General features: G+C 38.1%; 4 protein-coding genes, 1 long non-coding RNA gene and 1 pseudogene across 7 annotated transcripts; 2 read left to right on the forward strand and 4 right to left on the reverse strand.

Moving 5' to 3' along the window:
• Positions 1 to 9,282: 9,282 nt before the first annotated feature.
• Positions 9,283 to 12,650, reverse strand: LOC112192256 (stachyose synthase). The gene is made up of 4 exons (XM_024331911.2): positions 11,006 to 12,650; positions 10,738 to 10,915; positions 10,270 to 10,637; positions 9,283 to 10,133 (listed from the first exon to the last, which is right to left on the reverse strand). The coding sequence occupies exons 1-4, from the start codon at positions 12,479 to 12,481 to the stop codon at positions 9,558 to 9,560; spliced, it is 2,598 nt and encodes an 865-aa protein (XP_024187679.1). The 5' UTR covers positions 12,482 to 12,650; the 3' UTR covers positions 9,283 to 9,557.
• Positions 12,651 to 21,557: 8,907 nt separating this feature from the next.
• LOC121052066 lies at positions 21,558 to 23,980 on the reverse strand. 2 transcript variants are annotated; one of them, XR_005807897.1, is made up of 4 exons: positions 23,881 to 23,980; positions 23,625 to 23,726; positions 22,547 to 22,612; positions 21,558 to 21,871 (listed from the first exon to the last, which is right to left on the reverse strand). It is a non-coding gene; the product is annotated as an uncharacterized LOC121052066 (long non-coding RNA). The 2 variants fall into 2 exon arrangements; XR_005807898.1 differs by lacking the exons at positions 23,625 to 23,726; positions 23,881 to 23,980 and adding an exon at positions 23,236 to 23,268 and having other exon boundaries at positions 21,560 to 21,871.
• A 13,366-nt stretch (positions 23,981 to 37,346) lies between these two features.
• LOC121052311 (accelerated cell death 11-like) lies at positions 37,347 to 39,224 on the forward strand. Its single transcript, XM_040517041.1, has 3 exons — positions 37,347 to 37,360; positions 38,610 to 38,754; positions 38,847 to 39,224. Exons 1-3 carry the CDS (start codon positions 37,347 to 37,349, stop codon positions 39,222 to 39,224), a joined length of 537 nt encoding a protein of 178 aa, XP_040372975.1.
• Positions 39,225 to 41,740: 2,516 nt separating this feature from the next.
• On the reverse strand, positions 41,741 to 43,287 carry LOC112195084 (annotated as a pseudogene).
• A 1,120-nt stretch (positions 43,288 to 44,407) lies between these two features.
• On the reverse strand, positions 44,408 to 49,328 carry LOC112194993 (NADH dehydrogenase [ubiquinone] 1 alpha subcomplex assembly factor 3). Its single transcript, XM_024335267.2, has 4 exons — positions 49,010 to 49,328; positions 48,859 to 48,893; positions 47,162 to 47,262; positions 44,408 to 44,731 (listed from the first exon to the last, which is right to left on the reverse strand). Exons 1-4 carry the CDS (start codon positions 49,309 to 49,311, stop codon positions 44,639 to 44,641), a joined length of 531 nt encoding a protein of 176 aa, XP_024191035.1. The 5' UTR covers positions 49,312 to 49,328; the 3' UTR covers positions 44,408 to 44,638.
• A 773-nt stretch (positions 49,329 to 50,101) lies between these two features.
• On the forward strand, positions 50,102 to 51,931 carry LOC112194994 (disease resistance protein RUN1-like). Of its 2 annotated transcripts, XM_024335268.2 has the most exons (3): positions 50,102 to 50,312; positions 50,734 to 51,151; positions 51,391 to 51,931. In XM_024335268.2, the coding sequence occupies exons 2-3, from the start codon at positions 51,078 to 51,080 to the stop codon at positions 51,815 to 51,817; spliced, it is 501 nt and encodes a 166-aa protein (XP_024191036.1). In that variant the 5' UTR covers positions 50,102 to 50,312; positions 50,734 to 51,077; the 3' UTR covers positions 51,818 to 51,931. The 2 variants fall into 2 exon arrangements, with proteins under 2 accessions (XP_024191036.1, XP_040373105.1); XM_040517171.1 differs by lacking the exon at positions 50,102 to 50,312 and having other exon boundaries at positions 50,670 to 51,151.
• Positions 51,932 to 72,089: the final 20,158 nt, after the last annotated feature.

Raw genomic sequence — 72,089 nt, forward strand, 5'->3', positions numbered from 1 at the left:
GTCCAAATTGGACGGAATAGTAGAAATTGGACACGGCTGATGAATTTGGAGAGTACAAGGGTGTTACTGATTAAATTGAAACTCGAGGGACTAACATGATGACGACTCCTAACCTCAGAGGGGTAAACTGAAATTAGTCCTATATATATCTATATATATATATATATATATTTATATATTATATGTAGTCATCTATTCAGGAATGTCACTAATACCAACTATAGTCCACAATCGCAAAACTCGAGAAAATCATTTTTATTATTAAAATCTCATTTTAGTTACCTATGAACTGTAGCCAATTAAGTTCATATAATTTAAAACAAATATTTAATTCCAGAAAACAATTTCACAATTTAACAATTTAAAACGAAAGCGGTTACGGTTCAAACTGAGCATTTGAACAAAAAACTGAAGATTTCGTCAATTGAGACAAAACTTCTTTCAAGACCTCCCAAGGTCTATGGAACACTTCTAGAATCAATTTCTCAAAAGGGAAATTCGTCCAAACAGTGTCTGAACTTTTCCAGACTATTAATTTTCATTCCTATATTTTGAAAAATGTCATAATGGTACCTGAAGTTTTGTCCCCGACCCAATTTTAGTACCTAGCAACAGTAAAGTCGTCAATGGCGTTAAATTTTGAGGGGTAAATCTGGAACTTCAGGTATTCTCGACCAAAAAAAAGAAAAAGAGCTGGCTCTGGCTCGAACTGTGCAGCCTAACTCGCGATTTGCAATTGCCATGTCTTTCTTTCTTTCTTTCTTCTTCTTCGAATTGCTGCTGCATCGAACCAATGACAAAGCGCTCTCTCTCTCTCTCTCTCTCTCTCTCTCTCTCTCTCTCTCTCTCTCTCTCTCTCTCTCTCTCTCTCTCTCTCTCTCTCTCTCTCTCGACTTCGTGCCTCGCGCCACCTGTGAACCCAAACCCGGCCACAACCCTCTCCAGATCCGCCCACCCACGGTGGTGTCTCTGCACCCCCGAATTTGATTAAACCCTTTCTACTATTTCGATTTCGATTCTGATTTGTTTTTGCAGGAGTTGGCAAATCATGCCTTCTTCTTCAGTTCACCGACAAGGCGGCAAGTTTCTGAGCGCCGGCCTCGACGAGAAAGATCTCCGATCTGGGGCGGCTGGAGAGACAGCCTCGACGAGAATAATCTCCTATTTTCTGGTCGGCTGGAGCATTGGCCTTGACTAGTGACGCTTCGACTCTGCCGCTAGAATCGCCACCGTCACCGCCGACTCCTCCTCCTCCGATGCGGAAGCAACACTCAAATCCATAGGCACGCCTTCGTCTCCCTCAAGCCCTTCAATTCCAGGCAGAAAATCCAAGTAGTCCAAGAACCCTACTTTGTGAAATGAGCATCATCAGTTCACGTTTCTTTGTTGATCTGATTTGGGATTTCCGTCCATTTCAATGGGTTTAGTTCACTAGTGTTTGTTCAGACTGCAGGACCAGAAGCTGGGACGAATTGGTGAAGCCCAGAAGGTGTTCGATCAAATGCCTGAGAGAGATGGTTTTGCATGGACTACAATGGTTTCTTCTCATACTCGTGTAGCCGTGTAGGGAATATGATTTCGGCGAGGACATTGTTTGATGAGATGATAGAAAGGTGTACAGCTACTTGGAATACTATGATCGATGACTATGTGAGACTTGGTAATGTGGAGTCTGTAGATTTGTTGTTTAATCAAATGCCCATCAATGATTTGATCTCGTGGAATCAATTGTTATTCTCAGAACAAGATATTTGGAGAAGCATTAGCAATGTTTAATGATACAAGGTGGGTTGAGAGAATTCATGGCTGAGATTTTGAGGATGGGGAGACTGTAGGATAAGAATTTGGTCCAAATGCGAGGGTGGTGTGGAGAATTTGGTCCAGAAGAGAGAACAAAGCGTGAAGTTGCAGAGAGATAGGAGGATGAATACTGAAGTTCCAGATTTACCCCTCAAAATTTAACGCCGTTGACGACTTTACTGTTGCTAGGTACGAAAATTGGGTCGGGGCCAAAACTTCAGGTACCATTATGATATTTTTCAAAGTATAGGTATGAAAATTAATAGTCTAAAAAAGTTCAAACACTGTTTGGATGAATTTCCCTTTCTCAAAATTATAAAACAATCCAACGGTCGGATCCTCACGGATCGCAAACCGATGAAACAGAAACTACGTTAAATTTAGCATGCTTCAAATGGTCACAACATGACCCTATGATATATCAACATGCTCGTATCGACGAGTAGATGACAACCATGAGAATAGAAGCCCAAAAAACTGGCCGGACGTGCCGCCACGTGCCGTCGGTAGTGGTTGAGAGTGGGTTCCATGCGCCGCCGGCAGCCCCCAAATTGGGTCATGAAACCTATGCCAACATGTTCTTCTCAACATGTACAACAACTTTCACGACTAGTACAAAGTCTGAATCTAAGCCATTTGACCAAAATTTACCTCGAAAGTTCAAGAAATTGGTGAAACCCTAGAATTTCAAATCCTCAATTCGACCTCTACACTTCAAATTGCTTCGAACCACTTGGAGGGGAAGTATGTGCATCTGCTGAGCTTCAAATGCCCCCAAGAATTTGCGCCAAAGGTGGCAGGAATTTGGAGTTCCGATGGCGACCCCGAAGCAGCGCCGCTACCAAACTTCTCTACCTTGTTGTACTTTCTACAGCCAAAATTGTGCAACAAGGCTACCACATAATTGAAGAGGAAAGAGAGACGAAGCGATTGGGACAGGTGGTGCGGCCAACGGTGGCAGAACGGCCAAGATATGGCTTGAAGAAGATCTGCAATAATTTCTAGCTCGGGGAGAGAGAGAGAGAGAGAGAGAGAGAGAGAGAGAGAGAGAGAGAGAGAGCTATTGGTTTCCTTTTTTGGAAACTATGGTTTTTCCTCAAACATTCTGAAATTTTTCTATTCAACCAAAAATGAAAACTTTTTCCGATGGTCATAACTTCTTCATACGAACTCCAATTTTCACGTTCTACATGTCCATGAACTCATATCGACGCGCTCTACGATTTCTATGAAGGAAGTTTTCACATAATTGTAACGTATAAAAAGTCAACTCTTGAATCGAAGCATTCCGAGCGAATAATTGTCCAAAATAATTTCTATTTCTCGATTAAACAAAAGGATAAGGCATCAAAACCATAATTTGTACTAACTTGGACCTTTATTAATTTCACAAAAATACAAGAAATTAACACGAAAATCCAGGTCATTACATAATTAATGTGAGCCATGACATGTTGGTTAGCTAGCCTACAATGATGTTATGAATGCAAATCTCATTGACATTAGGGTGGGCATAAAAAAATAAAAATAAAACAAATGAGGGTGCACCTATTGTACGTTATGCTGCTGAGGAGTTCTAGTTATTGATCGCCAAGTTCATTGTTCAAAAAAGGACTCAAACCTATAACGAATGAAATATGACTCAAGGAGTAATATAAAAGAGCTATGAAACATCTGGAAAAACTCTCATGCGCAAGAAACAAGCAAGAAACCCGAGTAAGAATGTGAGAAGATCCTCCACTGTCGACCAGTCAAAGCCTCCATTTCGACTAGTCTATTCCAACCCTGTTTTCAGGATTTCATTTGTTTTTCTTAGTTCTTTGTTTCATGAATTATAGTATGCTTTTAACCAAGACCATGTGTAAATAAATTGTTTGGTTAGAGGTTGTTGAAGCCCTAAACATGATGTTAGTAGTTGTTTGGTACTTGACTCTTTTCTATGCATATTTGGATGAAAATTAGTTTTCTTGTTTATCATTGATAATTCTATTTGCATGTTCTTTGAGTGCATGCTTAAAATGTATGAATTATAATTTATTGTTTGAAGCATGTAGACAACCACCTTATTGATGCATGTTTTACAAGAAACAAACAAATAACTCATCCCTCTTTGTGGAAAATAGTTTTTAGGTAACCTAGCTAATTGATAACACCCTACTTTAGAAGAAGGTATCTTGTTATGGTCACAAACATCTTGCTAAATGAATTTAGCAACCAAGGTATTTAATAACACTCTTCTTTACCATCTTGTTGAATATCAAGTTATAGTGATAACACCCTTCGCATAATATGCCAACTAAGAGAGTATCATATACGGTTTTGATCTCAACACTGTAGGCTTAATCAAAACATAGTCACATAATTGCATTGAGTTGAGTTGAGTTGAGTAGATAGCTACTAATTGATTGTTTAGTGGTAGAGATACCCCAAACTCTTTTTTCTGATTGTTTTCGCTTGAGGTAAACCAGCCTTAAAACTTTACTTTATTTCTACTTTTATTTACTTTTGTTTTCAACCCAAATCAACTCAAAACCCTATTCTAAAAAATTAGATCCATTAGTCCTCTACGAGAGACCCTTATGTCCCTCTACTATGATCGATACTTTTCAATGAGGATAAGAAAAATGGTTGGGTTAGAAATAACTCATCAATGTGGTAGCATGATGGACGCTTTTTCTGATGTGCTAACTTTTTGGGTTGGAGATCGCGTGTTCTATGTTTTAGAAATTCTATAAAGAAGTGTTTTTTGTGGTGGATGTTTGTCACAGCTTCCAAGATCTCTAGTTCCAGTTTGGACAACTTATATGCGCTTTGTTGTGAATCATTTCACAACAAAATTAATTGTTTGCATCTTCTCTTCCTTGATTAAATCGAGTCGAGTTTGGCCATCTTATGTTGTGCAATGGCAGCACAAAGGACATTTTTTCTGGTGCGCTACCTCTATGGGTTGGATCTACGTCTTAGAATTTCTATGAAAAAGTGATTTATGCGTTGAGATTTTTGTCATGACTGCCAAGCTCTCTGTTCAGTATGATGTGTGCTTTGCAGCTGATTCTGTCACACCCCAAACCCGAGGTATGACTTATAGGGTTCTTAAGCAAGAGAAAATGAGAGTACGACCAAGATTGACACTATCTTGACCCTAAAAAAATGAAGTACTACTTTGGAATGGAATTTGATTTAAAGTAAAGTAAGAATCATCAACCAAATGATAACTAGACGTTAATCAAGTAACAAATAGGTTTCATTTGAACTTGAAAACTGTAGGGGAAAGGACTAAAAATGATTCAATGGAATTGTAAATGATGAAAGAGAGATAGAAGTGAACTAGAATGTTAAGGCATGATCACAGCTTAGCTTTGGGAATTTATTAAAAATTCAGTTCTTGTTTGTTCAACATTAAACATCAAATATTTAAAATAAGTTGTTGGGACAAAGATCATTACATGTTTCATTGTTAAATCTGTCATGTTAGAATTAGAATCATAGTACAACCCAGAAAATCATAAGCCAATCCTTGTATAACAAACTGAATTCATCGACCTGGAAGGAAGTCGTAGCATACCTGATCACACCTCACATATTCAACATAATGCCCACACAAGGGTCTTATATGAGGAAATTAATGGGTCATTGTACGCGCCCATTCATCACAAAACAATCTGTTCATTGTTGGTTGATTTTCGATTTTAGAGTATAGGGTAGGTTTTTTTATTTTTTTATTATTATTATTTTTTACCTTTAGGTTCAAGACTGAAAAATTAAATCAGTTTGATCTCCATAATGATGTAGGACGAGAATGGGGCCGGTTTAACCAAAAAACCATAAAAGTAAAGAAGCAGCATATAATCAAGAAGAGTGATTGGAAAATAGGTAACTCATGTGTAATGAGGTTACTAGCTGCTGGAATATTCAAGAAGATTTGGTTTTGGACTTTTCGGGTTACTCGTGCAAAAAGTCATGTTTTGATTGTGAATCAGATTTGATCAACTTTTGGCTAGAATGTCCTTGAGCGACGCATGATACCTTTCCAGAATGGGAACGACGAGATATTCAAGACTCACTAAGTGAGCCCTATCAGATTTAGGCCAAAATATATCGTCTTAATTATCCAATTCAGAATTTAATATTTTTAGGCTAATTTTATATCATTTTAGGATTCTTTTTATTTTAGGTTCTTAGCTTCCTTTTTAATTTGGATTCTTTAGGATTTCTTGTTAGATTATGATTTTAGGTTTTGGATGCTTATATATTTATGCTTTATATTAATCAGTTTATCATATCAAATTTAATAAAATGAGAGACTTTTCTCGATCAAATTCTAGATCCATAGAAGCTTTGGCATTGTTGCACGGCCTCAGATTTGTGCTTCATGTTGGCTTCACCAGGATTGAAGTTGAAGGAGATGCTCTCTCAGTTATCAATACTTTGCAAGAGAGTTCGGAGAACTATAGTTCTGAGGGTCATTTAATTGACGAAGTTAAGTTTTTATTTCAGTCTTTTTCCAGTTTCAGTAGCCACTTTGTAAAACAAGGCAACAAGGTTGCTCATCGTTTGGCAAAGGAGGCTTTGAAAGTTAGTCAACCTTTTCTTTGTCTGGAGTCGGGGCCTAGTTGGTTTCATCAGTGTGTCAGCTGTATAGATTTCCGGTGTGAAGTCTAATGTGGTCAATCCTTTGTAACAACTACTAGCTGGCTGTTGCAAGGTTTGTTCCATCATTCCATGTATGCAGTTCATTATTATTAATGAAGTTCTACTTGATAAAAAAAAATTCTCTGGTGAACTCCAAATTTGTCTTTTTAGGGTTTATTACTTGTAAACCTAAGTTATTTCCGACTGCGTCACTCTCTCATTATATTAAGTGATTTTTGTCTAGGAAATATGCCTCCTCAGCGAGAAAAACTTTTCGTATCCGAACATCTATCCTTCTCACTAGAAGATGAGTCGCAAGAGCGTCTTTTGCTTTTTTAAGTGAGAAAACCCCTAACTGAATAGTTGGAGATCGATGCTGCAAGCAACGATCATATATATGCAGATGGAAGCCATACCAACACAGCAAATAACGACGAGCCGAACAGTGAATAGCTTAAACCAAGACCATTGTCTCCCAAACAACCCAAAAGAGCCATAAAAAAGGAGATGAATCTACAAGACTACAAGCCCGAAGATGGCTCAAAAGTCAAAATGACGCCGCTAGAGTTCTCAAAGGAGGAGAGGAAGGAGAGGCTCCAGTTTTGATTCTCTTTGCGCAGAACTTAATATACCACATCTAATTTTCATGCGAGCGATCTGTTTGGATGGATTGCAAATTGTTATATTCAGTAATTAATACAGTACCAGCCTCTCAAGCGTGTGTGTGTTTATTTGCTTCTTTCATATATGTTAATGAGAATAGCGCCCATGTATATGATTCATGTAAACACACTAGTTGATCTATAGAATAATCCAACACCCAGGGGCGGAGCCACATAGGGGCCCAGTGGGTCCCGTGCCCCAGTCAGTTTATATATAATTTAGTTTGTTATTCAAATAGTGTGCTACTTTGGTGTAGTGGATGGTTGATGAGATAATGGTAGGAAGGTCATGAGTTCGAGACTAACAAAGTATGTTTTTATTTTTTGTTGATCTGAACATTTTATGTTTATAATATATATATATATATATATATATATTATGTTTTGGACATTAGCATTATTTTTCAAAAACTTTAACATAGTTATTGACAAATTCCATTTGACAATTTACAAAATGTCATTTTGAGTTTTTTTTTTCTTTTATGAAGTTTTGATATTTTGTGAATGTGTTTTTCTTTTTTTTCCTTATTATGGAGTTTTGATATTTTGTGTGCCCCACTTAAAATATAATCCTGGCTCCGCTACACACCCATATCTCTCAGTGTCACAAAATATTGGTGGTCAAAGAAACCGATCTGCTAGGTATCTACTTCCAACTTGAAACTTTCAAACCCAAAAAGTAAGCACTAACCAAATGGTCAATTAGTTAGTTAGTTAGTTTTTTTTTTTTAAGGAAAGTTAGTTAGTTAGTTGGCAGGACAGTTGGTAATCCTTGTCGGTCGAATTAGTTAGTCGTTAGTGACCGACGAAATTAAAAGATAAAAAAGAGAGAGATATTTTATGGAATGGATAATCCTATTCTATACTACTTCAAACAAAATTGCTCAACGTTTTTTCCATCGAAAGCAGATTAGTCATCAGTTACTAGTTTAATTCCCATTGGCTTCTAGACTTTTATTTGGATTAACGTACCGACATCCTCTTCTGTTTTGTTTCGTTTTGATATCGGAGGGATTGAAGTTGAAGTTAATTAACTTGAAGCACACGTTTATTCATTACTCAAGTTCATTTTCAACACCATACTGTCCATACATGTTGAACAAGTGGCTCGAGTTGGTGTGATTCACAGCTGAGTTAACTCGATCATTTGGAGGAAGCGAATTGTACAGTGAATTATCCCATGGATATATAAATGTAGATCGATCGGTAGATCAGTTTATAATTAAATGAAATTAGTCTTTCATTACATAGTGTTAGTCTAAATTAAACTAGAAAATGTCTACATACCTGATGAAAATAGTGGTGATTTATAATTGTAATTGTGAGAGTGAAGAGTTTGAAATTAATAATTTTTTTATTTATTTTTTATTTTTCTTTTTATGTTTTAGTCCCTGATAATAAAATATAATTCATGATATTTTAATATTTGAAGGTTATAAAGGTGAAAAAAAATCAGTTTTTGGCTAATAACATTTTTTCTCTTAATAATAATATAGATAGATAATGTGTGTCGGACATTAATGCATTCAAAGACACTTATTATGAAAAACAATTGCTTTGGAAAATCTGTTAACGATAATAGATTGGCAAAAGGAAACTAAAAGAGTACGTAACTGATTGTACGTGTAGATTAATTGGAAAACCCCAGTTGATACCAATACCATATCATCGGTTAATAAAATTTCTGGGGTGGTTGATTGGAAACCCCTGTTCGAAAGTGTATATAATTAATAGTTATGTAACTGTATATATATGTTACAAGAGTTAAGAGTACTCGATTGTTTCTTAGCTGATTGATTATTACTGACTTAAAGGGTGATCCAGAAAATGAGTGCATTGTTCCGATTGTTAAAATAGGTTGGAAAGGAGATCAAAGACTTAAGGCTGGTTGCTGGCCAGCTTTCCTAATACTTCTTTAACTATGATCACATTGTCAAATTAAATCTAAACTAATATGTGTGCTCCTTCGATCCCTGATCTCCAAACTGAAATAATAAAATAGTCAATGTAAAATAACGTTTTTTAAATTAATGAAGTCTAAGAAGTTAAGCTTCTCAGTAGGTCAAGCAGATTTTATCCATAACGAGCTATTCAAACAGTTCATGTTATTCAACAAATTAAACTTACAGTGCTTGATAATTAAAACCAGAAACAGGAATTAATACATCAAAACAGCAAACGCTTTCTGTTGAATCGATGAATATATATACAGTCAGTATACAAAGTGAAGACTTGAATTTAAAAATACAAATACAATCTTTAGGCACTTTATTACATTTAGGAAATGGAATAAAGGATACAAATACATTCTTTACCATGCATGCTACTGCTAAATGCCAAGTTCAATCATTACTTTATTTCCAACAAGAAATGGGGGAAAAAAAAAGAGTCTGTATTAATCATGTACCACCTGTTTTCTATACCTTTAGCCCTTAAATATTGATTAGTATTTAAGATTTGAAATCAAAATGCAACAAGCACATCAGAAATGCCAGCAGCTTGTTCAACCCAAGGAACACTCAAGTTCAATTTGCCATCAGCAGACCACTCAAAAGCTACCTCAGCACCATTCAAACAACATTTCTTTGGTGACTCACTTGAGTAGGCCAGGAACTTGCCTCCACCTTTAACTTTGATCATGGCACTAAACTCGACTGCGGTACTTTTGTACTCCAACTCTTGTAGTGTGCCTCCACAGTTGAACATGTTTGTAAGTCCAATTGGCGCGAACTTAATGCTGTGGCCTAGCTTTCTAACCGGCAAAAAGCTCAAAATCTCAAACGAAGATGGCTGGATGACTATTTTAATGGCATCGGACTTTGGGGTCATCAGGCGGAGCTCATCAACCTCGCTGAGGTAGACAACGTACTCTTCAGCCTCGCCCAAAAGGGCTGCTTCAGACTTTTGGTCCCATTCAATCTCACGAACATGTAATGAACAAGAGATTGGCTTGTAGCACTCTGAGTGGCCTTTGATCCTCTGTTCCTTGGGGTCCCAACCAGCCCCTTGACAATTGAAAGCTCCAATGACACCGCCATACTGTAATAAGTAACATGATTGAGTAAGACTCTCAGTAACCTCAACTTCTCGGGGTTAATGATATTAATCTTCACACAGTAGTTGTACAATTTGTTTAAGAAAGTAAGTATACATGTAGATGCACATAGGGAAATACCTTGTTAAAGTTCCAAATTTTCAGGACAGTCTTATCATCAAATAAAGGGTTTTTGAAGAGGCAGTCCCTGGTTGGGAGAGCGAAATGCTGGCACTTGGGAATTGTACCATCCGGGTAAACAAGCTTCTTAATGAGATCGAAATCATGCCCTGAAACTGAGTCACTTACATAAACCGGACCCCCACAGATTGCTCTTGATCCTGCATGAAATTTGGCACATAAATGGTCTGATTGAAACATGTCCCAATCAGGCTGTATCATCTGGCCCATCCACATGCTGTTGTAAGCGCAGTGGATCATATGAACTCCTTGTAACCAGTAGACTCCCATTGGATCTCCATTCGGATCCTGAAACCAAAAATCGTCACCTGCAACGCAAACACAAAATCCATGAATTCATTAAGAATCTCTTGTGGTTTTCAAATGAATTTGTACCAACAGAAGATCGATTTGTTTATACTTCCTTACCGACTCTTCCAATAGAGATTTGCTTTGTGCCAAGAAAGAAGAAGTCATTGCATTGCTGCATGCTAGCAATAAGTCCAGTCCCATTGAAGTTCTTCTGAAGAGAATGAGTCAGCCCCTTGTAATAAGCCTTTGCAAGCTCCACACGGCCTCCGTATTCCTCAGATACATATTCAAGTGTCTATAGGAAATTCACATGATATGAATAACTGAAAGATTACGATAGTCAATAGAATATAGGCTATAAAATGGTGATGAGCAGAAGACTTACATGAATTACATCCACTTTGACTCCAGTGATACCAACTTCAGAAAGGTAAGAGTGCATGGAGTCATAGAAACTATCAGCTTGATCAGGATGAACAAGCCCAATCCCGCCCTCAATGATTTTCACCACAGCCAGATCATTCATCGTCCCATCTAGTCCAGGTGAGACTTTGCAAGGAATGATCTTTGAACTGAGATGAGTTGAACCTGGCCTAACACCACCCCACGCACCACAAAGAGCATGCCATACATATATGTCATCCAAACCTTTAAACTTGGTTCTCAAGTCACCTGTGAAGGCCTTCATTCCATAGTTTTTGCCACTGCCAGAACTGCTTCCACGGCATTCATTAGAAGCACTGCTCTCTCCTTCACCAATGATATCATTCAACTCTGTCTTCAGTTTCTGAAGTTTTTTTTCGAACACATACAACTCAGTGACTCCAGAATGAAGGGCCTTGTCGTGTTCCTTCTCAGCATGCTCTATTTCAATTGCCTTGGCAATCAGCAGTTTTGGCTTTTTGGGATCAAAAGAAGGAGCATCAGGACCCAACATAGAGCCACCTCTGTAGTTCCTGAACTTTTTGCACTCCTCAAAACTGTGAAGCCTAGCAGTCATTTGAGTCCCACCAAGAACTAGATTTTTTGTGTCCTCCTTCAGGTCCTCATCATCCATGTTGATGCTTTGCCAACCATCATCAATTATGAGAAACCGCGGGGACACACCGCCTTCAACAAATTCTTTCACACCATGCCAGACACCAACAGGTTCTACAGTTAAGTAGAATGCATCCCAAGTGCACCAACCAAATTTGTTAACTAGATTTGGGACCGTCTTCTCTTCCAAGAGCCTAAAACTATTGAGATGGACTCTAACAGCACTATAGGCTTCTTTCATCAAGTTGTAGGGATTTTCAGAAGCATGAACATAAGCAATGGCATTGAAATTCGACGCTTTCACTTGACTAGAACCACTCTCGGCACAGATCATGACATGGTCATCACTGCCAGGATGAAGAGCAGACCTGAAACTGTCTTCAATGATGGGTATGATTATAACATATGACTTGATCTCCGGGACATCTAAGAGCACCCATTGGGTTTCCATTTGCAAGTTTGAACCAGAGTTTCCCACCCACATGGTAGACCACCATGTCTTGAACCTAAAGATACTAAGGAAATCCCTGTTACTGAGTTTCCCCAAGGAGTTGAGCAGCCTATCTGAGGGAACCTCCTTGTTGAATCCAAGGAAAGCACCCTTGTGGGACGAGGCACGAACCCGTTGGAGCAGAGGAAGTGGAACATCAGAAGATTGGCAGGGTGAGTGGAAGTGACTGAAAGTTACATTGCTTGGAACTTCAGAGAGCAATGGAATCCCTTTGACACTAAGCTTTCCATTAGAGACGTCAAAGTATTTTCCAGAACTCTCGGACCGGAACGCATTGAAAACTGGACTAATAGGATCATTAGGAGGTGCCATGAGGAGGAAAACAAATATAGCTAGGCTAGGATGGAGATTTGCAGAAGTGCCGAACAAAGAAAGCAAGTAATGAATAAGAGTTGGAAGACTGATTTATGAAAATATGGGGAGGCTGTGCAAGAATTTATAGACAGAAACCAAAGAGAGGGAAATGGCCGGGTGTGCGTGGAAAGTTGAATAGAAAATAGAATCAAGGACAAGTATCCAGAAAACAGAGTCGGTTGGTTGCCCTTTGTTCTTTATACTGTGCGCTTTATCCCAATGACCTCATTCCATGAAAGACGCACCGACTCCATGCACAGTGACTCAAAGTTATTGTTAAATCCCAGTAACTCTGTAAGTTGAATGGTTCGTGACTTATAAATATTTAAATAATCGAATTCAAAGTTGAAACTCACTTGAAAGGGTCGATGACTTCCATGAATTCGCATGACAGGTCGTAGTTTCTGGGACATTTGAGTGGCAGAGTAGACGTAAGACAACTGGAAGTTTCATTTTTAAGAAGAGCAGAGAGTCGGTTTACCCGTTACAATAAAATTTGACTTGATTAATTTATTTCAGACTGAATCGTTGAACTTGGGAAATTTGAATTTTAGATGAACATTCTTAACCAATAAAGCTACGAGCTCGAAGCACTCATTATAAACAAGCAACATTCTTAACCAATAAAGCTACGAGCTCGAAGCACTCATTATAAACAAGCAAAAAGTAACGTTATGAGCTATAGGCATAGGTCGACCGTCGACGCAACTAAATGAGCTGTTACGTGGGGACTGGTGAGCATTTTATCCGAACTTAAAGTTTAGTTATCCGCATATCGTTGTAACCTGGAGGATAAACTTCTGCGAAATATGCTGCTCCCAACTGCAACTAACATTCAACTCTGGTGGAATCTACTACAGAAAGAGAGAAGAATATCTTTCTTCAACTGGATCCTTGTACTATTTTTACTTTGGAATCTGGAAAAGTACTTCTGCATTATTCTCCTTTATTCTTTTAATATAGGTCGTAACGTTGCCATCAATTGGTTTTAAACCTTCTATAGAGCATATCTAAACATGAAAAATTCGGTATCTGAACTAAAGCATCGCAAGCCACAAGCTGTACGTAACAAAATAAGTTTGGAACTGTACACTGACTTTGTATTCAATGGTCCCATTCCACCCTCATAGGGTGGAATTTGACTGCGCTTTACCCACTTACGAATTTCCTATTTACAAAATCTTGCGAGCAAGTTACTTGGTAAAATGAAGAAGCATGCTACTTGCGTCACAGGATTGAAATATCTATGAAATTTCTGATATATTCGTTTTAGGAGTGACCAATATATTATAGAGGAAAATATCCTATCTTCCACCATTTCTCCGAAATTTCTCTGATATAGTCAAATATCCTCGATATATAGATATTTAGGATATATCCTGACAAAATGAAGAAATATCTGTAAAAACTGACGAGAAAAAAAAATCTAGAAGTTACTCAATTATTCACAGAGAACATACATTATAGAATATGGAGGTTATGTGAGGGTGTAAAATTTTAAGAATGGTTTCTAGTCAGGAAATTACTTAATAGAGAGGCAACGCAACCTGTTTGGGAAAAATGCCTGGAGGTGAAACCTCTCAAGGTGGATTTGTGTGAGGTGAAATCCCCTCAATGTGGATTTAGGTGAGGAGAAATCCCTTAAGAGAGAATCTAGGTGAGAAGTAATTATTCCTAAAGGCAAATCTGTGTAAGGAGAATCCCTCAAGGCGAATATGAGTGAGGAGAAATCCCCTTAAGGTGAATCTAAGTGAGGAGTAATCCTCTCGAGGGGAACCTGGGTGGGGAGAAATCATGAGGTAGCAATATCAACAAAAAAAAAATCTGATGGAGCCATGTTTCAAAAAGTAACTCACTCACTTCATCTTTCTCAATTATATGGATCATATATATCACCCAAGATGAAGACCACGGAGCTACAACAGTTGGTCATGATGCTCAAAAGAAGATTGCTTATGGGAGGAGGACTAGAGTTGCAACTGATGATCAAAGTACTCTGTCTGATGTTGCTTCAATTGCCTTAAGTTTTGACTCTCTATCAGTTTAGGCACAGAGCACAGTGAGACCTCAAATGAATTTGATGAAGGCAACAATCAATTTAACTATCACAAGGATATAATCAATGTGGAGAAGTACATGATCAGTCATCCAATTGGATTCATTTTTACTATCCCCTTATAGGGCAAACAATCAGTAGCTCCAAAGATATCTATGAATATCATGTTCATCACTACAATTCGTTCTATATGAGTCATATGTCTTGGTCTAATTATTGTAGTTTGGTAGACCAGCGAGCGACTTTTCAACCACCTAGAGTCTCTTTTTAGATGTAGATGAAGTTGACATTCATATCTATTTATATGTAAATTCAATAAATTGACTATTTCAAAAAAAAAAAATCATTTCCAGAATATCTCCGATATTTTTGTTATCTTATTTTTTTTAAAAATTAAAATAAATATGTAAAATATTTTCATCGCAAGTTGCGTGGCATCGAACTTATTCCAAGGATCTACTCACATGGGATTTGGCTTTGGCCCTATTTGGAAAAAGGGTGAGGAGAAGAAAATGAAAGAAGTAATGTAATTATAGAAAATTAGTAAGTGTCATTTTCAAACTTCAATTATTCTTCAAGTCCGATAACTTTTTTTTTGTCTTCATAAGGCCATTTCAGGGCCAGATTATTTTTCGCCATGACAATTATGGCCTTGCACTTTTATAACACACAAATCTCTAATCTCTCTAAAAATATTTTTGGACATGACAATTATGCCCTTGCACCTTCACAACGCACAAAATCTCTGATCTCTCTCTCTCTCTCTCTCTCTCTCTCTCTCTCTCTCTCTCTCTCTCTCTCTCTCTCTCTCTCTCTCTCTCTCTCTAAACAACCTCTTTGAGAGGCATCCAAGTGCTGCAACGCGTTCTCATCGACGGCAAAGTCCATCTACGCATTCTCCTTTATTAAATGGTGGAGGCCGAAGACACGAACGACGAGATGGACGAGATGTTGAACTCAATATTGGTGAACTTAGGGTTTGAGGTCTGAACATCAGACTCGGTGAAGTCAAGTGTCACGGAATGAGCAAAATTAGTCTCCGGAGCCATAACCAAAGCCGGAGGCACAATCGTTGGGGAAGCGACTAGTGTCGGAGCCAAGCTCAAGGTCTACGACAGAAGGAAGTTGAGAGATGCAGAGGAAGAGGTGGACGGCTAAGAACAAGAGAACTGATTATGAGTCGGAACTGCGACAACTCCGCGCCTAAACCGAGCGTGGCTTGTTCGGTTGAGAAGGGAAATTACCTTTTTGAACTTGTGGTCGGTGAGGTCGGTATAGTCTTGCGATGCGGATTTAATGCCCCATGCTCTTCAAGCCTTGCGATGCAGCCTCCTGGATAGACTTTAGATCTTCCATCTTCGAAAAGCTCATCATATCTACCACCATTTGAATAAATCACAAGTTGCAGTCAGCAGTTCTATATCACTGTTATAGTGGCTTTTCTATGTCTATTTGACTTGATATACATTTACGCAAGCGTACGTATCATTGTCAAGATAGGGAAGTATTAAGCCTAAAATTATCGTACCACGGGGATTAGTGGCTAACCCACAATCCTTGGGTATTCGGAACTAGAGTCACTAAGCAAACAAAAGAAAAAAAGAAAAAGAAAATAAAAAAGCTACTCTAAGGCACCAAGCCTTAGCAATGCTCGGCTTTGGTTTTCGCCAAGGCCTAATCAAAACTAAGAGCTTAGTGATGACTATTTACAATGAGGTAGAAATTGTCTTTCAAAAGTGTGATTTTAATTTTCTAAAAGACTACATCAAAAACTAAATTAACAACAACAATTAAAAATGAAGAAAAAAAATAAAATAAAAGCGAGAGATAGATTTTGGGCTAGGGATCACTCTCTAGCAATTTCAATGCAACGAACATATTTCAAGCAAACAAACATATCTTCATGAGAACCAAATCCCGTACTTAATGCCAGTCAAGGCCGCTAAGCCGAATTTCCTTAAGGGTATTCACATTTTCTGTTAAGACAAATATAAACTCTCTAACTCATGAATTAGTACCTTACCAAGGCTACCAAAACATGAACTAAAGGCGTAGAGTTCTAGAAATTAGGGATTTAAGCATGCCATAGTTACAACCTAGAATGTAACGATTACTTAGTTCTCTAATGCCGGTCAAGGCCACTAAGTCAATTTCTCTCATTTGGTATCCATTCTTCCGAGTAAGGCAAGAATGAACACGCTAACCCAAATCATTATGCCTTGTCAGGGCCACAATGTCTAGGATTAAAGGCGAAGAGCACAAGCAAATAGAAACTTAGGCAATCATTAATTCTCGGTTAAGCAACTACTTGACACACCACACTAATTACATGAAGCTAGTGAACAAAAGAACCACCAATTGTATCACACAACACAAATCTCAAAATATAACAAAGAGAGTGGTTAATTCCCTAAATTCTTGCATCAAGAACCAATTAGCATAGTAATTAGCAAGGTTCAAAAAATCGCTAGGCGCTAGTCGGGCGGTGGCTAGGGGACTAGCGCCCAGAGGCCTAGGCCACCCCTAGGCGGTTTTGTATTTTTAATTTTAAATTCATTTTTATAGTATATAATTATATAATCAAGAATATTTAGACATAAAAGAGGAAAATAATTGTTAAAGGAATCAATTATTTGATTGAAATAAGGACACCTCATGCCTAGAGCCCTAGACCTTTAATTAAACACGGTAGCACAACAATTCAGATTGTTTTCTTCATATCTCACGTGCATACCTTATCCATTTTTCTTCCCTTAGCAGCCACACACTGACAAAAGGCCACCTCAATCATCCTCTCTTATTCTGTTTCACAAATAAACAGAGAAATATTTTCAAAAAAGCCAAGAACCAAAAATCATCGCATGATCTCCAACAATATATCCTTCTCCCTTTGCGATCCAACCTCCATGATCTCCACCAGTTTCAAAGTTTCGCCTTCTTCCACTAACATTGTTCGTGCCTCCAGCATCGAAAATAGCATGGTCAACATGCACGCCGACTAGTCCATCGTGCTTTCCTCGACTTCCGCCGTACTTCGCCGTGAATTCCGCCCAGCCCAACCGCCGCCCAGCTTGTTCCACCTAGCTACCTCGGCGCCCCGCCTAGGCCTCCCCCCAAGCCGCCTAGGCCCCCGCCCAAATCCAGAACGCCTAGAGTCACCGATTACTCATTAGGCGAGTCGGAGAGCCGCCGCCTGGGCGGCCGAGTTTTAGAACACTAGTAATTAGATTGCACCCATATGAAAATACATTATTTATCACTTGAAAAATATGTTAATTACATCAAAATTGAGCTAGAGTTAGAAACCCTAGCCCCCAAAAGTGACTACTCACAACCCATATTCATGAACATCAAAATTACAAAATTCAAATAGCAAAGAGTAGAAAAGTGTAGGAGAAAACAAAGATAGTCACAAATAGCTATGGAGCTAGCATGACTAGCCTTGAATTACAAGCCCACAAAATACCCAAATCTTGAATCTTGTAGAGATTGAACCCTTGATGGATCCTTGAAGCTTTGGATGAGTAGCTCTCTAAATATCCAAAAGAAAACTAAACAAAATAAGAAAAATGGAAGGGAAGGAGGGAAAGGGCAGCAGCCCTCCCCAAAGTTTGCTGTTCGGCGCTGCTCCTCTGTAGGGTAGAATAGAAAGGAATATATCGGTATGAATAGAAATGACTGGATTCAAATTTGTTCACCACTTTCATTTTGTGGTGATATCACCACCCTATTAAAATTTGTCACGTCATATATAATTAAATGAATACTTAAATTTTTTTTTTAATGAAACATCATGATTAATTATAATTATATTTTATAACACATGACAGTTTTATATTGAGTGGTGGTATCACCACTAAAGTATTGATGGTGAGCAAATTTGAATCCGAAATGACTGGCTTTGGAGGAGTGAATAAGGGCTGCGTGTCAGTGTCTGATTGTGGCCAAAAGAAAATGATTTGGTGTGCTGCGCACGTGAGAGAGAAGAGAAGAGCTGATGATCATGTTCTAATTATTGGGCTGATGCTGCACGTGGAACAAAAGAAAATTAAAAAAGAAAAGAAAGGACAATGGGCATGCATGGCCACGTGATGGCTGCCAATTAACCAATGTTTAATTGGTTAATTAAACTCTGGATGATTCCTTCTTCTTCTTTTTTTCTTTTTTCTTTCATTTTATTTTTCTTTTCTTTCTGCTCCTTATAATTTCAAGGACCTGCGCACACAACTATGAATTGCATTATGATTCGTCCTTAGCTTCGACTATGGTTGACCGCATTGATTATTTCGTCCTTTTGTCGCAAACTCCATTTTGCTCAATTTTCTATCATTTTTTCTCGATTTCGGCAATTCCGCTTATTTCCGGCACAATAAATAAAAATGGATTAATTACATAATAATTGAGTTGAGGATTAACTTATTTATAGTGTTTTAGATATAATTACATACATAGAAATGTGTGTAATCACAATTGCTAGTATCTTTTCAAGCTGATGTGAGTAGCATATGTTTTTCATTTTGATTGATTTCAATTCAGTAGCTCTCTATAACTGTTATATTGACTTTTCAACTCCATGATAATAGCTTTCTATGTCTATGCTGGTAACTTTTCGAGCTGATATTAGTAGCTTTGTTATTCATTTTGATTGATTTCAAGTCAGTAGCTCTTTGTAGCTATTGTATGGCTTCTCAACACAATGGTAGTAGCTTTCTATGCCTATGTTAATATCTTTTCAAGCTAATGTCAGTAGCTTTTCTATTTTCATTTTAATTGATTTCAAGTTGTCTTCTATATCAATAGCTTTTCAGATTGGAAAATCAGGATTCTGTATGAAATTCAGTTTTCTTTTTGTTGTACTTTTGTATCTCTAGAATTTTTTGTTTGAGATTTGTTTAACACTATCAGCATGGATAATCAGTTGGTTTTGTTGCAAATTGTATTTATGTCACAAGCTTTGTACATGTATCATAGTAGCTTTTTGTACCTGTGTTAGTAGCTTTTCAGATTGCTTGTTTTTAATTATCTAGTTGTAAAGATTGCCCAATTTGAGGTGCAGCAGCACGCTGCTATTATTTTTAGTTTACATTTCAAATATTAATTATTTGTTGTATCTTTGTTCTTGCAGAATTCTTTCCCTTTGCTTTTGCAACAGTAGACTCCAAAAATAGTGCGAATTTGGGCAGTGAAGCCTCCATTGACCAAGAGATCATCCGGCCAACCAAGAAATGTTGAAATGAAGTCTACTGCTGAAGGTGGCAAAACAATGCCTATGTCATAACAAGAAACATCAACAACAGCCATCTGAAAAATGACAATAGTATTATTGAATCTATGAAAGTAGATTTTTCCCTAGTTATGTTATATATTGAACCCTGCATAATTTTTCTATCATTGAATGAATATTCATTTCCCGGTTACAGTAGCATTTTGATTTTGGTTGTATTCACTCATTGTTTGCTTTTCCCAATCGCAATAGTATTTTGATTTTGGTTGTATCCCTTACACTTACATAACTTTTGATTCTACCAACTCCATTTTAAGTTCACTCAATATTGTTCTTCATAATTATAGTTATTCACCAACAACAAAAAGTTACATTAATTATGTTAAATGTAAATTGATTTCAGATTACATAAACCTTGTTATTTCAAATATAACCAACATCCAACAATTGAAACTATTTTCAATCCGTCATTAATAACAAAAGTTACTCTCAAGAACTTTAAGAGCTGCTTCATACTCCATTCCGTATCAAAATTAGCATTTTCTTTTGTCTCAATTTGTTTTCTTCTTTTGTCACTTCCTAAATTACATATGAGCCTTTGGAATTTTTCCAAACTACAAGAAAGAACAATGAGAAAAGCTATAGACAAAAAAAAAAAAAAAAAAGGAATTGCCAAGATCTCAAAAACTAATGTAAAAAATGTTGTCGAAATATGAAAGCTACTCTCAAAGCGTGGAATTGGAGTGAACCTGCACCATCACGTTGGCGTCGTGCACTGTCTAGGTTGATGAAGGTCGTTGGTTTTGCTTTGATATATGAGAGAGAGAGAGAGAGAGTATGGTACTCAAAATGGACAGTGGCATTCGTCGTAATTTGCTATACTAGAAAGGGAATTCTAATTTTGTTGTTGTAGCTTTAAAAAGGAGAAGAAAAAAAATTTGATGGCCCTTTGGGTCATATAATACCCAAAAACAGCCTCATATGTCATTGGCCTTAGATATTAAAACAAAATACAAATTATCAGACTATGCAGTATATAACTCTTGTAACTTTTTTTTCTTTTTTTTTTTAGTAGAAAACGATAACTTTATTATCAAAACTGGTAATATTACAAATGAACCTGCTACAAGGTTACCCGTAAATACAAGCTTCCCACACATAATGCTATACTTACATACATCTGTTCGCTCTAAAATACATAGAAAAATTAAAGAGTATATATCAAAATAAAAATCAGAATCCCCATACTCTCATCTAACTACATGGTCACCATAACCACACACTATGCCAATATCCTTATCAGACGACAGAAGAAAACTGTTGTGTGATTTGGAGTGCCACCGTTGTAGAGCGAGCCGTTGTCTGTTGAAAATTCAGACAACGGTGGAACACAGTTGTCTGAGAAAAATTCAGACAATGGGTATGTGTTATAACTGTTGTGTGATAGGTCGGCAGATGACTCGGCAGATGTCAGGCGCAGCTGCGCAGCAGTTGAGGTGCTGCCTTGAGACAACAGAATTTGTTTAAATCCGTTGTTTGTTAAGCTTGTCAGACAACGAAGTTCCAGTGTTTTCTGTTGTGTGAGAGTCGATTAGAAAACTTATTTTCTGAACAAACCATTGTCTGATATATGAGAGATCTGTTGTATGATCATTTAAACATCCATTTTACCTAATGAAAAGTAGTGATCAAATGGAAATAAAATTTGATGCAAACAATCAAATGAACTAATAGTACTCCAACCCATATTTTAAACTTCAAAATACATTAGACCCACTAAGATACAATTCGTATTAGTCATTGTTCCACAAAATCATGAATCAGTGACAATTATTTGTTTAACATTGCATCAGGGGACAAAAACATTAGTGTGCTACAATATGGGTTGCTATGTTTAACATTGCATCAAAGCATATTCCTTAGCGTTCCATTCCAAGTGTCGATACATTATTTGCTATGTAGTCATCAACAAATTTTGCTCCACCTCCAAGATCTGTATCATCTTCGAATTTGATGTCTCCAACGGTGGTTGCTCTCACACCACAGTTTATATGCAATGAGTACTAAACTGTTTGGTAACAGCAAATAAACAAAAAATCAGGTACGAGAAAATATAGGAGTAGATAAATGAAATCAAAATATAGTACTAGGCCATTTATTCTGAGGTCACATGCAAACTTAAGTTATCAACTGAATTCTCTTTATAAAATTTTTACAAAGTTATATAAGTAAACAAGTTGGAAAACTAAAGCGTATATATGTAAATCATAGAAATGATTTCTAAGAGATATATAGTTACCTTCTGTACATGGAAATTTGTCCAGGCACGCTATGGCTAATCTAGATTATGTGAAAATCAACTTATTTATTAAGTGCATAAAGTGGAAAGAAAACAAATGGCTACATCATTGAAGACTATTTAGTAGAAGCTTTCGTGTTGTTTGGTATAGCAGAGCTTTTAAAGACATCCCACTACATTAAAAATTTAATCTAACATATAATTCTAATAGAATGATCTACTAAACACCGCAAAATTACATATCTGGTACTCATTCCAGCAATTCATTACAGATGAATAAATCTTGTAAAAGAAATTTACTTTAACTGACAAATTCTTGATATATGTCTTCATGAGTGTAAAACAGTAAGTTGATATAAATTATAGAATGATATACTTCTGCAAGATTCAGTAAAAATAAAAACAAAAATCGAAACCAAATCTGATGTAGGATAGAAAACATACTAGCGGTTATCTCTGTTCTTAATCCATTCTGGAATAGAGTCATTGAGCAAGTTGCTTGTCAAATACCTATTCCGAAAGAAAGATGGGTTTTGAGAAGAAGAATGATTGTCTAAACATGTTACAGAAAACAAAGGAGCTCAAGTAGCTCCCTCAACACCTAACAGAACATAAATACACCTTGAATTAGGTTTCATAATTCAAGTTATGTTTCAAGAAGAAAGAACAAAAATAGACATAATAACAAAAATTGCAATCTCCACTCGATAAGAAAATCAACTTGAATGACAATAAAGCAAACACTTAGTGTTGCATACTAACAAAGAAAATAGACGCATATGAATGATGTGAATAACAGAATGAAGAAAGAGAGAGACTTTTGAGAAGTTAACACCAAAGTTATTCAAAACGTTCAGTACCCAAACCAATAATAGTTACTCGTGAAGAAATTTGGGAAAACAAAGGGGAGAAGAGAACAAAGCGAGCTGTAGATAAATTATAAGTTTCAAGAGCAAAATATGATAGAAAATAAGAACTAATTTCTCAAACACCTCCAGATTATGTTGAAAAGTACCTAAGGACAGAAACTCAGAAGCTAAACTAATTGAACTCAAAGTTAAAACTGAGATGTCAACTCAGTTTTCAATCCTCCCAAAAGAAGAAGAGAAAGTAACCAAAGAAAATCACTTGACCTTGGAAAAAAATGGAGAAAAGTCAATTTCTTCCTCTTGTCGATATTCTTCCAGACCCCTCCCCCTTCCCCCTTCTCTCTTTCTTTCTAGATTGGAACCCAGCCAAAACCAAAAGGAATAGAGAAGTAGCCCAAATAAAATAACAAGACCAGGAGGTGTTTTAGCAAGCAGTAGCCACGTAGGTCTTAACCATGCTTACTAATCACATCAAAGTATTTTTTTTTAAACTAATAGATGAAACAAAACATAAACAAACTAAGAGTATAATAAGGTAAGATCAAATTACCAATCCAGGTAACAAAAACTCACCCAAAAAAAAAACTCTTCAAAATGAAATTTCTCATATATTTTTTTTACTTTTGTAGTAGCTCTAAGAGTCAAAGATTTACCTGTAAAATCCTAAAAGCTACCAATATCTGGTAGAAGCCTCTATTTGGGTGGGAACGTGAATACATATACATAAGATCAAAGGTAGGAAATAATCCAGACCTCTGCATTATAGGAGTGCATCGGGTTAGAGGACAAGAAAAGTGTAGTGATGCTAAATGAGAAAACAAGATCTAGAAGTGGATGCATCTAAAAAGTAAAAGTCTAATGAGTGTTCTGTGAAAATTTCAATTGCTTTTTGCATCATAACATAATCACCTCAAGAGTCATAGATGGTGATTTCAGTGATAAATGAAGAAGAGGCAGATCAGCTGCATCTAAACAAGTCACTTCACCAACACGAAACCTTGATTCATACCGCCCGCCAGCTATTCCTAAAATAAAAACTAGTAAGTCTATTGATAAATACAGAACATACTATTTCAACCTAAGGAAATAAAGGTTATGAATATACAATAAGGTAGTGGAAGCTACACACTTGTCTTTATAAAAAACAAGAACACATATATGCACAACAGATGCATCACAAACATACATAACCATGCAACCTATAACTTTACAACTTCATATTTAGGTATCCTTTTTCTATGGCAGATAAGAGATATGAAGTACCAAGTAAGGACACATTTGCTTAAAAAAAGAAAGAGAAAAAGAAACTCCTCAACCTTAAGCATACAAATGAAAAGAGAGTCTTGAAACTGAAAACGCCAAATTTTATATGGCAGCACACTAGCACAATTAGAGGAAATAGAAGACAGAATTGAAGAAATTATTACAGAGGCAAGGACATAGGGCTTAAAATAACATGAAGTTTCGTCTTCGCGTACAACAATCTCTATTGAATTACATGCCTATGTACAATCATAATGCAGATCCGTTACAATACAAAAGCAAATTAAATTTATAAAAAAAAATCACCACACAGATTAACCACAAAATTGTTGCTCATAGTGGCAAAAACAAAAGGCTCTACCCAATTCGCAACTGATAACAGCACAATTCAACCATTCTACTCACAAAATCATGAACCTTTACCTATATATGCTAGAATTACAAGACCCGTTTCAGAGAAGAACTAGAAGGATCGAAATAACTTGTGCAAGACTTTTAATACCCAAAAGATCGAGTTAAGCTAATTATTCCATACACTTCAGAACAAAGAGAAACCAAAGCACTGACCCAACTAACCAATAAAAAAAACACCCTACTTTGTTGCTTCAAATAAATACTTCAATTCCAAAAGTTCAGAATGTAGACCCAATCTCACAAAAATGATAACGATGAAAACATAGTTCATGTAACTATCCCAAACCCAATACCAGTCCCAATCTCAGTCCCAATCCCAAAGACCAAACCAATGGATGCCCAAAAAATCCAACAGTGAATTAAAGCATATGAGCATTAAATAGAGGGAAAGGAACGAACTTGGTGATAAAGTTAGTGTCCAATGCGGAGAGGAAGCCAGCATAGACTTTGTTGATCGCGTTGATGAAGGCTTCTGCAATCAACCACACCAAAACTTAACAATCATTCAAACTAAAATTCCAAATAGGGTAGCTAGTTCACTTAGATTAACAAGCACTCAACAGAATTCCAAATTGGGTAGCAAACAAATTACCTTATAACTGATTCCTCTCTGGCTCTAAGACTATTAAGATCAAGGTAAAAGTTCTTAATGTCAAGCGAGTCTTCGGCTTAACCCAGATTGCTCAACTTCTTGAAATAGTTGGCCTTCAATAGCCTGATGTTCCGCATAGGCCATTCTTTCGAACCTCTCATAATCCCAAAAGTTAAGGATGAAATCAATGCAAATCACATTTTTACATTTCTAGGGTTAGCAGAGAAATCAAATCGAAAAGAAAAAATTAGTGAAGGATATGAAGGATGAGGATGAGGATGTTAGAGGATATGGATAATCTAGCGTTAGAAGTCGTCGCCCAAGGTGGTCTTGATGGAGACGAAGCACCTATCTAGCCTTACGGTGAAAGCGTATGGCACTACTTGAGCCCAACTACATCCATAGCAACACTTCACCCTACTGTACTTAACAAGAAATCAAATCAAGCAACCTATTCTCTTAAGCACCTCAAATGCTCCCGCACAGCCTCCATTTTCAGATCTCTGATCTCTCTCTTTAGTGCGTCCTCCTGAATCACAAAAACATCAATTCAGGTCATTAATTACAGAAACAGATCAGATATCGGAGAAAGCGATTTGAGTGAGTTACAGTACGGTAGCAGAGTCGCGGTGGTCGGTGGTGGTGCAATCGGCTGACGAAGGCTTGAGTCGAGAGAGAAGAACAACGACTTTGATCGAACAAATTGGATTTCTTGATTGCAGTAGGGTCAAGTATTATTATGAATCCCAACCCAGTCATTTTGGGTTCAATTCTTGAAGAGAAGAAGATGGGTTCAATTTTTTAAGAGAAGAAGACGGGTTCTGCTTTTGAGAAGAAGAAGATAGGTTTTGCTTTTGCTGTTTTTCTCGAAGACTATCTAAGTGCTAAAAATGACCAAGTGGGAGACAATATGTATTAGGTCTAGTTTTTTATCTTGTGTAATCAATTCAGACAACACATAAATAATTTTGGTTGTCTGATAGTCTACACTTGAAATTTCAACTTATGGACCCAGCAAGCAGATTTCCCGCCTAGTGCGAATCACAAACTCATTTCTCCCGCCTAGACACATTCACACAACAAAAATAGGCCATTCCGTTGTAGGTTCTTGCAATCATGTACCTACATTTCACCCAAAAATTGGCTGTTTTGGCACTCAAGACTCTCATTTTGGAAACATCTAGTTTTCTTCCAAAGTTGCACAACACAAACAAAAAATGTGTTGTATGATATTTTGCTCATACAACATAAACAACTATACTGTTGTACAAAGTGAGTCAAAATTTCGACCCAAATTTGAGCAAGGTGGGAGGGAAATTTTTTTCATTCAGACAACAGAAAATTGCTTAAAACTGTTGTACAATAATCTTGCACCAAAAAAATTCTGATTTCGAACGTCCTTATACAACCGAATCTCACTAAACCTGTTGTATGAAGCAGTTTCAATCAACACACAACAGAATTTTTTTTTCGTTGTCTAAAAAGTGTAGTCTGATGCAGATTTTGGCATAGTGACATCAAACTATCTGGATCAATTTCGTCATCCAGACGCTTGCGTAAAATCTGCTTGAGAGCCGCACTTACCACCTTATTTGTTGATTTTTTTTGCCTTTAAGGGGTGAGTGACTTCCAGCAAGTGTCAAAAGCAGATCCTTCTCCATAGTGGATGATTTCTTCCCCATTGAAAAAACATGAGATCTTATTTTGTGACTTGAAGACACCTTGGCCCTCAGTTCACCATCCATGAGTCCATTCTTCCTCCCTTTCCTCACTGAAGAGGTGGTTGTAATCAATGTAACAATTGCAGGACCAATCTCTCCGGTCAATATGACATCCAATCCAGGTAACAAACCCTCCTTCCCTATATTAGCAAGGCTTCCGGTTCCATAGCTCTCCTCCTTTTAAGGGGTGAGTCTTGAGAGTCAATATTGTAACACTCTAATTTGCATCTCACCAAATTGAAGTCATTATAGTGCCGCGAACTTTTAGAATCCGAGCTAAAATATTCTTAAGTCACGCTATAAAAGGCTGCAAAGCAAAGAGCATGAAAATTTAGAATACTTTGATAATTCAATTACATAATTTGAGTGCAGAAGCTTTTATTTAAAATCAGGTGAAAACCTTTTAGATCTGTTAAAGGCCATTAAAATTGGAAGGGATATTTTATGAGTTCAAAGTCAAAAGTCTAAGAATCACAATACTTTACGAACAATTACAAGCTCGTCAAACATGTTATACTCTAGTAGGGAAGATAAGGGAACCTTTCATGTGGAACTAACTCTGTTGATAAGATAATTTGAAGTATAAGGTGACTAAGCCACACTCAACAATTGTCCAGTTGTCTAGTCTTTGTACACAGTACTTGCATCTAACGACTATTATAGGGGTGATGTTTCATCCTCGCTGCTTAATAAGACTCTACCCTAGTTAGGTTTGAAAACCAATTTAAACATTTTCCATAGCAAGCAGAGAAAAATCATTTATAAAAAAATTCATTTACGAAAACAATACTAGTGCACCAGGCACCAGAACTACAAATCTAAAGGTTAGTCTCATAGGACCCAGTACCCGACCTTACCTTATATATACCAAATACCAGGTAAGCATAGCGAGAACGTCCACACCAACTATGCACATGTACCGAATTTATCATTATGATCGAAAAACTCGGATGACCGGTATAATTAACCCTCCAGAAGTTAAGGAAATCAAACCCATGGAAGTCAGCAACCATCCTTCGCTCAAGCCATCACAAGTTCACAACATACTGATTTGCTAGCATAGTTAGCTGCATTAATGCATTTTTCAATTTGTAGTAATACATACATATCATAAAACAAAACACACTAACTGAGGCAAGACTGGAGTCCCAATGCTTTAAGTATAGTTGTTGATTCAAGCCAACAACATGATAGCTAACTTTCTAAGTAAATTGGCATTCCGGGTAACTGGAGTTCTTATGTCTCACAATATTCGAGTCTTACTAAAATTTAAAATTAGATGACACTCGGTGAGACTTATCGAGTCCAAATAATTACATCTTATACTCACTGGGGTGTATTGTATATGGAATTAGTGGAACTTTTAAAGAAATCTATGGAATTTAAAAGTCTAGGTGTATTCAATATGGACTTTTAACAGTCCATGAAAGTTTTGAGGTATTCAATTAGGATTTTCAAAGACTTCATGAATTCCACCAAAATATAGGGGTATTCAATTAGGACTTTTAAAAATGAATAAAAGTACAGAGGTATTCAAAATATCATTCATACTTATGGAATTAGAAAATCATGGATAATCATGGACTTTGTAGTGTTAACTATACATACCAAACTCCAATAATTTTCCAGCCTCTAGACCAAAGATTTCAAAAAGTCTATCAAAGTTTCCTCTTCAACAAAAAAAAAAAAATTATCAAAGTTCTTCTCTCTACGCACAAAGAAGTTTGTCCTTCATCATCTCTCTTTCTTAATTTTTTGTCTTTTCTCTAATTTTTTATGATATCAACTTTTTTTGATACCCAACATGTTCATTGTAGTTGTTGAATGTGAATTTTTTTTTTTTTTTCAATTGTGATACTTCGAACCCTAATAGCAATAAAAATTATTTATGAAACCCTAAAACTCAAATATTGTGGTCTAACCCTAAGACCTTGAACCATACTAAATTTTATCTTATTAATTAATTATTCTCATTAATTTGAATTTATATTATGGTTCAAAAAAAGGTTGAACAATTGAATTTCAATTGATTGATTATAGATCAAGACATTGACCAATATTGCTACAATATATGTTAATCAGCGAAAACAAAATTGATGAGAATAATTAACCATAAACATCAAGTGATCTATATTGTATATTTATGTTGTTGGGAGATTAGGAATGAGAACAAACTCGCTAAACAGACTAACAATCATTTATTTGAGTAAATTTCTATTAGAAGATACTGAAGCATTGAAGAGACAACAAGTTATTATTTTGTTTTGTGTTTGAGCTGCATTTGTTTTGTTTTTTTTATTTTTTGGTTTTGTTTTTTTATTATATATTTTGTACATCATAGGAAATTTGTAGAAGTCATTCATAATAAAGTATACAGATTTTCATGAATCAATAAAAGTTGTTGCTAAAATCAATGGTTTTAAAAAATCCATAACAATCTATCAACTTTTTAAAGAGTCTGTGGAATTTTTAAAAAGTCTGTCATTTAAAAAAAGTCTGCACAAATCCAAATACAATACACCCCTATGTCTCACAATATTCGAGTGTTAGTAAAATTTAAAATTAGATGACACTCGGTGAGACTTATCGAGTCCAAATAATTATTTCTGAACGAAACTGCTTTACTCATTAGTCGTAAGTCGTAACCATAGTTTACTAAAGACACCCATCTTATACTCAATTTCACGACCACTTCAATTGGTTAACCTTGTAATCTAAAGCAAGTAGTATACAAGGTTTCAAACTTTCAATGACTATTCTCCATTGATTAACAATTTCATCCTACCCATTAACTTCCTTTCCATATCACATCATGTTAAGTATTTCTAACATGTTACAATACCAACTCAACCATTTTCATGTTTATTTCAATACTAAATGCCAATTCAACAACTATATGCTCATATACCAATTCCACAGGCATCTAAATTGCAAGAAACTATCGTTCACTGAGATAAGAATGCAAATTCCTCAAATAGTGGACATAGAGATTGAGCGCTAGATCGCACAAATCCTCCTCCAATTCTCAGGATTTCCATTAAAACTCGACGTAACCCAATACCACCCAATTTAACAACTTTTGAGATTTAAACCATAATCAAGAATGAGCAAGCAGATTATAGATGCAAGTCAAGGCGAAAAAGAACCAATGTCGCTACCACAAGAGGTGGTGCAGTGGTGGCAGAATATATCCGGATTCTCCAATTCAACTCACTCAATGGATTAAGCTTGAACACGTGTAAATTTGTATTCTAGGGTGTCGAAGAGGAATCAAGGGACCCCAAAACAGCTGCTGGAGCCCATAGCAGCGGCAGTGTCCGAAACCGCCCAAAACACCAATTCATCAAAACTTAGTCACTTCCAAAAACCATGTATACCAACATGAAGAGCATGAAGAAGAGATCAAGTTTCTCACCTCATGCACCTCCGACGCTAACCAGAGTGCTGGAATCAGCTGAAGAATTGCCGGAAACCCAGAAGCTTTCAGGCTTTGATTCTGCTTCCAGAGTTGTCTACATCACAAACTGATACTAGAGGGATGTCGGTGCTGAGAATAGGAGTCGAACGTGACTGGTGTATCGCCTTGAAGTGGCCAGATGGTGAAGATACACTTGAATCATCGGCATGGGTCGTTGGGTCGAAGAACCGGGTCGCATACTCTGGTTTCTTGCCAGCGATTCTGAGGGGCCAATCTGATGTGAGAGGGGTATTTATACTTCTAATTTAAAATTAATTCGATGGTCCACCATCAAGCTGTAGAGAATTTGGCCGGCTGAGATCGCACCGATTTCTTTTTCTTTTTCATTAAATAATTTCTATATTCCTGAAATTTCAGAAAATAATGAATAGTTCTGGTGTCCGGAAAATTCTTCGAAAATTTTCATGAGCTCGTAGCGTTGCATACTTTATTATAGAGTCCATAAATCAAAGATTTCATGTTGCAACCCGTACTTAAATTCATCGGTTTACATGTCATTTGGACAGTAAATGACGATTTTCTTCACTTTTAACTTCGTTTCAATACCTTCAGGAGCTCCCAAAAAAGTTGACTTTTTCTTCGAAAACGTGACACACTCAAATCGGAGTTCATATGAATAAGTTATGGCCTAAAAACCAAAACTTAACTTAACTACAAATAGAAATATTTTTCCACTTTGGGTAAGTTTCACTTTTGATATTACCAAAACCTAATCTCCTTTTCATCCTGCTGACCCAATGCTTAGACCCGGCCTAACAGGTTTTCCGTCGTTTTTGGCCATATCTTGACGTCGCACTGATCATGTTTGGAGCGGCTTTCTTTGCTCTTCCGTCCTCTGGCCTTGCTTTCCTTTGATTCTTGCCCAAGAACTCGAATCAAGTCAAAAGGTAGCACGACAAGCCGTGTGACACGACCCAGCCGGAACATTCTCCTCTAGCCACCAAAGATGATGAAACCGCTTGGGTTTTGGAGAGCTTGGAACGTCTAGCAAACCTACAAAGGGCTTGTATCGATTATGTTTTGAATTGTCTAGATCGGTAAATCTCTCATAATGTTTGAGAATTATATTCTTGAAATATTGTTGGTGTATTTGATTGTTAGAAATGTTAATTTCTGTTACTATTATGTGATTGTGATTTATATTATTCGAGACACTAGAAGAGAGAGAATGGACTAGTGGTCTCCAGTTGTGACACTAGGAGAGAGCATATGTATTGGTGGTCGTAGTAGTAGTTACGATACCAGGAGAGAGAGATGTGATATACTGGTGGCTTAGATCTGTATGACATGATTTGAGACTTGTTTGATTGCGTGTGTATTGTGTCTCTAACCCAAAGGCCACTGTTGGGTGCTTGGCCGAGGTATTACTCATTAATCATGTTTTGTCGATTTCCACTCTCGTTAAAAGAATTTTTTGGAATTGGCAAAGCTTTTCTTTTATACTAAAGTGAATTGCATGTGTGATTTTTAAGAAACAACAAGTGGGAAAGTATTAAATCATTTTTTATTTCTCACTTTACAAGATTATTTTTGTCAACTCACTCTAACATTTTTCAAATACTTTTTGCTGGGCCATTCGTTTTCAAATGCCCAGTCTACAGATAAGTTGGTTCAACATAAGTTGGTTCAAATACTTTTTGCTGGGAAATCTTTCGCTTCATCTAGATTGCTCTTCGATTTTGTTCTTAAATTTGGGAGTCATATTTGAGTACTTAGGATTATGTCAGATATTAGTTGACATTGTGAAAGTGTTGGATTAATGTAATTTATTTGTGGAGTTTGATTTGTTTGTGGGGAGCATGTAGGCTCCAAGAGTTGTGGATGGTTGTTGATATAGAAGTGTAATTTGAGTTTTTACAGGTTTTGAGTAGTCCATCTTTAGGAGTGATTCTGCCGAATTTTCAATAAAGTTATTCTTAAGGTAGGTCACCTCAGATTTCAATGTGTAATCCGGGGTGGGTCCTGTCATTTCACCTTAAGAAAATTTCATAAAAATATTCTCGAGCATTCAATTAACCATTGAGAAATAAATATAATCCTCGAATGATCTCACTTTAACTCGCTGAATTTTTTCGAAACTCACAGGTCCCCTGCCTCTTACCTAAAGTAGGAGCAGCAAAACCCAAGGGAATGGTGGGTTTGGCGGACCTGCACCTCCATACACACACTCTGTGAACCTTCGCCACGGTTGAGGGAAGCGGCGGCCCCACCACCTTCACGTGAGCAATAAGAACAAACCAGCAGAGGAACTACTACCCCTGAACCCCCCACCTCACTAGGCGTAATAGAATTGGGGCCCACTTGGCCCCCCTCTCTACCAAACAGCACCCTCCGAACCCTTGAAATCAGAGTGTTAGGCATCAGAATCGCCACCTCTGGCGACGGAGCAGCTATGCAATCGCCACAACAGTTGTGACCCTTGAAACCATGTCTCCACATGCTCCAACCTGCCACAAATCTCACATAAACCCTGCACATTGAAATACTCAAAGTCCAACATCGTAGAAAAATAACCGGAGAAATTATACATCTTCCTACGGCAGAATGGCAACCCCAAGTCCATCACCTCATGTTGATCAAGGTAGCGATGATCCACCTGCAAACACTTGCCCAAAGCATCCCCAATTTTACGAGCCCAATACAATGTCATAAAGATCGGGGTGACACCATGTACCTCCACCCACGGGCAAGTGACCAAGCTAGACCTGTTGAATGCCACCAACACCATCAAAATCTCCAAGCACCACCGTGGCCGATTTGTAGAATGATCGGATATTTCTATATATGCCAATTAATTTTCCTATTTTCAATATAAAATTTTCAATTGTAGATAGGGAAGAAGGGTCTCCCGTAGAGGACTTATGGAACTAATTGCTACACTTTCCAATTAAAAGGAGTTGATTTGATGTTGTGAAAACAAATAAAAGTAAATAAGTAGATTTCTCAAAGAGAATTAATAGAGAAACAAAAGTCAGAGAATGTATCCACCACCAATCAATCAAGTATGCAAATCATGTTTAACCTAGTGTTATTTATCTATGGATGAAGATGCTCAAGTTACCCCAACGCCTGAGTTAACCTATTGTTTTTCCATACTTACATGCTATATAAGTGAGAGACGCTCTACACCTAACCTGTTTTTTTAAATGTAACTTACGTTGACGCAACTCTAGATTTAATACAAAGAAATCATTAAGAATTAAAAAAATGAGACACCACAAGAAATCTTGAGTACGATGCGTCTCAATTAACCTTAGAACCTGATAACATATATTATGCTTAGATATTTTGTTACTCTAGAACTCTCAACTAAACTTTCTAACAAGGAATAGTCAATGATTATTCATAGCTATAGAATCTTAAACAAGTTGTAACGCCCCAAATTGCACCTCACCCGCAAGGTCTTGAAACATAAACTAAAGGTTCGATTTACATTCTAGAAACCCGCAAGGCATTTTTATAAATACTTTTCTGTAAAACGCATAGCGAATACGTTCAAAATAATTTTGAGGTGAAAACACTAAAACTCTTATTTCAAAAATTTGCTCGTCCAAAGCTTTAAGTCAATCAGATCGAGGTCAAGTAATAATTGACTCAACAAGAAATAATTGACTTATTCAAATATTTGATTTGACATGAATGATCACCAACGACTTTGAGACAACATTAAATAATCAAGAAATTGAATTAAACTTCGGAACCTGTTTCCATTACAACCATTTACCGAAGTTGACTTGGCACACCCGCTCCGTTCGTCAATCCCGTCACCAATGCACAGTACCTGCATCCACACTATTGTAGGGGTGAGCTTTCGTCCTCGCTGCTCATTAGGAGCTTCACCCCAGCTACGTATTTAAATAAACTTTTGTGGCGCCAGTATAAAAACAAATGTAAATACAATTTTTTTAAGAACAACAAATTTAAATTATTTTCTGATATAAAATCTGATGCATGAACTTCAAATGAATACGGGCCCAAAACAATACCTGATGGCCGGTCCCATAGACCAACTACACGACCTTACCTCAAATCAATTCATAACCAGGTAAGCGTAGCAAGAGCATCCGCTACCTAGCTACACACACAGAATTGAGTCGTCATTACGATCGCGCACCGTCCGACCGATGTAGCTAACCCTCAGAAGGTTTTGGGGATCGAACCAAGAAAGTCAATGCCACCTTTCGCTCTCAAACCATCAACGTTATCTCTCCCGAAGTGGTTAGTATGCATTGCATTTAAACATAACCACACCGTGCAATTTAACATGCATCATGCATCACTTTATATAAAACAACAAGGCTACTGACCGAGAAAAGGCCCCGAATCCTCTACTTGGATTCTGAAGTCACTTAATTTATGTTGTCTGAGATTCACGAATCTTCCGTTCCTCAGGTTACTGAAGTCCTAGTTTCCGACATAGTAAGCGTTAATAACCCGTTAAACAATTATTTAAAGTCTCGATGATTATCTAGTCGTCCAACCAACTTCTCCTGATTTGACCAGAATTAACCAAGGTTTGACCAATCGGGACAAGTACAATAAGTATCCAAATTAGCGAACAATTAACTTGAAATTGGAATAACGACCAATTTCCATTAATTTTCCCTAGTAATCCCATCACTATGGACACCCAATTTTGATTTAAACAACCTTCCACTAATCACATTTTCCACAACAGGTTTCAAATACTAACCGAAATGATTAGTTTCACTTTCACATTAGGCACACCCCACAATTTGCTAAGGGAACCTATTACTCAATTTTTCCAACTAGGAATCCATAATTCAATCCCAGCTAACATCCCAGTATGTACTTGGTCCACGATGCTCGGAGAACGTCGAGCAAAGCAGTGCAGCAAAGACCAGAGCATCACTTCTTAATTCTAGGACGAGAACCAACGTCGAAAACAAGCCCAGAATCTCCGCTATGCACGGCAACTCCGACGAAGCCGAGAGTACCCAAAATCGCAAATCATTACAAATCGATCAATTCCAAAAAGTAATTATACCCAGATGTGGAACTCGACAAGAGGATTACGTTTCATACCTCAGACAACCCAAAAGGTGGCCGGAGTCGCCATATAAGTCAGAAATCGCCGGAAAAGCTTCGTACCTTTCGAGCTTCGAATCTCCATTCACGGTCCGTCCATGGACTATCCACGCCCACAGGAGTGTCGGCACTGAGAAGAGGAGTCGAACGCCGGTGGTACGCCTCCGGGAGATGGTGGGATGGAGGAGTTCCGGCCGGGTGGGTCGTCGGGTCGAGAAAACGGTCGAGAGCTCTTGAAACTTCTAGAGCGATCTGATCGAAGGTCTGTATATAGTCCCCCTTAATAAATCCGGGACGGTCCAGATTAAGCGTTGGGGAAAATGAATGGCTCAGATCGAACAACGGAATTTTCTATTTTCCTTTAATAATATCTTTAATCCCAAAACTTTCAAAACTCGTAAAAATTAGCTCGAGTAGCTGAAAAACTCCCCGAAAATTCTCACAGACTCGTCGCGTCGAGTACATTACTCTCAAACCCTTCAATCAAGAATTTCACCTTGTGAAAAATTTCAAAAAATATTCTCGAGTATTTAAATAACCATTGAGATTGAAAATTTAATTCCTTAGACGATCTCACTAATACCTCTGAATTTTTCCGGGGCTCACACATGCACTCTAAGTTTTTTTTATTTTATTTTATAACTAAAGAGGATCAAATTTCACTCCTACCCCCATGATGACTTGAACCCATGACCTTGATCTTAGATAGTGGGCGTTCTAACCACTGAGCTAACACAGACACTCTAAGTTGGCCACCAAAGAAAGCACATAATGGAATCGTCAATGTAAAACTGGAAATTAGGTTCTCATCCAAGGATAAATAAAAACTAATAAAAAGTCATAGCATAGCATACAATCATGATTGAGGCTTCAACAGCTCCAAACTATTAAGAATTTAGTTGCTCATGGTTTGAATTGAAAGCACAAAAGAATTCATAAGCAAAGAAAAACATAAAGACCCTAAAAATCAAATTGGAGTCATCAGAATCGACTGGTCGGCAGACTTCACCAACTGGTCGGTGAGCGTCTGATCTACTTTCTTTTGCTAGGGTTTCTCGCTTAACTCTAGCGTGTCAGAGTCTTCTCGTTATTTTTTTCCAGCCATTTGATAGTGTTCTGGAGTCATCTTTCATTCTTTTTTTGTTTGAGATACCTTGAAGTGTAGAGAAAGCCAACTTCTTAATTCTGTGATTGAATTAGGATTTCTCCACATCACTTTGTCCAATGAGAATGCGTCATGTCATCGTAAATATTTTCTTGAGTATTTTCTCCTTATTTGTTGTGATTTCTCCTTGGATTGGGCTCCTCAATTTATCAAGGTCTCCTACTCAGGTCTAGACTCTAAGCTTCTCTTTATTTGTGTTTCAGTGGTAGAAACGGGGTTATCTTGAGAGCTTCCATCTCTGAGGTCCGTACCTGCCAACCATGAACAGAGGTCAGAGGGAAGACCAGGCTAGTCGGCCTTCGACCCTCCGATGTCTAAGTCAATTACATGTGAGAATGTAGACTAGGTAGGAGTAAATAGAGAGTGATGACTTACCTTAAATGAGTGGAGAGACATGTATTAATTATAGTGTGGGGATGAGCTTGTCACCCCTTTGTTTCCAATGTGGGACTAGCTGTGGTCCACCCGATACCACAAGTGTATGGTATCACCATTACTTTAAATGGCTAATGAGACTTGTGCTTTTGATACTTGTGCTTGGGAGGCATCTATACCAACAATTTGAGCATCTTTCCTCCCTATTATCTCATTTTTGTATATTTGCTCCGAAAAACCTAATAAACATAAAAATGAATAAATAAAGAAAAAATATAAGAAACTAACAAAGATTAATAATAGGGATTAACCATATAAATGTCGCATAAAGTGTTAGCCCTCTAAAATGTTTCTATCATCATTTCCAAAAAAAAAAAAAAAAATGTTTCTAACATATAACCACAGCCTCTTGGAGAGAACCTGCTGCTTATCCGCCGGGTCCTTGAAGCAGCAAAGAAACCGACCATTTGAACGTTTTTGGAGCGTCACCATCCCCTTGACAGACCATTAGTGCACCATGCATGGCTGCCCGCTAGATCCGAGGAAACAAGGCGCGCAACCATAAATGCTCCAACGCGACTCTTGTATCTTAATTATTCCCCTGACTAAGAGATTCAATTATTCTCATCATTGCTAGTTGCCTCAACCAATAGAGGCAAAGCAAAGTACACCTGCACAGCTGTTCATAAGTTCCTATTAGGGGTATTAGTGGATTCAAATTTGCTCACCATTTTTATTTTGTGATGATATCACTACCCAATTAAAACTTGTCACGTCATGTAGAATTAATTTAATACTTAAAATTTATTTGTTTAATAAAACATCATGATTAACTATAATTATGTTTTATAACAAATGACAGTTTTATATTGAGTGGTGGTATCACCACCAAAGTATTGGTGGTGAGCAAATTTGAATCCGATATTAGTGGTCTTGTGGTTCATCTTCTCATCATTTAATGTTGCAATATTTGTTACATAAATAAATCATCAAATAGTCATGTCCATAACTTGCTCCACCCTCTATTGATCATTGCTTGCCTTGTAGCTGCACTATTGTCTATTTGTATGCTTCCTTGATATCAAATTCGCCACAATCCTACCAAGTCAGGTGGAAAGTACCTAATCGGCCCATTAGAATGGTAATTAGGTTGGATAATATATCAAACACATTGAGGATCAAATCGCCTCATCGCCTTTGATTGTAGGAGGTGAGATGCTACTAATCCTTGTGAGTAGGGCTGATAATTCCGACACGACTCGAAACTTGCACAAAATAAAACGGGTTGAACTCGCATGATTAAAAAATTGGTCAGCCGTGGGTCAACCCACAAACACAAAGTGAACCCATATAACCCGTTTACTAAATGTGTCGAATTATATTATATATATAACCGCGTAGACAACCCATTTAAAAAATAGAAAATTACATAGTAGCACCTAACCAAAGATATAAACACAGAAAACCCACATTCAATTTGTTTTATACAAATAAGGACACAAGCTCAAGCCCAAAACCAAATTAAACAGGTCTGGCTTCGAATTTTGATAGAAAATGACTAAAATGTCCAATTTTCATTAGAATTTACGCTCATGCCACTGGGCATAATACTCAACGACCGAAACACAAAATCCCAAAATCAAAACGCCGCTGTTCTTTCGTCTCGCCGCTGTTCGGGTGCTTAGGTATCGCTTTCAAGTTCGCCGAGATGGACCACGTAGCAAAGGTACGAGCTTTTTATTGTTTTCAGATTTGGGTTTGATCGGAATCGGAAGAATTGAAGGTGAATTTGATGGAATTGTGGATGATTATATATAGGTGCATGATCTGGCCGAAGCTTCGAAATCAATCTCGACAACCAACCCAGATTGCTCACCAATCACCATGTTTGGCACAGACACGGATTTTTCCTTCATTCGAATCATACTGGGAACCCAAAGAATGCTCTTCTTTTTCACAAACCAACCCAGATTGCACACCAATCACCGCGTTTGGCACAGACATGGATTTTGCCTTCATTCTAATCATATTAGGTTGGTGGACCGGGATATGGAGGCGGGCACTGTGAGAAAGGCGGGTCCTCATGCGAGGAATTTGCTGAGAGTGAAGAGTAGGATTGATATGGTGAAGGTGCTGTTTGAGCAGATTATAGTCACCAAGTATGTTCCATTGCTTCAACTGGTTTATAAAGTTTAAATCTTTTTTGAATGCTAATAGTTATATTGTAGCTTATAGTTAATTTGGATTGTATGTATGTGGGAAATTGGTTTTGTTTGGTAATGACCGTAATGTATTGATTTTGTTTAATTTGCTATGTGCAACTGTGTGCAGTTTATATGAAGTTTCTTTCTGCAGTGCATTATTGCTATGTGCTACTGTGTTAAATTGAAGTTTCTTTCTGCAGTGCATTATTGCTATGTGCTACTGTGTTAAATTGAAGTTTGTTTCTGCAGTTCATTATTGCTATGTGCTACTGTGTTTATTTGAAGTTTATTTCTGCTGTTCATTATTGCTATGTGCTACTGTGTTCAATTGAAGTTTATTTCTGCAGCTATGTGCTACTGTGTTCAATTGTAGTTTATTTCTACTGTTTATTATTGCTATGTGCTACTGTGTTCAATTGAAGTTTCTTTGTGCAGTTTATTTTATGTGCTACTGTGTGCAGTTTCTTGTATTTGTGAAATTTATTTGAAGGTATGTGCTACTGTGTTAAGGTGAAGTTTGTTTCTGCAGTGCATTATTGCTATGTGCAACTGTGTTTATTTGAAGTTTATTTCTGCTGTTCATTATTGCTATGTGCTACTGTATCAGATTGGACGAGTACAGTAGCAGGAATAGGCGATGACGAGTGCAGTAGCAGAACACGAGTACAAGTGCAGTAGCAGAACACGAATACAAGTGCAGTAGCAGAACTGGACGAATATGAGTGCAGTAGCAGGATTAGGCGATGACAAGTGCAGTAGCAGGATTAGGCGATGACGAGTGCAGTAGCAGGATTAGGCGATGACGAGTGCAGTAGCAGAACACGAGTACAAGTGCAACGAGTGCAGTAGCAAGATTAGGCAATGACAAGTGCAGTAGCAGAACTTGACGAGTATGAGTGCAATAGCAGGATTAGGGGATGACAAGTGCAGTAGCAGGATTAGGCGATGACGAGTGCAGTAGCAGAACACGAGTACAAGTGTTGTAGCAGGATTACGCGATGACGAGTGCATTACCGGAAGAGGGGATTTGTGTTGGGAAATGTACTAGTGAGACGAAGTTTAGAAAATTTTGGTACCTCAAAATTGTGGAAATTTCAATGGATATTTTGCTTAAATTAAAATTTAGAAAATTTGATGGAAGTTTTGATATATGTGGTAAATATTCGTATCTAAAACTAGTTTTAAAGATATTTTGGAAAGTTTAAAATATCGATAAAGCTAAGTTACGAAAAAAAGTAACATAAAAAAAAGTAATATAAAGTGATTATTCTAAAAAATAAAAAAAAAAGTAACATAAAAGGAATTAGAAATAAATAAAAAAAGTCAAAAAAAGTAGTTAAAGGTAAAAAAGTAAATTAATTCATGACATGTGGCAAGTGGAGAGCAGATTGTCCTTATTTGTAATATTTAACTTTATAAAGGGATTAGAAGTCAAAAGAAGTAGATAAGGATAAAAAGGTAAATTAACTCATGACATGTGGCAAGTGGATAACACATTGTCCTTATTTGTAAGATTTAGTCCTTATATGTTTAATTCAATCTTTAGATGATTTATTTGTTAAATCATCTTTTGTCAATAACTTATATGTAATTTGTTATTTAAAAAAAGTCATATTATATGGATATAAGGGTCGAATAAGTCTTTTTCTCACTTTAAGTTATGGTTACCACTTTGCCGTTAGCAATATAAATTCTCTAGTGAATTTAATCAATTTATGAATTTTTTTTTAGTTAAATGGGTCGCAATGTTAACCCTTAAATGAGTTATTTTGTTCAACACGACATAACCTATTTATTAAATGGGTTAAGCGGGTTGAAAACAGATAATCCGTTTAATAAATAAGTTGGGTTTGGATTTAAATTTTCTACACAATTATTAAATATGTTAGATTTGAGGCTGTCTTTTGTGACACGACAAATATCTTGATCCGATACAAACTTGATATGACACGATCTATTGACAGCCCTACTTGAGAGTTTTAACCTCTAGTTCACAATATGTCAATAAATTAAAGAGGGAACCCTGCCTCTTAACATTACCAAAATAAAGCTGAGAAATTCAACTTGAGTTGCGTAGGTGAACACAACTAGCCCTTTCTGCCCAATAAGCGAAATACACTTCACTATGCAAATGCTAAAGCCATGTTTTTCTTCAAAAAAAAAAAAAACTGCTAAATGCTACGTTCAATCATAAAGTGCCTAATTCTCATAACAAATGGAAAGGAAAAAAAAAAAAGGGTTATTATCACAAATGGTACCTGAACTATACCTCAATCTTATTGATAGTACCTGAACTTCAATTTTGATCACAACCAGTACCCGAACTTTTCGATTTCATTTTAAATGGTACTTAAAGCCACATTCGGTCACTATTCCGGCCAAAAAAGCCAAATCTAAAATATAAAAATAAAAATAAAAAATTCAAGGCAAGTCTATTACAAAAAAGATCATCACTATATATGATCACAACCCTTGAAATCATCAAAGATCATCACTATGATTGCCTTACATGCCGTTTTTAGTCAGAATAGTGACCGGATGTGGCTCTAGGTACCATTTAAAATGAAATCGATTTTAGTCATAGAAACTATCAGCTTCATCAGGATGAACAAGCCCAATCCCGCTCTCAACGATTTTCACCACAGCGGAATCATTCATTGTCCCGTCTAGTCCAGGTGAGACTTTGCAAGGAATGATCTTTGAACTGAGATGAGTTGAACCTGGCCTAACACCACCCCAGGCACCACAAATGGCATGCCATACATATATATCATCCAAACCTTTAAACTTGGTTCTCAAGTCACCGGTGAAAGCCCTCATTCCATAATTTTCATCACTGCAAGAACTGGTTCCACGGCCTTCACTAGGAGCACTGCTCTCTCCTCCACCAATGATCTCATTCAACTCTATCTTCAGCTTCTGAAGTTTAGTTTCAAACACAGATAACTCAGTGACTCCAGAATGAAGGGCCTTGTCGCAATCCTTCTCAGCATGCTCTATTTCAATCCTTGGCAATCAACTGTTTTGGCTTGTTGGGATCAACTGAAGGAGCGTCAAGACCCAACATAGACCCACCTCTGTAGTTCCTGAACTTCTTGCACTCCTCAAACCTGTGAAGCCTAGCAATCATTTTAGTACCACCATGAACTAGTTTTTTCGTTTCCTCCTTCAGGTCCTCATCATCCATATTGATGCTTTGCCAACCATCATCAATGATGAGAAACCGCGGGGACACACCGCCTTCAATAAATTCATTCAGACCATGCCAGACACCAACAGGTTCTACATTTAAGTAGAATGCATCCCAAGTGCACCAACCGAATTTGTTAACTAGATTTGGGACCGTCTTCTCTTCCAAGAGCCTAAAACTATTGAGATGGACTCTAACAGCACTATAGGCTTCTTTCATCAAGTTGTAGGGATTGTCAGAAGCATTAACATAAGCAATGGCATCGAAATTCGACGCTTTTACTTGACTAGAACCACTCTCGGCACAGATCATGACATGGTCATCACTGCCAGGATGAAGAGCAGACCTGAAATTGGCTTCAATGATCGGTATGATTATAACATAGGACTTGATCTCCGGGACATCTAAGAGCACCCATTGGGTTTCCATTTGCAAGTTTGAACCAGAGTTTCCTACCCACATGGTAGACCACCATGTCTTGAACCTAAAGATGCTAAGGAAATCCCTGTTACTGAGTTTCCCCAAGGAGTTGAGCAGCCTATCTGAGGGAACCTCCTTGTTGAATCCAAGGAAAGCACCCTTGTGGGATGAAGCACGAACCCGTTGGAGCAGAGGAAGTGGAGCATCAGAGGATTGGCAGGGTGAGTGGAAGTCCCTGAAAGTTACATTGCTTGGAACTTCAGAGAGCAATGGAACACCTTTGACACTAAGCTTTCCATTAGAGAGGTCAAAGTATTGTCCAGAACTCTCGGACCGGAACGCCTTGAAAACTGGACTAAGAGGATCATTAGGAGGTGCCATGAGGAGGAAAACAAAGAAAAGAAGAAGATTATATAGCTAGGCTAGGGTGGAGATTTGCATAAGAACGAAAGCAAGTAATGAATAAGAGTTTGGAAGACTGACTAATGGAAGTATGCGGAGGCGGTGCAAGAATTTCTAGACAGAATGAAGGAGAGGGAAATCGGTGCCTGGAGAGTCGGTTGGTTGCTGTAGATCAAGGGTTGATCCTTTTGGCTATAAATATTGGGTGCTTTATCCCAATGACCTCATTCCATTAAAAACACACCGATCAAAGTTATTGTTAAATACCAGGAGGTTGAAAGGTCCATGATTTCCATGAATGAATGCATAAAAGGTCGTAGTTTCTGGGACATTGGAGTGGCAGAGTAGGCGTAAGACAACTGGAAGTGTCATTTTGAGAAGATCTGCAAGTATGTTTACCTGTAATAATTTATTTCCTGGATGAATTTTAGATTTCGAGTTTTAGATGAATATTCTTAACCAATAGAGCTACAAGCTTCGAAGCAAAAAGTAAGATCATCACCTATCAGCATGGGACGCAACTAAATGAGCTGTTACTGGTAAGCATTTTATCCAAACTAAAGTCGAGTTATCCACATGTAGTCGTAACCTGGAAGAGAAACTTCTGAGAAATTGCTGCTCCTAACTACAACTTACAGTCAACTCTCTCGAGGAATAGACTCCAGAAAGAAAGAAGAATAGCTTTCTTCAAGAACTGGATCCTTGTACTATTTTTAAGGAATCTGAAAATGTCATCCTGCATTTTTCTCCTCCTATATTCTTTTATAGGTCGTAACGTTGCGATCAATTGGTTTTAAACCTTCTTATACACCATCTAAGCCATCAATTGTTTCTAAACCTTCTATAGAGCATCCAAACATGGAAAATTCGGTATCTGAACTAAAACATCGCAAATCACAAGCTGAATAAGTTTGGAACTGTAAAATGACTTTGAATTCAACAGTCCCATTCCACCACCCTCCAGAGGGTGGAATTTGACTGCTCTTTACCCACATGAATTTCTTAGTTTAAAAAACCTTGTGAGCAAGTTACTTAATAAAATGAAGGAGCATGTTACTTGCGTGGCATCGAACTTATTTCAAGGATCTGGTCATATGGGATCTGGCTTGGCCTTATGTGGAAAATAGTGAGGAAAGGAAATTGAGAGCAGCAATGTAATTATATAACCATAGGGACTCTCTGAAAAAGATGAGCTTAATCTATAGAAATGCACTAATTCAACAAGCATACACCAATGACGGACCACCTTATACAATGAAAATTGGTGTGCCGTGCCTCTAAAGTCACTAGTTACATGATGAACTCATTATTTTACTTGAGGTTGAATGTACCTAGTGATCACGCAGAATGATTGTTACAACATAAAAGCAAGCATCTTGCACCCAGTCAATGCATCATGAAGAAACTCCGCATCCGTAAGGTAAAAGTGCAGCAGCCACAATCCTACCTTCCTCATTCAGTATGTTGTAAGTTGATATGGCGTTTCTCTGAAACAAAAATAAGAGAATATTACAAACTCAGTGGTACAAAACAACGGATTTTTCCATCAACTTCAACCAGAACACCAATTGCCACACACACACACACACACACATATATATTTACGGTTCCCCAGTAATTAGAAGTTAAGAAGTACAGGCACAAATCACCCAAACAAAAGGCTTAAATAGAGTATGCAGATAATAATTTACCAATATAAACTAAAACAGGCCAGGAATCTGAGGTTGTAATTCAAGTTAGAGAGGTAAATAAACTGAAGAGAGATGGCAGGTTTGGCCACATGGAAAACTGCCCTAGTTGGCACATTTCCTATTAATAACTTTCACCCCAAGTCGCTCTAGATGCTCTGTAGATTTTAAAAGCAACATAAAATAAACCAAATTTGACGTAATTCTTGTATCTTAATTATTGACTAAACACAAGATATCCAAATATTTTCATAATTTCTAGTTGCTCAACCAATAGGGGTAAAGCAAAATACACCTTCAGAGCTAAATCATAAGTTCCTATCACTGATATTGGTGGTCCGGTGCATAATGGACTACTGGGAAAGGAAACTTGAAACCGGGAAAAGAAAAGGTTTTATAAACCTTGTCAAAATGGTAATTAGGTTCGATAATAAAGCAAACACGTTAAGGACCAAATCCCCTCATCAACTTTGATTGTATGAGGTGGGATGCTACTAATCCTTGTGAGTTTAACCTCTGGTTTACAATATATCAATGAATTGAAAAGGGAAACCTTGCCTCTTAACATTACTAAAACGGAGCTGAGAACTTCAACTTGACTTGAGTAGGTGACCATAAGCAGCCCTTTCTGCCCAATAAGCCAGTACACTTAAAAAATAATTGCCGACTTGCCTGATGCATAGTCCTCAGAAGAGAAACACACACAATAGAACTAAATGAACATTAAGATCTTATACATGTAGTACTTATCCTCCAGATTACAGACTGGAAAACCTCACTTTACACTATTGACCTAACAATCCCACACCTGTCGACTGGAAACCTTAGCTTTAGTATATTTAGTATTTCTTAAAAATCTCTCTCTCCCTCAATATTCTGGTCAAAATTGGTTGGAATATTGATCAGTGTAAAGCACTCCTGTCATTGTGACCAGGATTTTTGAGTCCAGCTAATACACAAGTGAAACCACATGCAAAGATTTCAAAGAGATTGTTCTTATAAATTAGTGTCAGAATGTTTCCGGGTATGTAACAATTAAACAATGATTAGGGTTTTTCCTTATCATAGTCTTTTTTCTTGTATTGGAACTTTACTATAGAATCCTTTAACTTTCATCTCCTGCAACCATCTCTCAGCTATACCCATTTTTAGTTTTGTAGGAAACAAACTTGAATTAAAAAGAACATGAGAAACAATACAATAGGAGGAACAAGAACAATCAGATAGAGACTAAGCCACTTCAACATTCCAATCAAAGGAGAGAGCATGAAAAGAATAATCCCTAATCTCAGTAGATACCAACGTCCAAAGGAAGGTTTACAACCAAACTCTCTCCTACAAAAGAATCCACCTCTTCATCCCTTCCTCCCTCAAAAACCTTCCAATTCCTCTCCATCCACACCACCCAAAAGATTCCCAACACACAATACCTACATTAGCACCACAACCCTCTTTTTTTTTCCACCAAAGAGAATTATACCTTTTACTCAATATGGCAACACAAATCTGGTTTTCTAGCTTATACTTGGGACTCCCTAATAATCTTTTTCCACAAGGAGGAAACAGACGATGGAGCAGCAGGTTTAGGGAATCAGAATCCTATTTAAACATCACACACCAATGGAGACACCAAGAAGGCCGTCCCCTGTGATTGATATCACATGTCTACATCCCTCAGTGAGCTATACTCTAACACCTGTAACTCGGGAGGTGCATTGGCCATCCAAACATCTCTCAGCTATATGCGCCTAGGACAAGAATTTAGTGATGCAAAAAGAATACTCGAAGAATAATCTGTTGGGACATCAAGGTTTTTGGGATTGAATATTGGACCTAGAAATGTGTGAAGTTTGTTGTGCTTTTTGGTCTGAGGATTCTTTCTTCTTTGGAATTAATATTGATGAGCATGTGCTCAAATACATGATATCTTCGACTTTCCTATTGCTTCCTAGTTCCTATAATATACTAGAACCTGAATATTGGGTAGCTGTTCTGCCAGGTTTAACAATATTTTATGAAACAAGTGGAGTAGCAGAAAAAATAGCCAGAAGGGTTTAGGACTCCTAATATTTGAAATCAAATAATACTGCAACATCAAATTCTTTTTACAAATATATGTTGCTTAGGAAATTCATCAGATCAATCAAAACATCAAGCGACCACAACAACCATGAAGCACAAGAATAAATCAAGTCAAATAAAGAAAATAGAAGCAATGATGAAATATACCGAGTCAACAGCTTCTAACTTCATTCCAGTAGACCGAATGAAGCGTCGTACTTCAGGATCTACGGGTTCAATGAATCTCCCACAGCCAAGAATTAAAATCTCTGCAATAAAATTATTAAAAGAAGAGGTCCGTGAAAAGAAAAAAAGCAACTGGCCAGGAAATAAGAAGAATCAGCACTATTGCCTTTCAACACAGATGTCAGAACAAAAACAATTAAAACAATGAAGAATATTCGGAATAAAGGGTAACACAAGTCACTTTATTTGTACTATTAGGACAAGAATCAGAAGATGTGTAAGTGTGTAACATAGATGCTGTCAGTAACTATATGGGTCAACAGCAGATATGACAATTTCTTCACATATGACAAGCTATACGACCCAAACTCCAACATGGAGGCTGGAGAGAGAGAGAGAGAGAGAGAGAGAGAGAGAGAGACTACATCCACCATTCATTGTGTTTATGTTTCTATATAAGTCTTCAACTCTTTCAACAGTGCTTTCCTTTCATCTACTCATTTTGATTTCCCTAGGTTCATCACCCACACCAACAATATTCTAAAAGGCCAAAACAGTTAGGCATCCCCTCTTATTTTCCTCAAATTCCATTTCAAATTCTCTTTCTGTGAAGCAGAATTTTCTTACAATTGCCTACCAAGGCAAAAAGTTCAACTAAATCCAGTACTGAATCAAATTATCGGCAGAAAAGAGACTTAATCAAATGGACACCCATAGTCAAAATCAAAGAGGGACTCGATCAGTTTGACATCCATTGTGAGAATCAAAAGAGGAAGGACACAATCAACAGAGGACAAAATCCTTGGGAGGGGGAGGGGAGAAGAGAGAGAGAGAGAGAGAGAGAGAGAGGGAAAATCTCTGCTTTTATGACAGCATTAGTACTGTCCCTCTGCAATCCCATATGTTAACTATTCTAAAATTCTTTTACGTTTTTAATGTTTCTCATTTTAATGCCCTCACTAACTATATTTCTAACAGCAGAAACTTTGAGGTATCCTACTCTCGTCCCTCACTTAAATCAGAATCCTCATTCTACAAGACGGGCTTTTCTCACAATCTCCTACCAAAGAAGTAAGTTAAAACCAAAACCAGCATTACCTAGATTAGGGACTCAAGGAAATGAACATCCATTGTCAAGATCAAATGAGGGACAAAATGCGTACAGACAATAGGACTTAAAATAGTTTTAACAAATGTCATACAATACAATCTCACAGGGTGTAGACTCTTTACAAGCACGAAGTGCAAGGACTACATATAACGAAAAGATTAAGATGCATCTTCGTCCACATTCTCGTTTAAGCAGGTCTGTCTACTTAGAACTGAACCAGAGCTAAGAAACAATACTCAAACAATTGAGCATGCTGGTTTTTCCTCATAAATTCAAACCGCAATTTGCTGGTCTCAGTCATTTCTTGGCATCATATCTTCTAGACGAGTTTGTACCATCTAAAAGCCAATCAAAAGTTCCCTACATAGATTGCTCAGCTGGATGCCCTTGTTTCGTACAAAGGACACCCGACATAATAACACATCAATGCTTCTTATACCGACAAAACTTCTCATTTAAAGTTTGTACAAGGGTGTATTCAAGATACTAAAGCAAATAATTGGAAAAAGGTACATGTGGAATAAAAGGAGCGAAACAAAACAAGAGGATTACAAAATATGAAATTTACCTGGTATAGGCCGCATAAGTTGGAACATTGATAAGCTGCATCACACCACACAAAAAAAGATGACAATTCAGAACAAAATTGGCAAAAACCAAATTTTTTTTTTTTCCAAGCAAATTAGAAAGTTGGACAACATGAAATAGAGAGAAAAGACCTGTCAGGAGTGATATCGGAGAATTTTTTGGGAGCCCAAGACATGAGCATATTGCCAATACAAAGCAAGCTGCCTTCGTAGTCGACCCCATTCACTTTGAAACCTGTGTCGGTGTACCCTTGAAATCGAAGCTGGTCATCCGGAACGTTGTCGATGAGATTGATCTGATCGTACAGGGAGAAGGCCCGCCTGAGAGACGGTAGTGATTGTTGGGCTCGGGTCTTCGGGTGGGCTTCCTTTCGGAGGCTCCGAATCAGGTTCGGTAATTGCCCCGCCACTGCTCCTCCTCCTCTCAACCCCATTTCCCTCTCTCCCTCCCTCTCTCTCTCTCTCGCTCTCGCACACAACACCGTATATATAATACTTCAGCGTGAAAAGACATAAATACCACTTATATTCTTCAGCCAGGAAGACCATTTGATCCGGAAAAGACTTATATACCCTCAACTTCCAAAACACCAAAAACCGGCCGTTTGAACCCCCACCGGCGTCAGCAGAGCGGCGGACCCGCGAGGCCGGTTGGTACCTTTTTTTTTTTTTTTTCTTGGGGCTTTCTATTTTACACCCAGAATGAAAAGGGTACGGTTTTGCATCATGCTTCAGTTTGTACTAGAAGTCTGAAATTTGCTGTACAAAGTTTGGTGTTGAAGAAATATTTTTGTGGGAATAGTTTTTGCATACGAATTGTATCATATTGCATGTTATAGGATAATCATTGTTTAATCAAGTTTGTTGTCTTCATAATCGAATAATTTCCAATGATGCAACTATTGTTGCAGCTAGTGATCGTCAGGGATTGATCTACTTATTTTCCCTTGAATACCAAGCAAAATGCTTTAATACTAGTTTTGATAACAGAATTCGATTCACATCATGCAGACTAGTAATTTAGACCATGGTCCAGGTCCTGGTTATCCCTTATTCCTGAAACTGATTAAGTTTCCCGGACACCCATCATACTATATCGTAAGTTTTTCTTAGGTGTTATCTGGTTATATGCATGTTTATATTTTTGTAGCAAACCTAAAACAGGAGGACCTTGATTTGCACCATTATTAAAGATGTGGTAGAATAAATAGTACGTGGAGTGGGATTATGCATACAGAGAACATCAAATGCCCCAGAAAGAGTCTTCTGGCATGGATTCTAGCCAACAAAGCCTTCCTCCTGGTTCTGCTTCCACTTTGCCAAAGCTCAATTTTGTACATCTCTCACAAGAAGAAAACTAGGCCAAACGACGTACATCTCCTCATTTATGAGTCACAAAGACCACTTTTGTGTTTCTTCTTCAAAGTGATGGAATGTAAGTAGTCTTTATCCCTTTCTACTCCAGAGTCTTTTCCTTGTGATTGTGCAGTAATATGTAAGCTCTTAATGCATATACTTGTATGTCAACAGAGGAAACATGCCTACCAGAACAATTAGGGGCGACCTGTCTGTCTACATCGATCAATTAGGACTATGAATAAGCCTGTGGGTTCAGGGACATTGTAGTAGAAGTGTAGAGGAAATTTCCTCTCCACTTCTCATTTCTTTGTGTGTGTACTTGGATCATTATGTCTCCATCCATTTGCATATAATACTCAATATTCTGTATTTTTTTTTTAGTACAAACTGCATCATATAAAATTTCTTCACCATTGATTGCATACTCTAAGAGTGTTTATCTTAATGGCTGCTTCTTCCTCCTCTTCTTACCGGTATCATGCTTTCTTGAGTTTCAGAGGGGAAGATACGCGCAAGGCCTTTGCTGATCACCTCAAGGCTGCCTTGAAATCCACTGGAATACACACATTTAGAGATGATGACGAGATCAGGAGAGGAGCAAATATCGCACAATAGCTGCAAAAGGCAATACTTGAGTCACCGGTGTCCATAATTGTCTTCTACAAGAGCTATGCTTCCTCAAGATGGTGCCTGAACGAACTTGCAAGGATCATGCAACATCACGTACAGAGCCTATGGACACCAGGTTTTGCCAGTTTTCTATGATGTCGATCCAAAGGATGTGAGGAATCAGAGTGGGAGTTTTGCAAAAGCATTTGCCAAACATGTATTCGAGCAAAAAATGGATAAGGTGGAGGAGTGGCGAAGAACACTCAGTGATGTTGCAGACATGGGAGGGATGGTTTTAGGAAATCAGTGAGTAATTTCATTCTCACTCTCTTGTCAAATTAGCTTCTTCTTTAAAGCTTCCTTCATCAGTGAATCTAATCTTTGTAATGAAGCTTATCTGAATCTTGGTGGTGAAGCTTTATTTGTTTATTTCCAATCAGGCATACATCTTATTATAAGACAATCGCTATTCGTGCGAGGACTATTATTAATTTCAGCAGTTGGTACGTGCATCATATTACAGTTTTAATATCTCTATTTTTCAGGTATGAGTCACAGTTCATCCAACATATTGTTCATGAAACTCTGAAAATGCTGAATGAATCGTTATTTAAAGGTTGTTCCAATATTGTTGGAATGCCCTACCGTGTGCAAAAGCTGAATAGATGGCTGAAAGATGGATCAAATGATGTTGATGTGGCTGTGATATGTGGCATTTGTGGAATTGGAAAGACCACAGTTGCCCGAGTTGCTTATAACCTAAACTTTTACAGATTTCAAGGTAGCAGCTTTCTTGAAGATATAGGAGGAACTTTAGAAGAAGACGTTGGTATTCTTGACCTCCAAAAAAAACTTCTTTCAGATATCCAAAGGAGTGAAGAGACAGAAGCCATAGACATCAGCAGCCCAAATGAAGGAAGAAGCAAAGATCAAACACGCTGTGTGTTGCAAAAGAGTTCTTATTGTTTTTGATGATGTGTCCCACTCTAACCAATTCAATGAAATTCTTGGAAAACGCAGATGGTACTGTCCAGGAAGTAAACTTATCATTACAACCAAAGATAAACATTTGCTGAAAAATCAAGAAATTCCTCATGCAGTATTTGAGGTTGAAAAATTTGATGAGCATGAATCACTAGATCGCTGTAAATCTGTATGTAATTAGGAATTTATTTAATTAGGATATCCTGTAATTATGGAAAGATTTTTTCCTATTAGAGTTAGACTATTCCTTTGTACTTGTATATATACCCTCATTGTGGGATGAATAGAATTATCGAATTAACCCTGAATTGAAGTATTCTTTTCTACTTGGTATCAAAGCAGGTTCAATCCTTTGAACTTGCGCTGCATCCTTTGAATTCGGAATCCCGAAGAACACTACAAACCGCTGCGTACCACCACCGTTGAAATCAAACCATCCTGAATTTTAAACCACCATCACCCTACCTTTTTTCGGACAAAAGAAACAAAAAAAGACTTTTTTTTTCCAAAACATTCATATCCATCTTGAAACCCTTGAAAATCCAATCCTGCGAAAATCATGAATTCCTCAATGATGCAATCAGAGAAACAGGCTATGGGGCATTCGGTAACTACCGAATTTTCTGTTAAGGCTCAACGCAAACAGGGTCCTCCTCCAGGCTTCTCAGGACCTTCTCCACACCGTCCTCTAGGTAAACCAAATCCATATGCAAACAAAAGGTGCATTATCAGTGGGGAATTAGGTCATAGCAAGGAGTGGTGCTATGAAGTGATTGGTTACCCTGATTGGTGGGACTTCACCAAGAAACCGCGAAAGAATCTGGGCAAGGCCGCTGTTGCTACTAAAGAGGAAGTTTACCTAGACAATGCCTCCGCTAATGTAGCGCAGTCAGGTATGAAGGGTAAGATTACTTTTAATAGTACATGGATAATTGATACAGGTGCATCTGACCATATGACCAATGACCCAAGTCTTGTGAAAAACCTTAGACGTTCCCCTCAAGATGTTGTCTCTACTGCTGATGGTACTCCAACTCCGGTCACCGGAGAAGATTCTATTGCTTTATCTGACACCTTAACCCTTGAATCTGTCTTAGTTGTTCCATCACTAGCTTATAATCTCCTGTCTGTTGGTCAAGTTATTTTAGCTCTTGCATGTATTGTGACCTTCTATCCGTCTTTCTGTGTGTTTCAGGACATTCTGACTCGACGGATTCGTGGTTATGGTGTTAAAAGGGGGAAATTATACTATCTGGATCTGACAAAGACTGGAAAGAAACAGAAGCATCTTTTGGGACAGGCTAATCAGATCAACGGGGTAGAGAATGCGAAGGAAGCTGTATGGTTATGGCATCGCCGTTTAGGTCATCTATCCTTTCATTATCTTAAGAAGCTGCAATTCAGGGTTAATTTGATGATTCTATTCATCCCACAATGAGGGTGTATATATACAAGTACAAAGGAGTAGTCTAACTCTAATAGGAAACAATCTTTCCATAATTACAGGATATCCTAATTAAATAAAGTCCTAATTACATACAGATTTACAGCGATTCTACACTCCCCCTCAAGTTGGTGCATAGATATCTATCATGCCCAACTTGTCAACTGAGATGTCAAATACCTTCCTGGACACTCCTTTAGTAAGAACATCAGCTAATTTCTCCTTTGAGTTTACAAATGGAAAGCGAATAACCTTTCTGTCAAGATTTTCTTTAATAAAATGATGGTCAACCTCCACATGCTTTGTTCTATCATGCTGAACTGGATTATGTGCAATCTCAATGGCAACTGTATTATCACAATGCAAATCCATAGTCTTTTTAAGCTTCTATCCCAGGTCTTTCAAGACATTACGAATCCACAACATTTCACAGACTCCGTGTGCCATAACTCGGAACTCAGCTTCTGCACTTGATCTAGCAACAATTTTCTGCTTTTTGCTACGCCAAGTGACAAGGTTCCCTCCAACAAAAGTGAAGTACCCAGATGTAGAACGTCTGTCAGTTTTATCACCACCCCAATCTGCATCTGTGTACCCAACAACTTTCAATTCATCTTTTTTCTGAAACAGTAACCATTTACCTAGCGCCATCTTCAAGTACTTCAAAATACGAAAGATTGCATCCATATGCTCTTCACTAGGACAATGCATAAATTGACTAACAACACTTACAGCATAAGCAATATCAGGTTTAGTATGTGAAAGATAAATCAACCTTCCTACAAGACGTTGATACCTCCCTTTATCAGTTGGAACTTGATCAGGATAGATAGCAAGTCTGTGATTCATCTCAATGGGTGTCTCGATGGGTCTGCAGTCCAGCATCCCCGTTTCAGCAAGTAAATCAAGAACATATTTCCTCTGTGAAAGTGAAATCCCTTTCTTAGACCTTGCAACTTCAATACCCAAAAAATACTTCAGTTGTCCCAGATCCTTCATTTCAAATTCCTTTGACAAATACTTTTGCAATTCATTTATCTCTTTCGGATCATCCCCTGTAACAATCATGTCATCAACATACACAATAAGAGCTGTAATCTTACCACTCTTGCGCTTGATGAACAAGGTATGGTCAGAATTGCTCTGTCTGTATCCAAAGGCTTTCATGGACTTTGAAAATCTTCCAAACCAAGCTCTTGGAGACTGCTTCAGGCCATACAAAGACTTCTTCAATTTACACACCTTGCCAACATCACTTGGGTAATTCTTAACACCTGGGGGCACATCCATGTACACTTCTTCTTCCAAATTCCCATTAAGAAACGCATTCTTCACATCAAACTGGTGCAAGGGCCAATCTTTGTTTGTTGCAAGTGAGATTAGAATCCGGACAGTATTAATCTTTGCCACAGGTGCAAAAATCTCCTCATAATCAATCCCATAGCGTTGTGTATATCCTTTGGCAACCAACCTCGCCTTGTATCCATTAATAGTTCCATCTGCATTAAGCTTCACAGTAAATACCCAAACGACATCCTACAGTCTTCTTTCCAACCGGCATAGGTACTAGCTCCCATGTTGCACTTTTGAAGAGCTTACAATTCTTCATTCATCGCCTTTGTCCATTTTGGATCCGTCAATACATCCTGCATGTTACTAGGAATAGATACAGTACATAATTGATCAACAACAAGTGCATGTGACCCAGAAATCCTATAGTTAGAAATAAAATTAGCTATAGAGTATTTAGCTTTGGCTTTGATATATGGTTCATATTGTTTCTTAGGAATTCCCTTGGTAACCCTTTGTGATTTCCTAGGTTCGACACTTTCTAACCCAGAAAACTCATTACAGTTTAGGGGTACCTGAGGTGATCATTCTGATAGGGATCTTCAGTTGGTGATGCAGAAGGGGAAATATCTTGTGTGTGAGCTTCAGATATGTCTTGATTTTGATTCAAACTATCCAGAAAAGTTGTCTCTTCGGTCTCGGAATTCATAACACTTCATTTGGCAGTCACATTCTGTTCGGCAGTCGCATTTTCTGTTTCAGAATTCGTAACACTTCGTTCGGTAGTCGCATTGTCTATTTCGGAATTTACAATGCTCTGTTCGGCAACAGCATTTTCTGTTTCTGAATTTCTACTTTCAAATCTATCCTCCAAATTTTCCAAGTCTTCAAAGACATCAAAATCAATAATAGAACGAGGATTCCCTTCACAAGCTCTCTCCCCCTTAAGGGAAGACTGAGAAGCTCCCCCAGAGTAATAAGGCTCAGATTCACGAAAAGCAACATCAAGAGAGACATGTACAGTGCCAGTAAGAGGATCATAACATCGATAACCCTTCTGGAAGTCAGCATAACCAATAAAGATACACTTACGGGCACTGGGATCAAGCTTGCTGCGTTGAGGCTTGGGAATATGAACATAGGCTATGCACCCAAACACTCGGGGCTCCAAATTAGGCATAGAAGGGATGGTCAAAAGTGTATGAAGCTTCTGATGAGGATTCTGAAACTCAATCACCCGTGAAGGAGTACGGTTGATAAGATATGCTACTGATTTTACTACTTCTCCCCAATAGGACCGAGGTACATTCATGCCAAACAAGGAAGCACGAATAACTTCCATCAATTGCCTGTTCTTCCTTTCTGCTAAACCATTCTATTGAGGAGTATAAGAATTGGAGGTTTGACGACGAATTCCATGTGACCGGCAAAACTCAATTATAGGGCCATTCACAAACTCTCCACCATTGTCAGGCTGAAACACTCTAATGGATTTTTGATACTGAGTTGCCACCATTTTGTGAAATTTGGTAAACATCCCAAATCATCACTCTTATTCTTCAGTAAAGATACCCATGTCATGCGAGTACAATCATCAATAAACGTTACATAATATCAAGCTCTAGAAGGAGAAGGAATTTTCACAGGACCCCAGACATCATAATGAATTTTCATAAAAGGAACAGGACTTTTATTAAGACTTGGTGAATATGAAACACGGTGGCTCTTGGCTAGTTCACAAATGTCACAATGGAAATCCAAATCACTGACAACAGAAAACAAATGAGGTTGCATCTTCTTAAGATAACTAAAAGATAGATGACCTAAACGGCGATGCCATAACCATACAGCTTCCTTCGCATTCTCTACCCCATTGATCTGATTAGCTTGCCCCAAAAGATGCTTCTGGTTCTCTCCAGTCTCTGTCAGATCCAGGTAGTACAATTTCCCCCTTCTAACACTATAACCAACGATCCGTCGAGTCAGAATGTCCTGAAACACACAGAAAGACGGATAGAAGGTCACAATACATGCAAGAGCTAAAATAATTTGACCAACAGACAGGAGATTATAAGCTAGTGATGGAACAACTAAGACAGATTCAAGGGTTAATGTATCAGATAAAACAATAGAACCTTCTCCGGTGACCGGAGTTGAAGTACCATCAGCAGTAGAGACAACAACTTGAGGGGAATGTCTAAGGTTTTTCACAAAATTAGGGTCATTGGTCATATGATCAGATGCACCTGTATCAATTGTCCATGTATTATTCAAAGTAACCTTACCCTTCATACCTGATTGCGCTACATTAGCGGAGGCATTGTCCAGACGCTATTTCTCTATAGTAGCAACGGAGGCCTTGCCCAGATTCTTTCGTGGTTTCTTGGTGAAGTCCCACCAATCAGGGTAACCAATCACTTCATAACACCGCTCTTTGCTATGACCTAGTTCCCTACACACAATGCACTTTCTATTTGCATATGGATTTGGTTTACCTAGAGGACGATGTGAGAAGCCTGGAGGAGGACCTGGTTTGCGTTGGACAGCCATAACAGAAGATTCGGTAGGTATCGAATGCCCCAAAGCCTGTTTCTCTGATTGCACCTTGCGAATGTAAGCATAGCTCTGCTCCAAGGAGAATTTAGGTTCCTTGCATAGGATTTCTCCACGCACCTGATCATACTCTAGGTCAAGTCCACTCAAAAACATGTGAACACGCATCCAGGACATCGCTGAGGTCTCTTGAACTACAGCTGAAACATTATCATTCTGAGAGGCCACCCTTTGATCAATCTCCTGGAACATCGCCACTAACTCATTATAGTATGTAGGAATAGGCTGTCCATTTTGCTTTGCTTTAAAACACTTCTTGTTCAATTCAAAGATCCGGGTTTCATCAGAATCATCATAAAAAGTTTTCTCTACAGCTTCCCAAATATCTTTTGCAGTAGGGAGATGAATATACCAGTTCATAAGAGAGGACTCCATGGAGTCAATGAGCCAACTTTTCACCTTTTCATTGTCCGTGGCCCAAGCTTCATACTCTGCAGAATTTATGGCGGGTTCAGCCTTCACTCCGGTCAGATAACCAACCTTCCCTTGTGCTCCAATGCGCATCCGCATGAGAGGAGCCTATATGGTGTAGTTGGATTCATTCAAGACAACACTTGTTGGGAACGCAGAGTTGTCTTGTTGGGTGGTGTAGTGGTGATGGATGACTTGTGAGGATGGTACCATTGCCTTCTCAGGATTTGACTGTTTGCCTTCAATTACAAGTCCAGCCATTGAGGAATTTGGGATTTTTGCAGGATTTTCTAGGGTTTCAAGATGGATCTGAATTTTTTTTTGAAAAAAGGTAGGGTGATGGTGGTTTGGAATTCAATGTTGGTGGTACGCAGCGGTTTGTGGTGTTCTTCAGGATTCAAAGGATGCAGCGCAAGTTCAAAGGATTGAACCTGCTCTGATACCATGTTAAACAGCGACAAGCGTGGCCCGTGGCCTACCATTGTAAAGATACTGTCCCAACTTAACCACCCGATAGGTGTTGGGTTTTAATCACAAAAGGCCTCGATACAATTGGGTGAGATCCACCCACTTATAAGTTATATTTTTATTTGTCACTTTTCCAATGTGAGATCTTTCCTCTCCAATATCTTTCCTCTCCAATACGCCCCCTCACGTGCAACCTAACTCTAGGTCTGCACGTGAAATTAATTAATCCAATTTCCACATTGGAAATTGGGACACAAGTCTCCGATATGAGACTTGGTCATATACAATCCAAGACCCACATTGGACACTAGGTAATTTCGATGGCAATACAAGGAACCCCAATTTGGGCTCATGATACGTGCCTACGTGGAGACGTAATTGGAGAAGGACCCGCTCTGATACCATGTTAAACAGCGACAGGCGTGGCCCGTGGCCCACCATTGTACCGATATTGTCCCAACTTAACCACCCGATAGGTGTTGGGTTTTAATCACAAAAGGCCTCGGTACAATTAGGTGAGATCCACCCACTTATAAGTTATATTTTTATTTGTCACTTTTCCAATGTGGGATCTTTCCTCTCCAACAAGATCGAGCTTTTTTGCTTGCGTGCCTTTGGAGAAGCCCATCCTTTTGAAGGTTTCCAGGAGATATCAAGACTTGCAGTACAATTATCCGGAGGGCTGCCATTAGCACTTCATGTTTTGGCAGCATGCATGCCTGTCTAGAAAAAGTGTAGATCTATGGCAAAAAACATTACAGAAATGCAGTCCTGCTCATTATGGCGGAATCCAAAATATTTAAGTCAAGGTAAAGATTCTTAATTATATGATGATTAGTCCATGGCAGAATGTCATTCCTTTTGTGATATCCTTGCAGCATGATCTTTGAGTAGAGGCTAAACTTGTAGAAGGAGAGGGCGTGGTTTCTGTTAAATTCAGCATTAGAAAGATATACTTCATTGAAAGTGAGTGAGAACACAGCCTTCTGCATTCATCCTCATCCTGTCATAATTCAGGGACCTTTAGCAAATTCAATCGACCTTAATTTTAATTACCTTCGTTCATGGAACTGGTCCTGCATTTTCCTTAAACTTTACATCTTTAGTTTGATAAGTTATGTGACCACATGAACTATTTTTTGAGCTTAAGACCATTTGCGAAGTCATGGGGCCAACGTCATTTAAATTTGCTGCTACTTCCTGCATTAACAGGCAAACATTTTACAATAGTGCAATCAGATGAACTAATTAATGGCCTTGTTTTATTTGCAGATTAGTGGTGGCCTTTGCCTCAAAATCGTCTCTGCCAAAATTAGAGGCCGAGAGACTTGCGGTCCAATTGTCTTTCTTGATATGCAGGCGTGCCAACTCGCGGCCAATTGGCCAAGCGAGGTTTTGATAAGATTTGCGCTTGATCTGATTTCTTTCAAGTGACTGTAGGCCGAGAAAGGAACTGTCTCGGCTGCTGGGTTCTCTTGCCTTTGTTGCAAGGACTTTCGGCGTCTTCACCGATGCTGCTTCTCTTTTTTATTTTTTGATATATGTTGCAGAAAGTAAAATGCGAAAAGTGAAAAAGCAAGAATCTAAATGCAAATTAATTAAATTGCATGAAATTTAAAGAGACTGAAGAGTAAATTGCAAGAAAGATAAAGTGTAGAAGGTAAAAAAAAAGATAAAAATTAAAGTAAGCTAGAGAAAGAATGAAAAGATTGATATGGTAGAGAATTTGATGTATTGATTTTTAGTTGTGTTGGTCAAGGACCCTTTACAATGACCTAGGAGGGTCGTATTTATACAATCACATACATAAGGTTTAGGAAGTAAATTACAATTAAATTAAATGAATTTCAATCTTAATGACCGAAATTAAGATATGCTCCATATTACTTCATTCCTTAACCGCACTATTACTACTTCCTTCTTACAGCGCCATTATATTTGATTTGTTTTAATTTCTGCAATACTGTCTTCAATGCCTTCAAACTCAATAAAATCGCAGCATTAACTATATCAACAAATAATTATCGCCGTTATTTCTTTCCATTCTAATTTCTTCTCCAAAAGTTGATACCTAATAAAATCTCATAAAATGAAATTTTATTGAGATACCATCAATAAAAGCACCATATTTTCCTCGTCTATCGGCCAAAGATTTAAGGGCCGATTTACCAAAATCGGGTACAAACAAGTGGCCAATGGATAACCAAGATATTTCTCATTTTCTCTTTCTGTCTCCTCTTTTCTACTATACTCAATCAATGGAAAACTATACTCAATCAATGGAAAACTGCTTTAGGCCCAGTTTGGTATTATTGCTGTGAGAAAACTTAGCTATAAAAATTGCAACTGTAAAAATAATCAGCTGTTAATTAAAGGGGAAATGATCATTTACCCAATTTCAGCTTAAAAATTGCCCACTTGCTCCACTAACAGTTTTTTAACCTCATTTACCCAAAACATTCTAAGGGATTATTTTCCTAATACCCAATTAATTCTTTTTTTATTCTTTTTATTTATTTTTAGGATTTTTTGCCCTCTCCTTCTTTCTCACTTATAGAGAGAAGTCATCCTCCACCTTGCTGTGCTCCGGTGACCAGTGGCCGGCCGCGGTCTCCAGCGACCGGTGACCGGAGTGCGGCGTCCAGTGACCGGAATTCGACAACCAGTTACCGGAATCCCGAATCGGACTGCCAGACTAGTAACCGGATTCCGGCGTCTGATTTTATTACCCCCCAATAATCATATTATTGCCCCCCAATAATCATATTATGACCCCCCAATAAACCTAATTATTTTGGTTAATGAATCTAGCAGCATTTTGTTGAAATGACCTGTAATAAATGAACCACAGTTAAGACATTATTGCGGGGCAATAATCTGTCTATTGCCTCCCAATAGACCACCCCAAAAATCACCAGTTTCTATCATTGACAAATTATTGTACTTTAATAAACTCAAAACAACATAAGACTTATCAAAACTCTAATTTCAATGATTAATTAACCACAATTAAGAAATTATTGGGGGGCAATAATCTGTCTATTGCCCCAATAGACCACAATTTCGACGTCGTCTGAGACCTGCAAACGAAGCCCAGACCAGATTCCTGCGTGGAGAGCTTCCCGGACATCTGAGAACAAAACCGGCGAAGCCCAGAGGGGTTGGGATCATGGAGTTGGATGGCGTCATCCTCTGGTGGTCTGACGGTGGGACAGAGCAGCGGCGGTGGAGGCCGTCATCGACGGTGGAGTAGTGGGCGTGGTGGCTTAGAGAGAAAGAGAGAGAAAGAGAGCCTGAGACGAGGTTAGAGAGAGAGAGAGAGAGAGAGAGAGAGAGAGAGAGAGAGAGAGAGAGAGAGAGAAATCGATGAGGGGGAGGAGAGAGAGATATGAGTGTAATTTGTTAATTAAAATGAGAGCAATACTGTCAAACACTGTTAGATTGAGTAAATGGGGTTAAAAAACTCTTGGTGGAGTAAGTGGGTAATTTTTGGGCTAAAATTGGGTAAGTGGTAACGGCCCCAATTAAATCAATTATGTGTTTGGTAAATTGTATTTATAAAACTGCTGTGAACATTGAAAGAGTGTGAGTGTGTGTTAAATTTTGTGTAAAAGTATTGTGGTTGTTTACAATGACCAATATGGACATGATGTTCCTCGGCCAAGATAATAATATGTGATACTGCACAGTGCTCATGGTCGAATATGAGGCGCAACATCAAATTCTTTTTACAAATATATGTTGCTTAAGATATTCATCAGATCAATCAAATTCTTTTTACAAACATATGTTGCTTAAGATATTCATCAGATCAATCAAAACATCAAGCGACCACAACAATCATGAACCATAGGAATAAATCAAGTCAAATAAAGAAAATAGAAGCAAGGACGAAATTGGCTTCTAAATTCATTCCAGTAGACCGGATGAAGCGTCGTACTTCAGGATCTAGGGGTTCAATGTACCTCCCACAGCCAAGAATCAAAATCTCTAAAATAAAATTATTAAAAGAAGAGGTCCATGAATGAAAAAAAGGCAACTGGCCAGGAAATAATATGAATCAGCACAACTGCCTTTCAACACAGATGTCGGAACAAAAACGATAAAAACAATTAAGAATATTCAGAATAAAGGGTAACATAAGTCACATTATTTGTAGTATTAGGACAAGAATCAGAAGATGTGCAACATAGATGCCGTCAGTAACTATATGGGTCAACAAACTTCCAGCAGCTACGACATTTTCTTCACAGATGACAAGCTAAAGGACCTGACCTCCAACATGGAGGCTGAAGAGGGAGGCAGAGAGAGAGAGAGAGTGAGAGAGAGATGCTGCTTATTTAGTAAATCAGCCGAAAGTAAACCCAAAATACTACAACCACCATCCGTTATGCTTATGTTTCTATATAAATCTTCAACTCTTTATTAGTGTTTTCCTTTCAACTACTCATTTTGATTTCCCTAGGTTCATCACCCACACCAACAATATTCTAAAAGCCAAAACAGTTAGGCATCCCCTCTTATTTCCCTCAAATTTAAATTCTCTTTCATGAAGCAGAATTTTCTCACAATTGCCTACCAATGCAAAAAGTTCAACTAAATCCAGTACTGAATCAAATTATCGGCAGAAAAGAGACTTGATCAAATGGACACCCATAGTCAAAATCAAAGAGGGACCTGATCAGTTTGACATCCATTGTGAGAATCAAAAGATGAGGATGCAATTAACAGAGGTCAAAATCCTAGGGAGAGAGAGGGAGTGAGGGAGGGAAGGAGGAGGGGGGAAGAGAGAGAGAGAGAGAGAATCTCTGCTTTTATGACAACATTAGTATTGTCTCCCTGCGGGGAGAGGATCCTCTCCTGAGCTCATAATCTGCCTAACCTGCCTGAGCTTTTAATGGCAAAGCGACACGTGTATAAAATAACATCCAACGGCTTATAATGATTTTCATAGGTACCTACTTATTTATGTTTTTTTTCAATCACTGGTGAGGCAAAAAAAAATAAGTCACGGTCCACCCCACCTCTCTCTCTCTCTCTCTCTCTTTCCTGTTTCTTCTTTGCCAGTTTCTAGATCTTGTCTCTCCCTCTCACGGAATGAAATTTGTTATGCTTGAAATCTTCAAGATGGGTTCCAAAAAAAGATGCTTGAACTTTGCTATAGATCTATTTTATATATGAACAATTCTTAGATTCACCCCTAGGGGTGAATGAGCATATTCACCTCTGTTGTCGATTAATATATTTTTACTTAATAAATTTATAATCAAACGGTTTATATCTTAAATTATCCTGTAAAGATCATCTCTGTTAAAAATCAATCGAATCGGAAATCGTTTAATTATCTAATTGAATCAAACAAATGGATGGTTCTAACAACACTTACTACTGCTATGATGAACCGTCCATGTATTTCATATAAATGAATAACTAAAAGGTCTTCAATTAGATTGATTTTTTACAGAGCTAATCTTTATATTACGTTATACAACATGAATGGTTGGATTAGAAAATTATAAAGTTATTATGCGTTAATCGCAAGAGATGGTGAATTTGCTCATTCACCCTAGGGGTGAACCTAAAAATTGTTCTTTATATATTCGGGATAGGATCTGTTATGCCAGATGAGTTCATGCTGATTCATTAATAGGAGAACAAAGGAATGATAAGAGAGAGAAAAGCAGAGGGCTAATTAATCGGTGGAGGTTTTCAGATCAAGGAACTAGCTAAAGAGAGAAAGCTCTCACTCCAGTAGGAGAATTCACTCTTCAAAGCCACTAATCCAAACCAAATCCATTTTCATTCTCAATATTTGCCATCTGAAGCGTGCAAATGAATGATTATATCAAATGTACAGAACCCTATTCTAGCTCATTCCTTTGCACAAAATACATTCTATGCAATGATAGTTTTATGGGATAATCACCACTAAGTAATGGTATACCTTGAATTGAACTGAGAGAACAAAAAATTCCGTTTACAAACAGATTAAATTTGGATTAAAATGGCTACAGAATATAACTTGCAATTATAGCTTGTTCCTCTAAATAGCAACAAAAGAACAAAAAAAAAAAACAAGGAATTTAAGGATTTAGCACTGGAGCGGGCTTTTGCAGATTTTGCTCTTAGGAATTTGGTGCTGCATTGAAAGCAATTTGCAGTTATCAGAAATTCAAATCATTCGCTGGGTCAATCTTTCTTTTGTCTCTCTCTTCTCCTTCGAAATGCTCACTCCCAATTACTCTTCATTGAAAGCTATCAGCGATTGACCCAGAAAAGCATGAATCAATCCAAAATGCAAACCCCAAATTTGAGAGCACATATAAAGAGGATAAAATCAACAAAAGTAATCAAATAAATTGAAGGATCTCGAATCTTAGACTGGAAATCCCCAAAACCAATTGAAGAACCAGCGCCGGTGGATAGATGATCATGTATCAGCGTGAACCATGGAGACTCTGATACCATGGTATCAAACCCAGAAACTCTATGACTCTATCGGCCACATCAGTTCGAATGTTCTTCGGATCCAACTAGAGTCAAGTCATACTAAACCGGAATAGATCAAATTTCTTTTGCACAATCTTGGGTTGTGAGAGTGAGGAACAGAAGAAGAACGGGAGAGAGAAAGGAAAGCTGTGAAGGAAAAGAGTGGTGAAACAGAAAAGGAATTGTAGACCGTTAGATATACCAATCGACACGTGTCTTCATTTAATTAAAAGCTCAGGCAAGTTAGGCAGATTAGCAGCTCAGGAGAGGATCCTCTCCCCTCTCGGCGATCCCATATGTTAAATACTCTAAGGACTAAATTCAGTTTGCCCCCTTTAATTTTGGGGTAAACATCAGTTTGGTTCCTGATCTTTTTTTTTAATCATAATGGTCCTTGCACTTCCAATTTCAATTACTCGAGTCCAAATTTCAAATTTGACTCCGAATATGACGTCATAAGATGAGTTGGCACCGACAAAGAGGACCCACAAGAAGGGTAAAATGGACAATTAACAATGAAAAGATTAAAAAAAAAACCCTAGTTTATCCACCTCCACTTCTATCTTCACCACACCATTTCCATCCCGAGTTTTCCCAATTTCACCTCCATTTTCAAATGCATTACATTCAAACAACCTTGAACTCCTTGACTATCAACATTACCAGAGGCCTCACCACCCCCAAAACTGACCACTTCTATCAAATAAGCCTTGCATTCCTTCACATCCAAGGCCTTCATTGCCCTAGAAGTGAATGTCTCCACTACTATCCAGACCACCCAAACAGCCACCAAACTGAAATTTCTCACCAAACCCACCTTGAATTTCTTCAAGACCAAAAGCTTCAACACCAACAAACCCACCACCAACCTCAGCCCCTCCAACATTTCCACCACCTCAGAAGCTCACAAACACTAGGTGAGCAATTTGTTACGGCCCGATCCAAAGATGCAAACTTCACCAGTTATGCAAACAAGACTTGATCCCCCTTGTAATTGCGACCTCTATGCTCATCTTCACGCACTTTTCATCCTCTGAAATCCAATTCAAATTTCTAATTTTCAATGAAACCCAGCTACCCAACGAAATCAGATCGATCCTAAGCTTCGTGGTGTCGCCGACAGATTCCCAGCCAATAGCGCCGGCGAGGTAGGTGTAGTCAGTGTAGAAGGTGAGCTTCTTGTCCCGGGAGCAGAGCTAGCGGCAGGCCTCCTCGACAAAGAGGAACTCCGGCGAGGTGAGGAGCTGGTTAGGATTTTGAATTGGATCCTAGAGATCCTGCAACAGGCTATAGAGGTGGGTCGGAGTTATTGTGGTCGTGATCTGAGGGGGAAGCCGAGACGGATAGGAGTTATTGTGGTCGTGATCTGAGGGGCAAGTCGAGATGGGTTGAGACATGGTGGAGGTGAAGAGAGAGAAAGGGGTGAAAGAGAGATAGAGAGAGAGGAGCTCTCGGGTTTTGAGGATCAGAGAGACGAGGAAGGGAGTATTAAGGGTAGTTTGGATATTTCTTCCAAACTGAGGGTTGAAGTCTGAATAGTGGGCCCTCCTTGTAGGTGCCAACTCATCTTATGACGTCATCTTCGGAGTCAAATTTAAAATTTGGACTCGGGTGATTGAAATTAGAAGTGCAAGGACCAACATGATTAAAAAAAAATATCAAGGACCAAACTTATGTTTGCCCCAAAATTGAAAGGGGCATACTGAATTTAGTCCATATTCTAAGATTCCTTACGTTTTTAATGTTTCTCATTTTAATGCCCTAGTTTCATCACCAACACTAACTATATTTCTAACAGCATAAACTTTGAGGTATCCTACTCTCATCTCTGACTTAAATCAGAATGCTCATTCTACAAGACAGCCTTTTCTCACAATCTCCTACCAAAGAAGTTAAAACCAAAACCAACATTACTTAGATTAGTGACTCGAGGAAATGAACATCCATTGTCAAGATCAAATTAGGGTCAAAATGGGTACAGACAATAGGACTTAAAATAGCTTTAACAAAAGCCATACAATACAATCTCAAAGGAGCGAAACATATAACGAGTTCACCAATTCAACAATGCGACCTAAACCCGACACGGCGGCGGCGCGCAGTAGCAAGGATGAGCGGGCCTGCTTCAATCGATTCTCAGTGGGGGTCAGGAGGCTGTGACCGGATCGGGGGGCGGAAGCTGCGGCGGGCTTGGGTTGGAGGACTAGGAGACCATATTGTCCGAAACGACGTCACCTGCCATCTTCAATCTGAGCATTTTCATGCTCTTGAGCCAAACCCAGAAATTTTCGACTCACCCTCCTCCAAATCCATGCCCAATCCCCACCACCGTCACCAACGCCACTGCTCCGCTGCCCAAAACCCAGCTCCCCAAAAACAAGATCAAATCCTATCCCTCCTCACTGCCGCCTCCAAATTCATGCCAGAGCAACTCTTGGCATGGCTTATCTCTTCTTCTCTATCTCTCATCCTGAAACATAGAGCATCATTACCCAAAGAAACCAACTCGACTCACCAAATCGAGAGATGAATTTGATTGTTTGAGGCTTTGAGTCACCCGATTCCACCAAATCAACTTAACCCACCAAATCGACTCACCCCAATTAAGCCTCATCCCTGAAATGAATTGGGTTAGCTTTTCGCTGCTTTGGCTTAATTTTGAGGGAAATTTGGAGATTGGGGATTGAGATTTCTTAGCCGTGTTGGGTTGGAAGATAGAGAAGGGAAGCTGCTTTTCCCTTTTTTGAGAACCAAGAAGAGAGAGAGAGGGAGAGGGATCTGAGGAAGGAGGAATCGAATACATGAAGAAACAAACAAAAAGAAAGAAAGGGAAAAAAAATTTCCTTTCCCAAAAATAATTAATTAATTAAAAAAAACTGAGGGTATAATAGATATTTCGCCGTGACTTTTAGACAGCAAGGACCTATTAGTCTGAAATTTTGAAGTACAGGGACTAAAGTGTGAAATTAGAAGGTCAGGGACTAAAGTGTTTAATGTTCAAAAGTTCAAGGACTAAACAGTATTTAGTCCTTTAAAGTTTGTACAATGGTGTATTCAAGATACTAAAGTAAATAATTGGAGAAAAGGTACATGTGAAATAAAAGGAGCGAAACAAATCAAGAGGATTACAAAATATGAAATTTACCTGGTATAGGCCGCATAAGTTGAAACATTGATAAGCTGCATCACACCACAAAAAAGATGACAATTAAGAACAAAATTGGCAAATACATACCATGCATAACATAATCCTCAAAAGCAACATAATGTTAGTAAACAACAACCATCACACAAAGACCAAAATCATTTTTTTTTTCCAAGCAAATTAGAAAGTTAGACAACATGAAATAGAGAGAAAAGACCTTGTCAGAACTGATATCAGAGAATTTTTTGGGAGCCCAACACATGAGCATATTGCCAATACAAAGCAAGCTGCCTTCGTAGTCGAACCCATTCACTTTGAAACCTGTGTCAGTGTATCCCTGCAATCGAAACACACCCTTCACGTTTTGAGACCATATATGTAGATATCTCCCCCTGATATTTGCATTTCCCCCAAATGACAACGGTCATGAGAGTTCGGATAACTTCTGTAGACGATGCTACCAACATGTTTCTCGAAAGTGAAATTAGGCAATGACTTAGTGAACAAGTCTGCCACACTGTCCTCAAATCGAACCTAGTGCACTTTGATATTGAGGAGAGTCAGTTGTTGCTGATTATGCTTGGTATTGTCGCCTTTGATGTAGCCTTGCTTCATTTGTTCAAAGCAAGCAGCATTATCCTCATAAATGTTCGTAGACTCATCTGTGGTAAACTTCAAACTACAATTGCTTCAAACATCCGTAATCATGGATCCAATCCATATACATTCATGAACTACTTCGTAAAGAGCAATAATCTCTGCATGGTTTGAAGATATAGCGACTAGGGTCTATTCCATAGATCTCCAAGATATCACGGTCTTACCCATGGTGAACATATAACCAGTTTGGGAATGACCTTTATGTGGGTCAGAGAAGTACTCAGCATCAGCGAAACCTTCCAAAACACTAATGTCGTTTTGGGATGCGGATAGAGAACGCAGGCTAGTGTTGGCGACGTTTCTGGTGTGTGATGGATCTGAATCCGTCATCTCTCTGTAGGGATAGAACAAGCCTATACCAATTATACATCTCAAGTATCAAAAGATATCTTTTACACCAGTCCAATGACGTCGCATTGGCACAAAACTATAGCTAGCGAACATGTTCACTACAAATGAAATGTCTGGTCTTGTGCATTGAGTTAAGTACAATAATGCGCCTATTGTACTTAAGAAGGGGCACTTCTGCCTCTAGCACATGTTCATCATCATTATTCGGATGATGATGATCCTTTCTAGGATCAACACTGCTGATGATCATGGGCGTGATTGAAGGCTCTACCTTGTCAAAACACCTAAGCATCATGACGGTGCTCAAGTTCCAAACCGAAACATAATCGTGTTCTCCTAAGATCCTTCATCTCAAACTCGGATTTTAAGTGTTCAGAGGTTTCCGTTAACTCTTTAAGGGCTTCCAATGAAGATCATGTCCAACATGAACCGTGATAGAATCCAGAACTTGTCTTAGAGATGCAAGGGCATCCACATATCCCTTTCCAATCAAGTAGTCACTTAAGTGAGTGTTTCAACCTCATAGCATGCGCGCTCCGTGGTCTAGAGCCACTTGACTTGGGTAAATGAAGTTCACCATGAACCTTCACGTATATTCCGTATCTAGATCCTCATAGAGATACGTAGTGACCGCATTCATAAGCTACATGTTCAGTGATTCGGAAACTACCAAATTGACAAGGTAGAGGAGTGCAATGACAGCCATTCTGAGAGAATATATCTCATCGTAGTCAATTCCAAGGAGTTTTGTGAGAAGTCTTGCCGCCATAAGGCAAGATTACCATCTCTTTTTTTCATCACGCTTTTTAAAGAAGTCTCATTAGACAATAGGTTTTATGTTGGGAGGTTTTCACATCACTGGATCAAAAAACTTTTCTCTTCGTTAGAGAATCCAACTTAACTTGGATCGCATTATTCCATGTAGGCCAATTTTCTCTAAGTTAGTATTCATTCATCAACAGAGCAAGGTTTGATATCATCAGACTCAACAAACTCATGCGCAACAAAATGAGTGACTACATCATCAATCATGATAGAGTTTTTATCCCACGTCTCATGTACACTAGTGTAATTTTTAAATAGCACTATATTCTCAGGAATAGGTTCTGATCCCCTAACGATAACCATAATATGAAAGATTCGCATGAGATGGATTTAGAGTGTCGATGATCAAATGATTGGATTGTGCCAAAGTATCCTTCGAACCCACGGGCCTCCCGAGCATCCTAGATAGGGCCATGGCCTGTAACGCCAGAGTGTCACTCTTTATGGCGTTGGTGCCATGCCTACATCGGTGTAGGGTGGCACTACGTACTCTTGTAGGGAAGTCTATCCTTGCAGGCATAATTGGAGCAGATATGTATGATCTCATTACTTTAGCGGGGATTGAGATGAGACAAAGTAGAGACAGGCCACGACAATTCCTGTCGTTTATGTTGAATATCCATGTTCTTATCTCTCGCTAACGACAGGAAGACTATCTCATCAAAGTGACAATCTGCAAGACATGCAGTAAAGAGATTTCCTCGTAAGGGAATTAAGTGACGGACGATTGTTAGAGTCTCATATCCAATGCATTTGCCCATTCATCTGTAAGGACCCATCGTAGTGCGCTTTGGCGGCGCAATAGGCACATAAATGACTCACTCATATATGCATAAGTACGAGATACTTGTAGCCAGTCACTAGCTGTAACTCATAGATAGATTGAGTGGCAGTCGGTCGTCACTATGTCAATAAACTCATCAGACGACAGAGCTCAAACTACAAAATGATTGTTTCTGTTGTCTGAATAATTTTAAAGACAGAATGAAAAAAATTATGTTGTCTGCATATAATGTATATCATGGTAAATCAGTTTTCTGAAAAAGGTTCTGTTTCAGACAACAGATTTCTGTTGTGCATTAAATTGAGATTGATTTAGTTTTGGTTGTTTGGGTTTTTTTTCTTTGAAAGGAACTGTTTAAAAAAGGTTGTGTTTCAGACAACAGATTTTTGTTGTGCATTAAACTGAGATTGATTTAGTTTTGGTTGTTCACTTGTTTGGTTTTTTTTTTTTCCTTCATTTCAGTTTGGTTTTTTGGCACAACGTGAAGACATATTCATCTAACACTTAATGATATTTTGGCCTGACAAATTAGTCATACTGATAGAAACCTATAAACAGTCTCTCAGCTCGCTTTCGCTCTCAAACCAATCTTCTCCCTCGCTCTGGTACACAACAGAAATCTTTGAACTGAAAACCCAATCCAACATCAATCTCGATCGATTCATGGTGGCTTGAATATTAATCTTAGCCATCTTCTTCTTGCCCTTATCTGCAGACTTCTCTTCGATAAGCTCAACGGGCTTCCAACTGTTCTATTCAATGAATCAACCCTAAGTATTCATCTCACTTTGCCTAGGCGGCAACACAAACGGTTTAGGTGGAGGCTGTTATCGCTTGAATCCAAAAGCTGAAGAGAAAAGTTCAAGGGCAAGCCCACTTATTACTACCACTTCTCCACTTACGAAGAGATGGGTATTCAATCTCTCTCTCATTCTTTCACTTTTTCCTCTATTTCTATGTATTCGCAAGGTCTCAGCTTCTTGGTATTTTCTAGATCTAGATGAATTTGTACATGTTTTGCGCATTCTGATTTTGAATTTGGGTTTTACTTGTAGATGGTGAGGTAAGTTTACTCCTACTTATTTTCTCTTGCTTTATTGGTAGTGGCAGTATGGCCTTCCCTCTGCGGTCCTCGCTCTTTCCTCATCTATGTAATGAAATTGTTAACTTAAATTATCAGTGGTATAGTTTTATCCATGTCTTTGCTCTGTTTTTTAATTTATTTATTTTGTTTTTATTTATTTATTTCTTTGATCACTAAGTCATGTGTTTGCTCAATAACTGGGATAGTTTGCAAATGTTTCATGCACCAATTGCAGTTTGAGGGCATTGCTACTTGTAGTTATAGAACAGTAGTCTGAGATAGAAAATTGAAATGCAAATTACTTCTTTAGTGATGAAGTTAGTTAACATTGATTTGTGCAGGTCATATTTACTTTTATATGCAATGTAGCTTTGATATTCAGTAGATTCTTCAAAGTAGTGGCTTAAGCTGCTTGGGTAGTTCTATGTGTGATAAAAGAAGGAACTAAACATATTTCATATCGAAAATGTTCACCTGGTCAGTGTTGAAATGAAAAAAATACAGACCCAATTACAATGAGTTCCATTCATTGAAAGAAATACAAGTGCTTTAATTTAAATAAAATAAAGCCTTTATATTATAAACAAGCTTGATAGCTAGTGAAATTCTAACCAACAGAAAAAAAAGCTGCCGAGTATATGTCTTCTAGCTTTGTTAAAAGTCTAGTTACCAAAGCAACTACACTTTGGTAAGAGT

Source organism: Rosa chinensis, chromosome 3 (assembly GCF_002994745.2).
Source record: "Rosa chinensis cultivar Old Blush chromosome 3, RchiOBHm-V2, whole genome shotgun sequence".
NCBI lineage: Eukaryota > Viridiplantae > Streptophyta > Magnoliopsida > Rosales > Rosaceae > Rosa > Rosa chinensis.

What these genes read in the sequence shown, in the direction of transcription:
- LOC112192256 (XM_024331911.2), bottom strand. Translation starts at nt 12,481, where the DNA reads ATGGCACCTCCTAATGATCCTATTAGTCCAGTTTTCAATGCGTTCCGG. An exon ending in TCAAAGTGGATGTAATTCAT is followed by an intron (nt 10,916 to 11,005) that starts GTAAGTCTTCTG and finishes AATTTCCTATAG; the next exon opens with ACACTTGAATATGTATCTGA. An exon ending in AAATTTGGAACTTTAACAAG is followed by an intron (nt 10,134 to 10,269) that starts GTATTTCCCTAT and finishes TACTTATTACAG; the next exon opens with TATGGCGGTGTCATTGGAGC.
- LOC121052311 (XM_040517041.1), top strand. An exon ending in AGATGGACCACGTAGCAAAG is followed by an intron (nt 38,755 to 38,846) that starts GTACGAGCTTTT and finishes GATTATATATAG; the next exon opens with GTGCATGATCTGGCCGAAGC.
- LOC112194993 (XM_024335267.2), bottom strand. Translation starts at nt 49,311, where the DNA reads ATGGGGTTGAGAGGAGGAGGAGCAGTGGCGGGGCAATTACCGAACCTG. An exon ending in TCCGATATCACTCCTGACAG is followed by an intron (nt 48,894 to 49,009) that starts GTCTTTTCTCTC and finishes GGTGTGATGCAG; the next exon opens with CTTATCAATGTTCCAACTTA. An exon ending in AGTTAGAAGCTGTTGACTCG is followed by an intron (nt 44,732 to 47,161) that starts GTATATTTCATC and finishes TTTTTGTTTCAG; the next exon opens with AGAAACGCCATATCAACTTA.
- LOC112194994 (XM_024335268.2), top strand. Translation starts at nt 51,078, where the DNA reads ATGGATAAGGTGGAGGAGTGGCGAAGAACACTCAGTGATGTTGCAGAC. An exon ending in GGGATGGTTTTAGGAAATCA is followed by an intron (nt 51,152 to 51,390) that starts GTGAGTAATTTC and finishes TCTATTTTTCAG; the next exon opens with GTATGAGTCACAGTTCATCC.